The sequence below is a fragment of the Haliotis rubra genome, unplaced genomic scaffold (genome assembly GCF_003918875.1).
Source record: "Haliotis rubra isolate DU_JTF1 unplaced genomic scaffold, ASM391887v1 Scf695, whole genome shotgun sequence".
NCBI classification, from domain to species: Eukaryota; Metazoa; Mollusca; class Gastropoda; order Lepetellida; family Haliotidae; genus Haliotis; species Haliotis rubra.
The window spans coordinates 125398-193608 of NW_025767407.1; the positions used below are offsets into that span (position 1 = coordinate 125398).

The window sequence follows — 68211 nt, forward strand, 5'->3', positions numbered from 1 at the left end:
CTGGTTGTATCTTTGGGCCGCTTGGGCATGGTGTATAAAACATGTCACACTGGTCTACTCGGGCATGATGTATCAAACATGTAACACTGGTCTACTCGGACATGGTGTATAAAACATGCAACATGGGTTTACTTGGGCATGGTGTATCAAACATGTAACACTGGTCTACTCGGGCATGGTGTTTCTGGTTGTATCTTTGGGCCGCTTGGGCATGGTGTATAAAACATGTCACACTGGTCTACTCGGGCATGTTGTATGAAACATGTAACACTGGTCTACTCGGGCATGGTGTATCAAACATGTAACACTGGTCTATTCGGGCATGATGTATAAAACATGTAACACTGGTCTACTCGAGCATGTAGTGTTAAACATGTACCACTGGTCTACTCGGGCATGGTGTATCACACATGTAACACTGGTCTACTCGGGCATGGTGTATCAAACATGTAACACTGGTCTACTCGGGCATGGTGTTTCTGGTTGTATCTCTGGGCCACTTGGGCATGGTGTATAAAACATGTAACACTGGTCTACTCGGGCATGGTGTATCAAACATGTAACACTGGTCTACTCGGGCATGGTGTATAAAACATGTAACACTGGTCTACTCGGGCATGGTGTATCAAACATGTAACACTGGTCTACTCGGGCATGGTGTATAAAACATGTAATATTGGTTTACTCGGGCATGGTGTATCAAACATGTAACAATGGTCTACTCGGGCATGGTGTGTTAAACATGTACCTCTGGTCTACTCGGGCATGGTGTATCACACATGTAACACTGGTCTATAACTCGGGCATGGCGTATCACACATGTAACACTGGTCTGCTCGGGCATGGTTCATCAAACATGTAACACTGGTCTACTCGGGCATGGTTTATAAAACATGCAACACTGGTCTACTCGGACATGGTGTATCAAACATGTAACACTGGTCTACTCGGGCATGGTGTATAAAACATGCAACACTGGTCTACTCGGGCATGGTGTATCACACATGTAACACTGATCTACTCGGGCATGGTGTTTCTGGCTGTATCTCTGGGCCGCTTTGGCATGGTGTATCAAACATGTAACACTGGTCTACTCGGGCATGGTGTATCAAACATGTAACACTGGTCTACTCGGGCATGGTGTATCAAACATGTAACACTGGTCTACTCGGGCATGGTGTATCAAACATGTAACACTGGTCTACTCGGGCATGGTGTATCAAACATGTAACACTGGTCTACTCGGGCATGGTGTATCAAACATGTAACACTGGTCTACTCGGGCATGGTGTATCACACATGTAACACTGGTCTACTCGGGCATGGTGTTTCTGGCTGTATCTCTGGGCCGCTTTGGCATGGTGTATAAAACATGTACCACTGGTCTACTCGGGCATGGTGTATCAAACATGTAACACTGGTCTACTCGGGCATGGTGTATCAAACATGTAACACTGGTCTACTCGGGCATGGTGTATCAAACATGTAACACTGGTCTACTCGGGCATGGTGTATCAAACATGCAACACTGGTCTACTCGGGCATGGTGTATCAAACATGTAACACTGGTCTACTCGGGCATGGTGTATCAAACATGTAACACTGGTCTACTCGGGCATGGTGTATCAAAACATGTAACACTGGTCTACTCGGGCATGGTGTATCAAACATGTAACACTGGTCTACTCGGGCATGGTGTTTCTGGCTGTATCTCTGGGCCGCTTTGGCATGGTGTATAAAACATGTACCTCTGGTCTACTTGGGCATGGTGTATCAAACATGTAACACTGGTCTACTCGGGCATGGTGTATAAATCATGTAACACTGGTCTACTCGGGCATGGTGTATAAAACATGTAATATTGGTTTACTCGGGCATGGTGTATCAAACATGTAACACTGGTCTACTCGGGCATGGTGTGTTAAACATGTACCTCTGGTCTACTCGGGCATCACACATGTAACACTGGTCTATAACTCGGGCATGGCGTATCACACATGTTACACTGGTCTGCTCGGGCATGGTTCATCAAACATGTAACACTGGTCTACTCGGGCATGGTTTATAAAACATGTAACAGTGGTCGAGTCGGGCAGTGTGTATAAAACATGCAACACTGGTCTACTCGGGCATGGTTTATAAAACATGTAACACTGGTCTACTCGGGCATGGTGTATAAAACATGTAACACTGGTCTACTTGGGCATGTTGTATCACACATGTAACACTGGTCTACTCGGGCATGGTGTTTCTGGCTATATCTCTGGGCCGCTTTGGCATGGTGTATAAAACATGTAACACTGGTCTACTTGGGCATGGTGTATAAAACATGTAACACTGGTCTACTCGGGCATGGTGTATCAAACATGTAACACTGGTCTACTCGGGCATGGTGTATCAAACATGTAAAACTGGTCTACTCGGGCATGGTGTATCAAACATGTAACACTGGTCTACTCGGGCATGGTGTATAAAACATGTAATATTGGTTTACTCGGGCATGCTGTATCAAACATGTAACACTGGTCTACTCGGGCATGGTGTATCAAACATGTAACACTGGTCTACTCGGGCATGCTGTATAAAACATGTAACACTGGTCTACTCGGGCATGGTGTATCAAACATGTAACACTGGTCTACTCGGGCATGGTGTATAAAACATGTAATATTGGTAACAAACATTTTACTCGGGCATGCTGTATGAAACATGTACCACTGGTCTACTCGGGCATGGTGTATCAAACATGTAACACTGGTCTACTCGGGCATGGTGTATCAAACATGTAACACTGGTCTACTCGGGCATGGTGTATCAAACATGTAACACTGGTCTACTCGGGCATGGTGTATCAAACATGTATCACTGGTCTACGCGGACATGGTGTTTCTGGCTGTATCTCTGGTCGGCTTGGACATGGTGTATCATACATGTACCACTGGTCTACTCGGGCATGGTTTATCAAACATGTATCACTGGTCTTCGCGGACATGGTGTTTCTTGCTGTATCTCTGGTCGGCTTGGGCATGGTGTATCAAACATGTAACACTGGTCTACTCGGGCATGGTGTTTCAAACATGTAACACTGGTCTACTCGGGCATGGTGTGTGAGACTTGAAGGTACCAAACCTGAGGTGCAGGGAACAAAGAGAACTTTGTACTTGGAATCCAAGTGTGACATGTTCTACATATATTAGCCATGCGTCTCCTGCATCTTGTCAATCGTGCCAATAGAGTGAACATTTATTGATGCCAAATTCTGTAAAGTGAGGAAGAGGACGTTTCGGGGTATATTCTCACTTTTTCATAATATTTTTTGAGTATACTCCTAAAATTGAAACAGTGAAATAATGGAGTTTGGACACAAGAGAACAGTTTCCAGTACCACTTTCGAATGCCATCAGGTACGTATACTTGTGCTGTATTAGATTTAGTCTTTAAAATACTCTTTCGTAGACATCCAGGTGAGGAACACAAATGTCGACCGTATCATTGTTCTCATCACAACCATTTGTTGAATTCATGTGCTGTATTCATGTACTGGTTTCCATCAGTTTGGAAGAGCATGTTTCGTTTGATGGAACTATCTTTCTTGTTCCACTTTCTTTGTCCAGGTCTTTAATGTTGCCTTCAAAGAATCACGAATCTGATTTACACGTCTTTTGTGTGGTTTTGTAGATTTTTTCATTTTTTTTCCAAATCGGTTTCAAATGTTTTGTCGAGGAAGGTAATTTTAAGCAAAATTCGATGCTGGTCATACTTTTTCTTGTTTCATTTAATTTAGTTTTCCTTTCGGATGATTTTGTTTATTACCAGTTCTTTGTGTATGAACACTGCATGGAGTTCGTCCAGTGTTCTAGCAGTAGCAAACACGTAGCAGATAATGTCACGCAACGAACAGTCCGCATCCAGCGACAGAAATACTTTCCTGTAACGCATCAGTTTAATTCTGTGGAAATGATTTCCTGGTTATTTTTCGTTACTGAAACGTGTACCTTAAACAAGAAACGATTGATTAGAAAGTTATAGTATTTGACGAGTTCTTCACGAGTTTCACAAAATTGGTATTACAGTAGCAACTTTAGTATTCTATTTCTTACGTTCTGTTTTACACTTGAGCGGTACATGGGCGGTGGGGTAGTCTAGTGGTTAAAGCGTTGGCTCGTCACGCCGAAGACCCGGGTTCGAATCCCCACATGGGTACAATGAGTGAGGGCCAATTCTGGTGTCCCCCCGCCGTGATATTGCTGGAATATTGCTAAAAGCGGCGTAAAACCAAACTCAGTCAGTCAGTCAGTCAGTGAGCGGTACATGGGAAATCCCTCCATGGAACAAGGTCAAGGTATTTTACACAATATTTCATTGTTGTGCGTATATAGCCAGACATCGACGCTGTCCTCAACACAATCCCATTGAGATTGACAGAATAATACAACTTCAAACGCCTTACAAGTTCATGCGTACGATATGCAATAACATAAAACGGCCTACCTTTAGAACACAGTTGTGTATCTGTACGTGTATGCTGGTCTCGCCAAAGATGAGCAGTGAATTATTCTCTCACATAACAGAAATATAGACTTTTCATCGAGCGGAATAACAAATCCGCGAATTTAGAGCGAATACACAGGCAGCTAGCTAGGGCTGCGCAATATAACCGGTTTACCGGTATTTACCGGTTCAGACATGAAAACGATACGTATTGCGATACGCTGATCGAAAACCGGTATTTTGACTTGCATTCGGAAAACTTCGTAACACTCGGAAATGTTCGGATATGTCCTTGTTTCATTTGTGCCAAATATTATTCACATTTTTATTTTATCATGATTAAAAGTTGTTATTAAAGCTTAATCAAGCCTACTGATTTTGTTGTGTTTTTGCTCTATAATCAAGAAGTAACTCGAGTATAAGTAGTTTTTTGTTGAAAAATACTTCATGCAATATATTGCAATACATATCGCAATACATGCAATATATCGCAATATGAAAATTCTCTGCAATACCACCCTACAGCTAGCTACCCATGTACATTTACTATTAATCATTTGAATACTGGCGAAAGTAGTCTATTTGTTAGGGACTATTTACATATGCGCACTGTTGGCAGGTGCGATTGGTTTCACTAGCAGAGTAAGGATATCCATACGCGACTTTCGCATCGATCCATATTTACAACATGTTGTAACAAAGTGAAGTTACGCTGCATTCGACAAGAGTTAATGGATAATAAAAACGTCAACACAGTGTGTCATGGTTTGTTTGTTTTGATTTTACACTCGCTGGTATTCGTTCCGTGAGAACAGTATCACATACGTATTAATCTCTCAAAGGCGTTCAACACTGGACCGTCTGGTCCAAACTTGATTATTTGTAATAGATAATCCAGTGTTCAACAGCATGAGCATCGATCTACGCAATTTGGATAGGGTTATTACTTTTGAGGTATAATTGAGACATGATTTAATACAAATGTATAAATGGTTCTTGAATCAATATTACCCCATTCTATGAGGAAGTGCGTTTATTTTATGCCGACTTTAGCAATATACCAGAAATGGGCTTCACACATTGTACCCATATGGGGAATCGAACCCGGGTCTTTGGCGTGACGAGCGAACGCTTTAACCACTAGGCTACCCAACCGTCCAACCCATGCTATATTGAAAGAAGAAATATAATAATTGCTGTTGTGTATATATGGTCAGGCTCGCTGACATGGTTGACACATGTCATCGTATCCCAGTTGTGTATATGCTCATGATGTTGATCACTGGATTGTCTGGTCCAGGCTCGATTATTTACAGATACCAGCCATATAGTTGTAATATTGCTGAGTGCGGCGTTAAACAACCTCAAAGGTAATGTTATAAATGTATTTATTATGTTCAAGACATTTGATGTGCTCACACATTACTGCAAAATACATGTATCCACAACTAACAATTGCAACAGGTCACAATCAGTTGAAGTTAAGCAACGTTTGGCACGGAGAGTCCTTCGATGGGTGACCGTGTTTGGCAGCTTGACTCCTGAGAGTTTGTAGGACTTCGGTCCTTCCCCACAACATGTGATACATGTGGTCTCACCTCAGGGAAGTGAGTTTGTTCAAAATTGCCTCGTTGTAATCGTTGACCAGAGGTAACATGACAGCGCTTTGAGCATGCAATGTGCATGGATAAATGCGCAATATAAATTATTATTATTATATATTCAGTATTGACGAAGATACTTTGCATGACAATATAACATAGCATTATTATTATAATTAATAGATTAATTTGTAGCTGTCACCTGTTATAACGACCACTCACAGTCACCATCCAGTTTGTAATGCATGTGTAAGAGGCGACTAACAGGATCGACTTGCTGACTTTGTTGATACAATGTACAAATCATCCACAAGCATCCACGCATGGATCGATGCCCATGATACAAATCATGGTAATTTGGTATTTTTTCCAAACCGTTATCACCTTGCTGGAACATTGCTGGACTAAATATTATATACAAACATAAATTAACAAGCTACAAACTCAGAGTCTGATGTCTCCCAAAATGTATTTATTCAGTTTGGTAGGCTTTATAGCTTACATACTATGGTTTCTTGGTCAAGTCGTGGCCATCTTTGTAGTTGACGATTCAAAACTCAGCGTAAAACGGATAATATTTGCCGTGCGATATCCTGTAGAAAGAAAAGAATTGTATGAATATAAGTTATGTTCATTTCCATTATGAATACCGTCAAATAGGAAACAAAATGTGTGTGTTTATTTTTTTTACATATACTGAGAGACACAAATAAGGGAACGCCACTTCATGGCAGTGTTCTTTATTTATTCACAGATTTCCTCCCACAGCACTATTCAAAGCTGGTGATGAAAACTGGCAAATATTAAAGGAACACTTGAATTTTCCTGTGTTACTTTATTTGTTTCTCTCAGTATATATGAATATTTTGCGAATGCTCACCTGTCAAACGCACAAGCTCGGAAATTCCTGTTTAGTGCAGATACCACGGCCATTTCCTCTTGTGTCAGTTGAAAATCAAAAATCTGTGGAAGTTAGAAGTAAATGTTGATTACAAAATGACGCAATCCTATTTTGCAGTATCTTGCACTGACCGGATACACTTGTTTTCAGACTGTACTATGTCTTGAAATGTCTTGAAATTGATTAAATGTGTTGGAGTAGACTCGTAAGATATCGATCACGAGCTTTCAGCTGCTAAATCAGTCAATTCGAACAATGCAACAGTAAAAGTATTTCGTGTCGACATCTCACAGCTTTCGAGGTTGCAGTCGAACGTACTGTTTCTAATTTGCAGGAGTTTCAAATGTTTCAAGTTGACTATCAGTATCAGGGTCAATTGCAAATTCCTTAAGTATATACGAAACCAATAACATGAGGACCTCTCAGACACATCTCAATCGTTTTAAAGTCTTGCATTAATGTACGAGATATGACTTACCTGGAAATTTTCTTGGATTCTTGACGGCGTCACGCTTTTTGGGATGACAACGGTATTCCTCTGTATCCCCCACCGAAGGGCTACCTGTGTGTATGAAAATGATTTGTTTGCAACGGTATACAGCAAATTCAGTTTGAGGTTTCACGACTAAAAGCTATTGTATATAAACCGGCCACGAAAAACTATTTAACATTTAACCTAACAAATAATCCTTGATGAGGTAAATGGAAACATTATTTTCCCCCAACTCTTTTCCAGTAAACATGAATATAATCAGCCTTAAATATCTGACGAAGAGATTCTTAACTGTTAATAATGGAGTCGGACCCGACATTTTAGTGATTGATATCATGAGCTACGGAACTGGTACACGAAAAAATGTATGGAAGGCACCATATCTCCTTAGTCGCCTTTCATGACAACCATGTGTTACCAAAGACCTAATTCTTACCAGGATCTCCACAGGAGTAAAAAGCTCTATACGAGATGAAAAACATTAAGTGTTGTCTATGTGACCGACGTTGGTTTTACACCGCTTTTCAGCAACACTCTTGCAATAGTCTGGCGGTCTATCTGTGTCCTGAGAACATTGCAGTATACCTGAGCTACAGACTTCCCGTATTTCTTGGCAACTGCTTGAAGAGAAGGCTCATCGAACACTCGTCGGAAAGTAGGATCCGATCTAAAAGAAAGTGTGCACTTGTTACAAAATATGGATTGATTCATAAAGCCAAGCAAATGAGATTTTACGATCGCATTCTTAACCAAACTGCCTATGTAAATTGTATTTCTTCATTATCCTCATAAATATGGGTTATAGCCAATGCGTGTTCCCCTGAGTTCCTCATCTGAACAAGATATAACAGACTTGTGAATGCAAGAAGAGAGATAAAAACCCTCTCTACATTCACCTCATGTCTTTTATGTTTAAATCTATGCATAAACTAAAGACATAAGAGAAAGCGAGATCAGAGAAACCTAGCCATGGGACGATTGCAAGTTGGCCAGACTGCATGGAGGGTAGCCAATCATTTTAATATTCATGTTAGGACAGTCTACCGACTGCAGACCGGTATCAGACCATTAACAGCATCCAAGACCGTCCACGCAGTGGACGACCTTCAGTAACATCACAACGTCAAGACCGACGGATTGTGCCCAACCATCTGCGGGATCGCTTCACCAGAGCGACGAAAACAGCACGCCAGATCATTGGGACCCACAACAGACCCATCAGTGCCGATACAGTGCGTCGACGTTTGCACGGAAGAAAAGTCTGCTGTCACAGACCATATCGTGATCCTGTCACCGCTCCTCGCCGCCAAAACCTACTGCAATGGGCAACTCAGCATCAAAATGGACGTTATCGACAATGGAAAACTGTGCTTTTTTCTCATGAAAGCCGATATTGTGTTTCGACAGCCGATGCCAGAGTAAGTGTATGGTGAGGGCGTGGGGAACGGTTTTCCAATGAGTGTATTGTTGAAAGAGACGCGTAGGGTGGTCAAAGCATCATGGTGAGGGGTGCAATCGGTCTGAACCAGAGAGCTGGCCCTGTGGTGTTCCAGAATCTCGATCCAAGACGAGGAAATGAGCGTGACAGCTACTCGCTATATTGACCAAATATGAAGATCCCACATTGTACCACATTTTGGACGGCACAGAAATCACATCTTCCAGCAAAACAAACGCCAGTGAAAAATGTGATTCCCGAAAATGTGTTAACCATAATTGTCAAGTTTGAACTGAACCTTCCGTTTTGATTGTTAATTAGAGCAAATTATAGTGTGTGCTTTAAGAAACCTCTATCGGTATGGCGTTTCTTTTGCGGTTTAATATAAAAACGTGTCTTTTAGACTCATTTACTGTGGTGTTATCATGATGCATCTTTGACGTTTCAGTTGATTTTGCCAGTCGGACCGAACACTTAAGACCATGTTGATTCGGACATTCGTTTTTACCAAAGAGTTTCTTTTATGCGCGACGAACGGTGCCTCAATGTGGTTTTTACTTGAACATGGTAGTCTGTTATAGATGTAAAAGTTATGCATACAATTTGAAGTTTTAGCTTAAGGTCTGAAAACAGAAAATACGTTTCAAAACCTATTTTGTTCGATTCCTCTTTTACACATAACCTACCTTAGTAACACTCACAATCGCTCATCTTCATGGTTTGTAGGCTGTTTACTCGCAATACGATAATAAATTGGTCACGTGTGTGGATTGTTATGTATACTACAAACAAAAAGTATGGGAACACCTTAAAAGTTAACCCTTTTTGTGTGCTTAATGGGCACTTTAAACGACATCTTAGAACATGCGGTGAAGCAACTGATTCAATATTCGTTGAGTTTGAGTGAAATGAAACATTGTCAAAAACAGCGAAAAATAAGGGTGCTAAAACGCCCAAACAAAACAACCTAGTGCATGTGGAAGACAGACTTCCCCCTTTATCGTGAAGATGTGATTACCCACTTTTTCATAGTTTCATAAACACGTGCTTAGATAAAGTCATACCCGTACGTTGGACTACGTTCAGTAGATGTGTCTCATGATTAAGCCACGGCGGTACGATTTAAAGTTTCTGAAAAATCTAGTTTAATATTATTTTGTTATATTTTGAATAATTGTTGTAGTGCTCTATGCACCTGCTGCTGCATAATATCATTACCATTTTTGGTAATTGGCAACTAAGAATTCCGAGATATAACCGAAATCGTGCAAATGATTTTTGTTAGTAAGGTTATTATAAGTTGACAACCTAAATAATCTACCTTCAGTCCAGTTTAACAGCGATACACAATAACATGTCACAGAAACATTCAAAATGTTCAGGAATGTTGCTGATCAAGAATATGACAACAGTGACTTACTTAAACAGCGGGTGGTCAGCACTTCCGAGTGGCGAGTAGGCAGTGACAACGATCCCTTTTTCTCGGCAGAAGGATATCAGCTTGTCGTTCGTTATGTAGGGACTGATTTCGACCTGTTGATAATAACCATCTTCATTTTAGTGAATATTTGCGCGACGAAAAGATAATCAAAGCCAGTCTAGACATGTCTCTTGTATGTCTACATCTTGTATTATTGAAACATTTAAATGCAATTTTATCGAGCTAAAACCTTTGAAAATAGCCATTTGGCCGGTATTTCGTTTCGATGTATGATGTTATTTGTTGTTTTTTGTTGTTGTTTTTAAATCACAGTCAGCTATTTTCCAGCAATATGGTGGTAGTCCGTAAATAACGAGATCTGGACCTTACAATCCATTCATAGACATGATTGGCATCGATCTCTGCAACTGGGGTACTATGACAAGCTTCATCAAGCCTGATCACCCTATCCCGTTAGTCGCCTCTGACAACAAGCATGAGTTGCTGAAGGCCCGACTTCCCCTGCATAAGGCCACTTTACCTGGTTGTTCACCGGAGCATGTTTCAAGCCTTCCATTTGTAGTATTCGTTGTATTTGTTCTGAGTTGAAGTTGGAGACGCCAATTGACCTGGTTAGACCTTTCTCCACAAGTGATTCCATTTCCTAAAGAAAACGAACTTCATTATACAATCCCAGGTCGTAGTTTACAGTCCTGCTGCCATGATATGTGATTTTTAATAAGTTTGAAATGTAATTCAGTTATGAAACAAATCATGAAATAGATGTTGGAACTTTCTCATACCAGGAAGAACTCAGGAAAACAGTCAGAGGAAACTTGCGATTACAAGTTGTGGTTGTTACTTTGAGGTAGCCTGGTGGTACAAGCATTTGCTTGTTATGCCAAGGACCCCTGTTTGATTCCCCACATGGGGACAATGTGTGAAGCCCATTTTTGGTGTCCCCCGCCGTGATATTCCTGGAATATTGCTGACAGCGGCGCGAAACATTACTCACTCATTCACGTACTTGTAGGTGCCACATTCTAGTATGATTCCTTGTGTATATGCATTAAAACCTCACCTTCCAGGTATCGAGGTAGTCAGCATCTGACAACGAGAACGTGCCATCAGCATCTTTGGGGAACGATTCACCAGTGTCTTCCTGAAGAACACAAAACAATGCAAAATATGTAATGTACACATTGACATGAATAAAGATCCTGCATGTGGACACGCCTTTAATAATACTATAGCAAACTGGCATTATCTTCCCATATGCTTATATGGGTTTGAAAATCCGGGTCGAAAAGGCCCTCAGCAGCCCATACTTGTCGTAAGAGGGTACTAATGGAATCGAATGTCAAGGCTCGCTGACAGATACATGTCTTTGTATCCGAATTGCGTAAATCGATGCTCGTGATATCAGTCATTGGATTCTCTCATCCATTATTTAAAGCCGGCATGCTATAGCTGAAGTAATGCTAAATGCGGCGTTTAATAACAAACAAACCAAGAAACAGTGAGTGAGTTAAAATTTTATAGTCAATGTTTCAGCCATATCGTGACTTAAAAAGTTATAAATTGATAATAAATGAATTTGAATTGTAAAAACCTGTCGACGAAGGGCAGTAAAATAACCAGATTATCACAGATAAGTACGTAAAAACAGTAATTAAATCTAAAACATTTTAACTATAGGGGACAACACGATATTAAAGCAGGCTATAGATTGCCAACAACTGAAGGTAGATCACTATACTAGGGACCATGGAGACTTACAGTACATTTGCTTCCTGCATGGACCCTAGCTGGAAAGGAAACAGTGTATGAAAAGAAGCCACGGGTCAGTAACCGATGTTGTTACCTTGAAGCCAACTGGCCAGTGAATTAGGTAGAGATCCACATAGGAAAGTCCCAGTCGCTGCAAAGATTCCTTCATTGCAGCTTCGACAAGGTCGGGCCGATGGAATGTATTCCATAGCTGTAAACAGATGGAGTAGTCCCTGAGTCAGATACCTACATGTGGGCGTGAGTGTGTTCGCACATGTTGGTTTAAAACATTTGATTTACCATCGCGTTTAATATTCAATGGCAGATCAAAGGTCGTAGAAGTCCACCACTCTATTTGGTACTGACAGAACAATATATAAGCATTGCTTTAAATGGGTAACCAAAGCAAAGGCAGCAATGCAGCAACTTTGACAATGAAAAAGAAATATTATGGTGATAATGGAAATACATAATGTCAAAATGCAAGAGAATTACCTGTCTTCAGACAGATTCCATGTCGACATACTAGTGTTGTTTGCTAATTCTAAAACACGGGACATTCACGACTCGGAGTATTAAAGCAGGAAATAACTTACTTTTGTGGTAATAAACAAATCTTCTCGCTTGACGGTCCCGTCGTCTATCTTGGCATTGATGGCTTGGCCCACTTCCTCTTCATTGCCATAGACCCATGCGCAGTCAATATGGCGGTATCCAAAGGCGATGGCTACTTTGACAGCTTCCGCTACTTCGCCCTTCGGAGACTACACGAATAGAGAAATAGTTTTAAAATTTACATTTTCTTCGAAAACCTATATTGGTGTCTTGTTTAAAACAGTTCTTGATGAACATGCATTTTCTGTATATGTTCTTTATATAAGCTTTCTCGAAATAAAAAAGATACTACTTGTAGCGTTTTAATAAAACCATTACGTACAAATGATTCCAGTCTAACGAGATGATCTGGCGTTTGAAACAACACTCGATATCTGTTATCAGAATATTTGATTCCAGATACCAAACAACAAGTCCACTGATCAAACGTTCCATTGTTTACAGATACAACTTGCCAGCGCACTAGGATGATAATTAGTAGGGTCCGTGTTATCTTTCTCTGGTTTGGGCACCGGTATTATGGTAGCTTCACGCCAATATAATCATCAACTACATATCCTTTATACTTGCCGTACTGAAATGCTGCCAAGACATTTTCAAAATCTGCTTGTATAAGGAGTGTTCAGATATGTGATACAAATGTACAAACACCTTCACGCACTCTTGGCATATGCATCTCCTCTGGTCTATGCAGGCAGTATACATACCCATTCAGTAACCCATGCTTGTCGTAAGAGGCGACTAACAGGATCAGGTGGTCAGGCTCGCTGACTTGGTTGACACATGTCATCGTATCCCAAATGTGTAGCTTGGTGCTCATGCAGTTCTTCACTTGTTTGTCTGGCCCTGCCTCGATTATTTACAGACAGCTGCCATATAGCTAGAATATTGCTGAGTTCGACGTTAAACAACAAACCAACCAACCAAAGCAGAAAGAATATGAGGAAGATGTATCGTAGGTGTTAGATATTAGGTAAAAATGTTCAAAGTGTCCATTTTTAATTTGCGAAAATCACTGTATAATGAAAATATCTTATTCCCTTTGTTGAACCCAAAGTTCCTTTTCGAATATGGATATGCAAAGTAAGGATAAGGCCACGGAGATACATCGTTCTGATTGGTCTATGATACTCACGGTGCAATAAATACGAGGCGTGGTGCAATAACGGAGACAATCATACCAGGCACGCTGGACGTGACTAGGTCATGTGATTGTCAATGCGTTTTAAGGTGGTGGGGAAGCCTCGTGTTTAATGTGTCATCTTGTCACGCGGAATGCCTCCTTCGATAACTCACACAGGCAAGAAGTGTGAAGCCCACTCCTGGTGTCCTTCGCCATGACATTGTCGGAATATTAGTCAAAGCGGCGTAGAAATAACACACTCACTCACTAAATGAGTGTTACGGGCTTTTATGGACAATAAGTTGTGAAAGCTAATCTAAAGTATGCTGGACCCTGATATAAATATGAAAGATTAAACTATTATTAATATGCCAACTGACGTGCGGAAGGAGGTAAATTTTATGGAAATGAATTGAGTACAATGTGCAAACATGGGCACACCGTGTTTCCCCTTACGTCTCGTTCGTGGGCTTAACCTATTTAAGATAAAACACAGTGCAGAAGCTCCCCAAGTTACTGAGTATTACACCAGTGAAGTCAATATCTCACCGGTCATTCAATCCAGGCGCAACCACCCTGTAACGATTGAATGAGTGAGTGATTTTAGTTTTACGCCGCACTCAGCAATGTTCCAGCTGTATGGCGGCGGTCTGTAAATAATCGAGTCTGGACCAGACCATCCAGTGATCAACAGCATGAGCATCGATCTGCGCAATTGTGAACCGATGACATGTGTCAACCAAGTCAGCGAGCCTGACCACCCGATCCCGTTAGTCGCCTCTTACGACAAGCATAGTCGCCTTTTGTGGCAAGCATGGGTTGCTGAAGATCTATTCCACCCCGGATCTTCACGGGTCTGTTACGATTGAAATTATACCGCAAATGTCTTAAAGTAAATAACATGTTGAGAAAAATATCTTCGTCAGAATCTGCATTGAGTGAGTGAGTTTAGTTTTACGCCGCTTTTAGCAATATTCCTGCCAAATCATGGTAATATCAGTTAAGCAATTATTTAATCTGGCAAAGTTATATAAATCATTCAGCGGACCAACAAAAACTATGTTTTGCAATCTAATAATCTTATGACTGCGTAAATATTGTCCTGAAAATGCTAATGCGGCTTTAAGTGAGTTTAGTTTTATGCTGCTTTTAGCAATATTCCAGCAATATCACACCAGAAATGGGCTTCACACATTGTACCCATGTGGGTAATTGAACCCAGGTTTTCGGCGTGACAAGCCAACGCTTAACCACTAGGCTACCCCACCGCCCCAGAATCTGCATTAAGTATGCACTTATATCAAATGTTTCTTTCATTCATTCATGTCTTATATAACAAAGCTTGACGGTCCCAAAAGGAGACTGGATGTTGAGCAAATACATTCTGTACAGAATTCTTTCCATTCTTCGACAGACATGTTGAACACAGAAGTGAAATGAAAGTAATATGTGACGCTGTGTTTCTATATCCAGAAGTACAAATTTAAGGCATTAAGAAGACGTTTATTTACTTAGCGGACAGTTATCACTACACATTCACGATTTATGACCTGATTTCACTGGCTTTACATACTCTTGGTATGGGGCATTGCTTATCACGTGCCGTTGGTTAACCAATCAGAATGACGTGTCTCACGCGCCCCTCTTCAGCTGGCTCTGAGCTGTCTTTTTGCATTCATCAATCAAGCTATTCTCCGACTGTTGAATTCGCCTTTTGTCTTGTAGCAAGCTTAAGTTCAAATTTTCAAACGTTACGTTTTAAGTTTCTTAATAAACGAAATGCTACATACTTAATATCTATCATGCCTGTACAAAACCTTTTCATGAAAGCAAATAATAAATACTTTCACAAAAATCCTCATGTGGCATGTAATTTCGCCATGGTTTACAAAATGGTAGCAATTGGATTTATCGTATATTTCATGTATGACTATTCAAATTAAACGTCAAGTGTTCATCTGGAAAGTAAATATGTATTCTCAAATACACTTCAGTGTCCTGTCATATCATTCCAACTAGGGTCCATGCAGGTAGCAAAAGTAATGTAAGTCCCCATGGTCCCTGGTATGGTGATCTACCTTCAGTTATTGGCGATTTATAGCCCATTTTTATACTGTATTGTTTTTTCCCCTATAGTTAAAACGTTTTAGATTTAGTTGCTAGTTTTACATACATATCTGTGATATTCTAGTTGTTTTACTGTCCTTCGTCGGCAGGTTTTTTATAACATACATATATTTTATTTCAATATAAAATGTTCTCGTCACGATATGGCTGAAATATTGCCGATGTGACGTTAAATATTAACTCACTCACTCACTTACTCCTGTCATATCATATGCTTGTGTTTTATTCAACTACGTATAACCATTTGGCTCTTCAATATACTTCATGACTAAAGTGTGTGTACGTGTGCGTGCGCGTGTGTGTGCGTATGTGCTAAAGGTGTTTCTGTCTTTTAAGTGAGTGAGTGAGGGAGGGAGTTAAAATTCATAGTCTTATTGGTAATATTTCAGCCATTTTATGACTTAAAAAGTTATAAATTAACAATAAACACAATTACATTATAAAACACCTGTCGACGAAGGACAGTAAAACAACTAGATTAGCACAGGAATAAATTTAAGACTAGTAATTAAATCTAAAATATTTTACCTATAAATGACAATACAATAGAAAAACCGGCTACAGATTGCCAACAACTGAAGGTAGATCACCATACTAGGGTGTATTTTAAACGGGTAAATTTGCTAAGAATGGAAATGCTGGTTCTGAGATAACAAGAACTTGCGAACACGATCATTTATCATGAATCTCTAGCTGGGTTTATCAGGTTCCAGTTGTCAGGTACGGGATATTTGTATAGCCTATATAGGCAGTGTCCATTTGACCTAGTGGCCTGACGGTGATATGAATAACCACTCATGAATCTTAACTTTCATATAATTTCATTGCATGGTAATATGTTTATTGCATATGTAGCCGAAACCTGAAACATTAAGCATTCAACAAGTCGTAGAGGTCTTATGAGCATACTATATAAATATTATGAATTCAACTTTGCATTCACTGACATATAAAACATATATACAATTTTCTTAACATAGTTTTGTCGATTAATCATATAACACACCATAAGGTTGCTTTAATATTTTACACCTTTCCATATAATATGTGCTTTCGTCACTCTCGTCACTTTCGTGCTTTCGATCTCCCCCCCCCCCTTCTCCTCCCCCTTCTTTATATCTTAAACACACAAACATTTCATATTCTTACCTGCAAAGTTCCCAGACCACATACACAAAGGCCAACAAGCATACTATATATTCTTACCTTCCAAGTCCCAAGACCAAACGAAGGCATGGACTTTCCATTACTGAAGTTAACGACGGGAACTGCTGCCATGTTGAACACCCGGGAGACTGATACACGACTGGAGGCCTACGTATCTGTGGACAGAATAACTGGTCAGATGACTCGGCCTTTATTCGTCTCAGGTTATTGACCCCAATACAAGACAACTTCACGTTCATTTGTCACATGCCTGTTATCGGAAGAAAGATCCAGAAATTTTAATAGGGCAGCCATTCTACACAAGTGAACGCACACATATACGCTTGTAGAATTACACGAAGTCAGATAAACGCTACATATGGACATGTTTTATGGCAACGCGACAAGCACATACGGATATAATGTAACCAGAAGCAGGCAGGCCACGCCATAAGTGGGTTTTATCCTACGTAACTCCATTGCATTTCCTGTGTATTCAAACATTGAATACAAAGTAGCTGGGTTAAATTTGGCTTTGAACCACTCATATCATGGTATGTCAGTGCGGTGTGCAGTAGAGCCCGACGTAATGCAGGTCACAACAGATTTTCACTTAATGAAAATACGGGTATGATGCTGACAAGCCCTAGTAATTCAGGTCACAGTAATGAAAATACAGGCCACAGCCCTCAGTAATTCATGATTTTCACTTAATGAAAAAATGACATGTTGCAGGTCACAGCTGCTTAATGAAAATACAGGTTTGGTGATGACCCCTAGTAATGCAGGTCACAGCTGATTTTCACTTAATGAAAATGCATGTTTGGTGCTGACAACTTAATGAAAATACAGGTTCGGTAATGCAGGTCACAGCTGATTTTCACTTAATGAAAATACAGGTTTGGTGCTGACAAGCCCCTAGTAATGCAGGTCACAGCTGATTTTCACTTAATGAAAATACAGGTTTGGTGCTGACAAGCCCATAGTAATTAGTAATGCAGGTCACAGCTGATTTTCACTTTATGAAAATACAGGTTTGGTAACAAGCGGGTATGGTGCCTGACAAGCCCGTTATAAAACAGGTTTGGCGCTGACAAGCCCTTAGTAATGCAGGTCACAGGTGATTTTCACTTAATGAAAATACAGGTTTGGTGATGACAAGCCCCTAGTAATGCAGGTCACAGGTGATTTTCACTTAATGAAAATACAGGTTTAGTGATGACAAGCCCCAGGTAATGCAGGTCACAGTTGATTTTCATTTAAAAATGGACATACGGGTATGGTCCTGACAAGCCCCTAGTAATACAGGTCAGAGCTGATTTTCACTTAATGAAAATACGGGCATGGTGCTGACAAGCCTCAAGTAATGCAGGTCACTTAATGAACATAAAGCTATAGTCCTGACAAGCCTCACAGTTGTTTTTCACTTAATGACGATACGGGTATGATGCTGACAATTTCCTAGTCATGCAGGTCACAGTTGTTTTTCACTTAATGACGATACGGGTATGGTCCTGCCAAGCCTCAAGTAATACAGGCTACAGTTGCTTTTCACTATAATGAAAATACGGGTCACTCTGGTCTACTCGGGCATGGATGGGGTATATGACATGTGACTGGTCTGCTAAGGCATAAAGTACATGGTATGTGACACTGGTCTGCTCAGTCATGGTGTATATCACATGTAACTCTGGTCTGGGTTTAACTTTATCGAATATGTACACACAACGTACACACATCTGTTAATATTTAGGTACTGAAATAAAATAAGAGGATTTGGATGATCCATCCACAGTCTTCTCAGGGCCTTTACTCCATCTTCACACAGGAACATAGAGAATGGGACTAGCCAAGGATTTTCCTGAACGGCACCGCTGTTTCTGCATTACCCAAAGTGTGAAGGCTTTTATGAAAAGGCAGGGCATCCACTGACAAGGTGATTGACAGTCTCATTACATTCATTGTATAACCTATATTTCATATTTACATTTTGATACAAAATCACACATTGACGGTTTCGACTTAAGTGAGTGGTCTTGAGCAGCAAACAGAAAGCCTTCTGTTTCACGCTCATGCCATCCGGTGTCACACCGAAGGACTCACCAGGTCCTTTTCCATTGAAAAACTGAGCTTGTGCCTTTCTGATATGGCACATTTTGGGTCGGAACCATCAACAAAATCAACATTGACATTGACTGTATGTCCAACATCCGTGGAAGTATTGGATCAGTCAAATCACCTTTCTTGGTATTGTACAACCGTGAGAGAACATCCTATGTCCACGAGAAAAATAAAAGAAGTGAAATAATGAATGTCTGGACACGAGAGAACAGTTCCAAGTACCGGTTAAAGTCACGCATACCAGCAGGCCCTGGCGCCGAGTTTGATTCACACGTTTGATTAATTTTTTCAGGCATTCATGCGTATTGAAGCACAATAATGACCATGACGACTTTATGTTTTCATGTACATTATTTTTGTAATCCTCTACCCATGGTTCTCCGAGGGTGCAGTTACCGGATATAGTTTACAACTTTTTCCAAAACAATGAAGGGTCTTTTCATATCGTTTTCTTCAGTACGATTTGTTGTATTCATTCTTTTATTTCTCCAGGTCCTAAAGTGGTTTTTCAATGAATAGTGTTGATTATTACCAGTTTTAAGTTCTTTGTGTATGAACACTGTATGGAGTTCCTCCAGTGTTCTAGCAGCAGCAAACACGTAGCAGATAATGTCACGCAAAGAACAATCCGCATTGAGGGCGGGAAATACAATACAATTTAATTTTAAAATATTTTTGAATTTGATTGTGTGGAAATATGTTGTTGTTATCATCATTATTGTAACACGAATCTTAACGACTGATTAGTTTTGCAATTTCACGAGTTCTTCATTAAATTGGTATTACACGTAAGCGTTAAACACTTTTTAAACCTAATTTGATCTATTGCTCTTTAGGACCGCCATAAACTAGGTCGAGCTTACAATATTTCACCACCGTGTGTATATAGGCCGACATCGAGGCTATCCTTAGCACAACGGTACTGAGTTTAACATAATAATACAATGTAATATTGTGTATCAGAATCAAGCTGGTTTTTTCAACATTTTTATTCATTTCAGATAGGTATACAAAGACAGGGAGTACACAACTCCATGTTAGGGCTGGATACATTTTGGCAACAAAGAGTTACAAATTTTCAAAGTAAGAAAATATAGTTACTAGTATACAAAGTCAGGGAGTGCACAACTCCAGCAGCAAACTTCATGGGTTACAGGCATGTTCTAGCTAACCACTCCAGCAACAGACTCCACGGGTTACAGGCATGTTCTAGCTAATTATACATCAGCAACAAGACTTACTAATTTCGAAGTATGAAAACACAGGTACACAATGTCAGGGAGTGCACCACTAGAATCAAGCTGTTAGTCTATACGTATATGTTGCTTCTTGAAAGTAGGTCAGGCATTGAGCAGTAGTCAGCAACCATATCATGGCGACCCACTTTAGCTGTCCCATAGCCTGCACCAGTATAATGTAAGCGTATTGAACAATGCTGTACACGAACCGAGTAAACTTTTCCCATTTAAACAGATACCTTCAATCTCAAAACAGTTTAATCCAAATCCACCCTTCCCCCTCCCTCTCTAATAGGCAGACATCGACGCTATCCCCAGCGCACAATGAGTTTAACAGAACCCTCTCTCTCACCACTCACACTCACACACACACACACACACACACACATGAGCGCACAGAGGTAAACGCAATGTCGCTTTTATACTCTCTACACCTGCACGTGTGCCCCTCTGGTCTCTCTTACACGACCCCAAGTTTATATTCTTACCTGCCAAATCCAAGAATAATGACAGGCACAGGGTTTCCACTACCACTGATGTCGGGATATCAAAATAGTCACATATACACACCGACCGATAGATCACAAATCTAAGCTATTTTTTTAATAACGACGAATGAGGTCTATTTATTGGGGACTATAAGCGCACAGCTGGCAGGTGTGATCGATTTCACCAGCAGGGCAATGACATCGATACGCAACGATCTATATTTTTAACGTGTTGTTGCTGAGTGAGTGAATTTACGTCGAATTCTACGCGAGCTGATAGATAAGAAAAACGTTAGCACAGTGTGTATGGGCGGATCCAGGGAGGGGTGGGGTGGGGGTGGGTGTGTGTGTTTCAGACCCTCCCTTGTGAAAATAACTTAAGACCACACTGAAGATTTTTTCTTGCACCACCCCACCCCTCTCAAAATTCCTGGATCCGCCCATGGTGTGTCACAGGTTTTCGATGATATTCGATTCGTAACAATATTTCTATTAGGCATTAATGTTCACTGCCATATGCGTTTGTTAATAATATACGAGGTATTATTGCTTAAAGCCGAGGAGCGGTAGGGTAGCCTAATGGTTAAAGCGTTCGCTCGTCAAGCCGAAGACCTGGCTTCCATTCCCCACATGGGTACAACGTGTGAAGCCCATTTCTGGTGTGATATTGCTGGAATATTGCTAAAACCGGCATAAAACTAAACTCACTCTCTCACTCACTTAAAGCCGCATTAGCATTTTCAGGACAGTATTTACGCAGTCATGAGATTATTATATTGCAAAACATAGATTTTGTTGGTCCGCTGAGTGATTTATATAACTTTGCCAGATATTGCTTAACTGCACAGATAAAATGTAAACGAAGAAGACTGTTCCAGACACATTTACTTAGGTCATATTTAATACTAAATTCAATACGCGTGTGTGTGAGAGAGATATATCTCAAGCATATTAATGTTACATTATTCAAACAATAATATATTCAAACAAAATTTACAGTAAAACAGTAAGATACACGTGACCGATCTAGTATAATGTTTTGTCTGCCAAACTGTTTCCTAATGCGATATTAGCAGTATTTTAATGTAGACATACGATCGTTGTAGCTCTCAGATGGTATCGTGGAACATGTCCTTGTACAGGGTATTTTCGTTGCGGTGGAATGTGTGTTCTTGTGTGGACTTGCCATCAGACGTCTATGAACTCTGCGGCAGTTTTTTTGTGGCCAGTCAGAGTCTAGAATGTCTTAGAAATGTTATTCACACGTTTAAACCTTTCAGGTTTCTAGCGGAGAGAGTGTCTGCCCACAGAGCAGGATTTAAATGTTTCAATCCATTCCGCGTCACATAAACTTACATTGAAAGACGTGCAACACCTCTGGCACTCTTGTAACAACGTGATGTGCAAGGAATTTGTGTTTAATTATTGTAGTACAGCTATAGCGGCTGGACGAACACTTTACATAGAGTCCGACAGACCACCTGGTATGCGGCGAAGTAAGGCTGACACTTGGCAGTATATGTGCTGGATTGGCCGATTAGTTCTCGTCTCTCCTTGCTGGTTGCCTTCTGCTGGCCTGGCCGCGCTCTTCCCGCTGTCTGTCGGCTCTCCATTTGCTTGCCCTTCGTGTCTGCTTGTGTGTGAGTGAGTTGAGTTGAGTTGAGTTTTACGCCGCACTCAGCAATATTCCAGCTATATGGCGGCTGTGTGAGTGAGTGAATGAGTGAGTGTAGTTTTACGCCGCACTCAGCAATATTCCAGTTATATGGCGGCATTCTGTTAATAATCGATTTGGGACCAGACCACCCAGTGATTAAGAGCATGAGCATCGATCTGCGCTATTGGGAACCGATGACATGTGTCAACGAAGTCACCGAGCCTGACCACCCGATCCCGTTAGTCGCCTCTTACGGCAAGCATGGGTTACTGAAGATCCTAAGGTCCGCAATTCTCGTGGACAAAATATGCTCAGCTGGTCATATTTTCACTAGATTGACACTGTCAAATGAGTGAGTGAGTGAGTGAGTGAATTACAATTTTAAGTCACAACGGCAGTATTTCAGCCAGATCGTGACTAAAACATAAAACAAGTTATATAAAACATATTCATAATACATAAAGTTACATTTTATAAACCTGTCAAAGAGGGTCAGTACGAGGTGAGGTGAAATTGGGTTTAACGTCGTGCTTGAGAATATTTCGCTCATATGACGACGTGCATGCGTGTGTATGTGCGGCTGCTTGTACTAGCCCAGACTGAAGCTGGTTTTATAGTGCTAGCCCACTGAGATACCATGCCGCAGTGAAGCATGAATACCCCACTCAGACACATTATACTGACTCCAAGCCGACCAGTCCTTGTTGTACCCATTAATGCCGAGCGCCAGGCAGGGAGCAACACGTACCATATTTTAACGTCTTTTGGTATGACGCGGTCGGGGATCAAACCCGCGACCTTCCGCTTCTCCAGGCGGACGCTCTAACCACAACACCACGGAGGCAGTCCAGGAGCAGTACGAACAACTAAATTATGACAGAGATAGATGTAAAGCAAGTATGTTAATCTAAAACGGTTTAACTATTAAAAACAATACAACATAAAAACAGGCTATAAATCACCATCAACTGAAGGTAGAACACCATACTAGAGGGACCATGGGGACTTACAGTACTTTTGCTTCCTGCATGGATCAAAGCCGTTGCCGACTGTGCTGTTAATATATTTACAAAACATATTTATCAAAACCTTTCAAGTGGTATACGACAAATAGTGTTACAGATGGTATTGTTTCCCTGATTGGTACTGTCTGGTCGGATGGACTCGTGTTACTGTGTCTGATTGGGATATGCATGCTAAATGCAGCACGGTATCTCGGTGGTCTGGTACAGTAAAATCGGCATCAGTTCAGATTAGTGTAAACAGAATACGTCGCTATAATCTTAAACTCTAAATTCAACCAGATCACACCTCACCTGAAACGTTTTGCTAACAGAGTTAACACAACAAAGGCTCCTATTTGAAATGCAGCCTCAATAACAATAGACTTCAAGTACCATTCGAGTCCAAAATAACCAATTATCTGACCTGTAATGTATGGCATCAACGCTGCACCAGCGGCGTCCCCTATTGTGCACACACCAAGGACAAGTGGTGTTAGAGGGATACAGGTCCTGCACCAGCTCAAGGACGCTGCCAACAAAGGAGCCGTGAACACCGCCAGTGGCATGGAACCAACCCATAAACACACCTCATCTCTGGGACCAGTAAGTGCAATAATTAGTACTGAAAGAAGCGTGCCTACAATGCAGATATATATCAGTATGTATTGTTTCAGATACACACTCAGTGCAGTACCAAGAATTCGGCCAAGGAGGAACGCAAACCAAAAGGCAGAAGTCATTGACGCCATTCTCTGAATATCAATATGCAGACTGCCATCAACGCCATATGTTGTCAAATAGGCGGTATAGGCATAGGGAAGGCCACCAAAAGACATAAATGTAATTGTTAGCATAATCAGGAATATTACAAAAGCATATTTGGCGTTTGTCTGGGGTTTATCAAATTCACTGTAACCACTTGCTGTTGTAAGTGAAGTGTGTCCCTCCTGACATCGTCCGTCCAGAATTGATAGCACCATGAATCCAACAGAGGCTGGCAACAACACGAGACCTTCGATTATGTAGACAATGTGCACGTATGACTTCTCACATGTGGATGCCATATTTGTGGTTGTATCTTCATGGAACCAATGGAACATCATGTGCGCGGGTAACATAGATACTATTCTTGCTGATGAATTGTTTTCTACCAATGAGTCAAATGTTTGTGATGCCTGTATCGATAAAGAGTTCTGATTGGGATCTGTCATTGAAGAGTTGTTCGCCGATGACCCTGGAAAGGACACATTGTTTCCTCTTTGAACAAGGAACGATGCGGCAAGAAGAGGAGCTGTTATTGACCCGACAGACGTTGCTATCAGCACCCCGTGCATGGCGGAGGCATTATTTGAGAAAATGATATTGCACTGGTGGATGACACCTGAAAGAAAATATCAAAAGTCAACAAAGTTGTACATACCTGAGGCAATTGCCTCATTGACTCCATACCTGACACACTAGCAGATTACAGCAAAACATTGACCTACACTCATCAGATGACGATAATGGCTCGCATGATAACATACAAACCAGGCTCTGGGCATCTATAAAGCCCTGGGTACCACATGGAGTACTCCCTGAAGGAAATGCTGGTATTTATACTCAACAAAAGAATGGTAGTGATCATGGAGGAGAACCAATATAGCACCGTTCATATTTATACATGTGAGTGACTTTAGTTTTACGCCGCACTCAGCAATATTCCAGCTATATGACGGCGGTCTGTAAATAATCGAGTCTGGACCAGACAATCCAGTGATCAAACAGCATGAGCATCGTTCTGCGCAACTGGGAACCGATGACATGTGTCAACCAAGTCAGCAGGCCTGACCACCCGATCCCGTTAGTCGCTTCTTACTACAAGCATGGGTTACTGGAGATCAATATTCTAACCCGGATCTTCGGGTAATGTATACATGTAGGTAAGGAAATGTTTGGTTTAACATTCTTTCTATGAATGTTCCATTAAATATAATTAACACCGACACGTGGTTCTCAGAACGGAAGAACTGTCTGTGGCGATTACTTGAAACTGTTCCTACTCTACAAACAGAGGTCACCCTCGTCAATAATGCAGTTTAATGAATGTTTCAGACTGTCCATTCTGCCAGGCAATGATCAGCAAGTTTGATGTTTAACGTCGCAATCAGGAATTTTCCAGCTATGTGACGGCGGTCAGTAGATAAACTAGTCTGAACCAGACGATCCTCTGATTGACATACTGAGCATCGATCGACTCCGTTGGGATATCATGACATGCATGAACCAAGTTAGTCGCCTCTCACGACAAGCCAGGGTTGCTGAAGACTTCCAGCCCGTTTGTATTTTGGTCGTATTCATATTTACTACATTTCTAATGGAGGAAGCTCCATCGTAGCAGGAATCATACCTGCAACGTTGATACTCACAGTTAAATCCACAGGCCAAGACCATTCCTGTTACACCAACAGTAGCGCATGCCACGTACAAATGAGGAGACAATGCCACAAGAGGAATACTTGCAGCACCAACCAGCATACACACCATGAGTGCCAGATTTGCATCCAGGAGCTTCAGAACTATCATAGATAGAAGGCATCCAGTAACAAAAGCAAGACCAAGAGCAAGGAAGAGGTACGACATCTCTGTCCGATTGACTTTAAACAAAACCTGGAGATCAAGCAGAGTTGGCCCAAGTGTGCTCAAGAAACCTCCCTGAAACATGATCATAAGTTTTAAGTAAAAACTGCTACTGGAGATTGAACATTACGCACAAAAGCGTGTGTCACGTACACTGAAACATACAAACATGTTTATGTCTACAGATCCCAGTTTCTAGAAAAAATGCGAGTTTCGATGGAGTGAAATTGTAATTCTATAAATTTTGTTTCCATTTGAGATGGTTTAATCGTAATATGATTATCGCCAGCACTAGTGACAAATAATGATACATATCAACATAGCCATACCTTTGTCTTATTGTGACATATTATGAAGTACAATATGATGTATTACTAAACATATTGTCACCTTTATATTTTACTACAAACACATTTAAATTTTAATATTTACGAAGACAAGAGTAAGTGAGTGAGGTAAAGTCACACTCAAAAACGATTAGTTTAGTTTGACGCCGCTTTTAGCAATGTTCCAGCAACATCACGGCGGGGGACACCAGAAACGGGCTTCACACATTGTACCCATGTTGGGAATCGAACCCGGGACTTCAGTGTGACGAGCGAACGCTTTAACCACTAGGTTACCCCACCGCCCCAATGTTTACATGTAGAGGACACATGTGACGTCAGATACATATATGTTGAACTATACCTACTACTATAAAAAGGGAATAACACCAAAGCGAAACTCGAAAGGCTTCCTTTCTGATCATCGTAGCAGGTCTACCGTTGTATAGTCGTTGATCTGACAGGATCTGGAGGAAAAACAATAATCAATCGACTAATGACTCAAGTGGTACACATATTTTTCCAGCTATTATGCAAGAAGGAATGAAATGGAGAGTTAAGATTATACTGGTATCGGTTTCAGCAATACGAAGAAACTACTTGTACATAAATTCAAACGACACACATAGCAAGGCGAGAAACACAGCTTTCGACAAAAGGGTGCGGTTGGTGACTTTACGCCGTTTTTAGCAATGTTCCCTCAATATCACGGCGTGGGACACCAGAAATGGGCTTCACACAGTGTGCCCATGTAGGGAATCGAACCCGGGTCTTCGACATGACGAGGGAACGCCTTAACCACTAGACTTCGCCCCCTGTTTCAACGAACGCTTGGAAACTATAGCATAGTCATATTAAAACTGCTGAAATCTTAGTGAGTTGAAATTATACATCGAATCGGCAATGTTGCAGCCATGTAGCGACGAGAAAAAGGTTTTATTCAATGCTTGTCAAAGAAGGTGAATAAAACAGTAAGGTATATATAACAGTTCAGTTATAAAACAAACCACATCAGTCTTGAAACAGAAGATTTAGGATGAATTAAAACAAGGCTATAGACCACACGCAACCAATGCAGGATTGACTTCATCGAATTGCAATATACCAGACTGAGTATTATCGCCCACCCCTAATTCTGACCACATCGGAAGCATGACATCGTCTTTGAGAAATACTGTCACATCATCCATGCGCTATATGAGCTGACTGATTAACGAGTTGATATGAAAACAATGCACAAACTGAACTTAACAACCAGGTTCACTTGACTTTGAAACTCGTGGTCTTCAGAACGCTTCCCTACAATATTATCTAACATCTAACTTACTTTATTCAGTCATCGTTATTCAAAAGGTCTTTGTTTTGCTATAAATCCAAATCGTCGTGGTCAGAAAATTCAATCACGAATATCTACCGAAATATCTTCCAAGCTCATTACCAACAGAATGCTGACATTGTATAAGGGATCAAAGATGTAATGTCATCGCTATTGATTCTACATGTTGCCATCTTCAGAACCATCCATTTGAAACGGGATCCAGCAGTGTATTGATATTGATCCATTCAGTCTCATTTTTATATTCTGCAGCTGTTATTCTCCAACCAACTCCAGCCTTTATCATTAAAAAAATATTTGTATCGCTAGACATTATTAACGCAAATACGCATCATGTTGAAATTTACATATATTTGAATAAATGTTTATATTCTTTTTGAACATAAAACCGCAGTTCATTAAACATGTTTAATGCTCTGAGATCACGGTTTATTTATTTATCTATTACGGGGCACCCTGGCGTAAAACGAAATTTAATCATAAATGTTGTTGTAAATAAATATGTTTTGTTTTATAGATCTACAAAACGTACGCATCATATATAACGTCAGTGCAAAAGAGTAACCAGTCTGAATTATTCTCAGAAACAAATTCAGTTTTGAGCAAAGGGGACCATGACTGAAAATTATAATTGTATTAATGGGTCAGTGAGTACTCTGTCTTTGCGAACAGGTTAAGCGGTTATCTCCCAATTGACAGACAGTCGATTGACAAACACTGAACTAGAAGGTTAATTAGGGTAACATATAGGAATAATGGAACAGTCCACTGTATGGTGAGTAGAGCAGGGTGAGCCTGAAACAGGTTTGTTACTGAGGCTGACTGACTGACTGACTGAGTTTGGTTTTACGCCGCTTTTAGCAATATTCCAGCAACATCACGGCGGGGACACAAGAAATGGGCTTCACACATTGTGCCCATGTGGGGATTCGAACCCGGGTCTTCGGCGTGACGAGCCAAGGCTTTAACCATTAGGCTACCCCACCGCCCCTGTTACTGAGAAGTTTGATTGAGTGTAAACAGAACTTTGTTGTGATTAGATGATAATCTGTCAAACTTGTTTTACTATCAATTACTATCGAACATAGAAACAGGTTTGTCACTGAGAGGTTTCATTGTGTTTATTGATTGAACCATATTTTATTCATTCAAGAAAAGGATTAGGCACAAGTCATAATTACACAATTCATCTTACAACAATGTACACAACTGACAGACATCGGCAAGGATATGTACAACAGAAGTTCTCACACCCCCGGCCACATTGATATGATGAGTCTTATGTGCAAAACATTTAACTTCCTTATTCCATATGAATAATATTTAAGGTGAGGTGAGGTGAAATTGGGTTTAACGTCCCGCTTGAGAATATTTCGCTCATATGACGACGTGCATGTGTGTGTATGTGTGTGTGCGGCTGCTTGTATTAGCCAAACTGAAGCTGGTTTTATAGTGCTAGCCCACTGAGATACCATGCCGCAGTGAAGCATGAATACCCCACTCAGACACATTATACTGACTCCAAGCCGACCAGTCCTTGTTGTACCTATTAATGCCGAGCGCCAGGCAGGGACCAACAAGTACCATATTTTAACGTCTTTTGGTATGACGCGGTCGGGGATCGAACAGGCGACCTTCCGCTCTCCGGGCGGACGCTCTAACCACTACACCACGGAGGCGGCCAAACCAAATTGGAAAAGAATATTTTTGATTCTAGATGCCCATGAAGTGCGACCTACATTGTCTAAGGATAGTAACATAAGATAACACTGTTTTGGTAATCTATAATCAGGCATGTTTAAGAGTCTACACCAATATTTTACTGCATTAGATGTATAAGTAAACTGTAGAGGTATTCTACCACATTCACCTAAGGCCATGATGTTACATGTGGACTTTCCAACTTTTAACACATATTTACAAAACTTGATATGAACAGCTTCAATTGTAGTACAATAAGATGTGCCCCTAATTTCACCACCATCTCTCTCTAAGACACAACACAACTAATTGATAAAAGTAATAAATATTTGCGGACTCAATACACACCCTTGACGGGTACCAATATTACAAGAGAAACTACCTGATAAGCCACTAGATGTCCTAACTGAAGCAGATAGAGAACTGTACATACATGTTAACAACTTTAGAAATTTACCCCTTATACCAACTTCTGCAAGTGATTTTATAAGTACATCATGCCTTAAGGTATCAAAAGCTTTGGTAAAATCCACAAACAGACAATAGAATCTACCCCTTTTTTTACCAATGTATTTTTGAACTATAGTCTGCAAAGAAAATATATAATCAATTGTAGAATAATCAGCTCTAAACCCAGCCTGAGATTCACTAATAATATTATGACCTTCACGCCAACACTGAAGGCGACGGTTAAGAATAGACATAAAACCTACAAGTAGAATCTATAAGAGAAATTCCTCTGTAATTATCTGTAATATCTTTACAACCAGACATATATAGGACAAATGATCGATACTCTTACCCCAACAAACAGGAAAATTACCAGAGTCAAGAATACTATTACAAAGATGAGTGAGATATTGCACAATAAGATACCTAGAAGCCTTTAAAAATTCAGCGGCAACACCATCTGGCCCTGGGGACTTATTATTCGCAACATGGACTATGTGGTGCAAAACTTCTTCCTCAGTAATAGGATCATCAAGCCCTTCTGTTCGCTGACTTGAAATAAACAAATCGCCATCTTCATCTGAGCTGAAAGAGCTGCACTGCCCTCCCCCAAGTCGAGACATGTAGTGATTAACCCACTGCTGATTTGTAATTGACTGAGAAATAGGGGAATTAGCCATTTTCAGAATCTTCCAAAATAACTTAGAGTCTTTGCTAGCATCGACCAACTTGGTTTTTTAACATAATGGTTTGGGATATAAGTCTTCCGATGATGTTTGAAGAAAGGGCAGACAGAAATGTAGTGAAATTCATCGCCAACATAACACGTGTCGCAGAGGTTACACATTCTTTCTCCGAGTCGAATTTTGGGCCACCTATCTACTTCTATAGGTAAACGATGGCAGGAAGTTCTAAACAAGAGAAAATTAAGAGCCAAGGAGAAAGGGATATATGTGAGATACTTTTAAAGACAAGTTCAGATTTGTATGCGCGATACAAGGTACCCTTAGAAGCATTCGAAATCTCTGCGCGCCATGTTTGGGTTGCTATATCATGTAACCGAAAGGAGATAATAGTTTTAATTTCATTGGGAAAGACAGCCTGTTGACTTAGCAAGTAGAAGCTATAGCCAGTTTCATTAAAAACGGCTTCCTCGGATTTTATCCATTTTTGGTTGCTTTTGTTTATACAGGCTTCATGATATAACATTTGGTATAAATTTTTGACAGCTTTTGTTCTTTACCAGATAGGAGTCTAGCCCAGAAACGATCCATACGACATTTGATAGAGTTATTAAGGGGTACCATTCCGATATAGTTATCGATATAGCATGTATAATGGCGTGCTTCTCTTAACTTAAGTAATTTGCGTAACGGATTCTACAGATTTACAGTTTTGAAACCCCCAGATTTCGCAGCCGTATACCAGAATTGGCTTAACCATGGCACCAAAGAGATATAGTTGGCATTTTATTGAGAGGTTAAATATGTGACCTTTCCGCAGAAAGAAATACCTTCTTTAGTAGCAGATTTGCAAAGGGTTTTATAGAGGTTTTAAAAGAATTATTGCTTGTAAAATGGAGTTCACATCCCAATACTTCCACAGCTTATAACAACATTTCTGGTTGACTGCACACACTTTAGCATACTGATTACCTCAGTCTGTAATGGTTTAATCCATTAATCAGTAATGAATACAAACAATCACTTGGTAATAAATCATATATTTTATTAAGGCAGGGTTATTAACAAACATACATTTTGTTTCTAGTTACATATCACATTGAAATAAATAGTAGTCTATGTAGAACATTTACATGGAGCAAAGACAAGTGGATATGAAGATGATCCAGACATCGCATGTATGATATAAACTTGATCCCAATAATCGGGGCAAGCTGTGAACGTCCCATCCATGTAGATTGTTTCAGGGAAATGCAGGGTCTCCAATTGTTCTTCTGTGGAAAATGCAATATCGCATGTATGATATAAACTTGATCCCAAAGGTCGGGTCAAGCTGTGAACGTCCCATCCATGTAGATTGTTTCAGGAAAATGCAGGGTCTCCAATTGTTCGTCTGTGGAAAATTCAATAATCCTATCCTGGTCACCATCACTGAACATCACTGAACAGCCAAAAGGGTCTAATGTCTCTGTAAATGTTCCTTCAATATGTGCTTAACCTCTGGTCTGTGGAAGAACCGGTAGATTCCTTTTACTGTGTCTGTAAAGAGCACTGTACATCGACTGAAAGGAAGGCAAGTGATGGACAAGTTCTTCGTCTTGCTTTGCCACTTCATCATCATACAAAGAATGCATCTGTGTAATTTCTTCTCGGACCCTCTTCTTCATGTTGCTTATGAATCTGACCTTCTTGGAATCTTTTGGGGGATGGAAGCTTTCGGTAGAAATCCTCACAAACTCGCTTACAGTGGTACATCTCGCCTAACACTTTGTATTGAACATTTCCAATGCGTCTTACAACATGCCTGTTGTACAAATAGGCATTCACATGGATCTGCTGCTTTCCTTCCTGAGACAACTTCACTGTCATTAAACCTGCCATGGTGATGAAATGAAGTACTTTCAACATCTTAGAATGACTTTATATCTACTAAATCTCTACTCTGCTACGTCTCTACTACTCTAGTGTTTCCTGTTTAGGACCTTAAAGTTCCCAAGTTCCCTATATACAATTACACCTAAAAAGGACATTACAAGAAAAACAATCAGGTGATGTATCATTATCTGTTGTTTCATTTCAGGGCACTTCCTGGGCTATCCCATTACCTAAAAAGGGGAGATGAGGACTTGTTGTTTTAACAATGTGTGGTAGTATTGGGATGTGGAAGTTTTGGGATATATACGTCCTAACGGCAGCATCTGCCATTCACATAATTGGCCTAAAAATGGAGGCATTCTGCCGTGCGACGGCGGCCTGTATACAAACCAGCTGCATGTAGTAAAGACAGACAGACAGACAGTTGTATTCAATATAAAGGCCACTGGCCCAAAATACAAGTCATTTGTCATTGAATAATTAAAGCGCACATAAGATATGTAATTAACGAATACAGGATTTCCTGATTTTTGCTGACACATTTCAAATAGTTACAGAATGATGCCATCATATTTATGTTTCTATTGCTAACAATATTAACCAAATTTTGTTGGTTATCAGAACATTTGACAAAAGGGGAAATAAACTTATTTCTTGGTTCATCATACAATTTACAAACAAAATGTGAATTTCATCTTCAACAGATATTATATTATTGCTTCTACAGAAAATGCAAAGTCATTCTTCAATTGGTATAACCAGGTAGTAAAGTGATCGATGAACCAGAAAATCCAATCAGAAAATTTTGAATTATAACTGCTGTGGAAAAGTTCACAGATTCCAATGCTTTTGACTAAATGTTGTATACAGCTTGAGTGGTTAAGTGATTTTGCCACAAATACTGAAACCTGTTCATGAGCTCCACAGGTTATAGTTCCATCTTGTTTTATATTAAGGTCTTAGTTTGGGTATGTGTATTTTTTCCCTCATGCTGATGACTAGTTTAAGCAAATTATCCCATTGCTTTGATTATTTACGATGGAAGCTTTGTCCATCTCTCACAGCATTGTTCCACATGATTCAAGGCATCATCAGTTTCATTGTGACATCTGTCATCGTGTCCCAATATATCGATGCTCATGATGTTGATCGTGATTGTCTGTTCCAGGCTCGATTACTTATTGACTGACGTCATAAATGCTGAGTGCGGCGTTAAACACATGCGAAAATCAAAGGTGAATTTCTGTGACGTCATTCAAACAGAACAATTTTCAATTTTCTCAGAAAGAACGGCTATTGTTAACACGAGGCGGAACCTAATTGATGTTTTTAGATTGCTTCTGTTAAACGTCACTGCCCAGGCAAATACCATTCATGACGATGATCTGTACTTTCTGCAATCTCTCCAGTCCCTCTCCAAGACTCATTAGTCTACACAGACTACACGATCAATATGTAGATATAAGTTGTTCACTAGTCTCGAGGGGGACATGGGCTAATGAACCGTCGATGTTTGTTTTGTTCCCTGAGCCCGAAGGGCGAGGGGAACATAAAGAAACGTCGAGGGTGCATCAACCCATGGGCCCGAGGGACCAGTGAACAACGTACCTATCGTACCGAACACCTCAATGGTAATTTTGAACTGCTTGAAGCACGGGTATCGGATCATAGTATGGAGTACCAGACGACAAGACGACAAGAAAAACAAAGTTAGAGTTATCTCCATTCAATCGATTTGCATTCGCAAAATATCGGTAATTTCCGTACATCATACGTGATTCAATGTTATTCGAGATAAAGAATAACTAATACGAAGTACCAAATGAGTTCGGCATTCCCAGCGCGGTACACAGAAAATGTTACTCGCTTGTAAGCGGGGTACGTTGAAAATAATAGAAGAGCGCTCAGCCAATCAGAAAACGACATTTATATGTGAGGCAAGATAATATCCCAATTATCATTAATATATATCCCTGTAATGTCGTTTGAGCAACAAAGTACATGAAATCTGTATAATTTTGTTTAACGCTGCATCAAGCAAAATTCTGGCTATGTCAGGGAAATTTGTATTTCATTGAGTCTGGACCAGTAAGTCTAGTGACTTACACCAGGAGCATCGATGTCAGTGAACCGGAGTATCCAATCTCATTAGGTGACTATTACAAGAAGCTGAGGATGAAGTTGACAAACTATTACCAGGATGTTCTAGTTGATACCAGACATTGGTAGCATTTGTTAAAACAAAAAATGTAACTTCATTCGTTAATAAATATATCGGATCCACTGCAATAACAACGGATCAGAATACTGCTTCAAGACGCTCGGCATTCAGCATATATACTCAAATATGACCTGCATAAACATTGAGCACTAACCTAGACAACCCATGGAAACTGTTAAAAACAGATATATGCGTACAATTTTCAAAATGAAATACGCAAATATGCATGTTGTAACTTCAGATAACATTTATTTGTGTTAAACATTTGCGCTATATATGAAGCAGAGTCACATTTCTCCGTGTGTGTGTCTGTCTGTCTGTCTTTGAATCATCTCAGAATATTTGATTATCGAAAACCATAACAGTATATTAATCATAACTGTATATTTCGCTTTAGTGAGGTTATAGAATGAACCTTTGGCGATGTATTATAATTGCTCCTATCCACAGAATGTGACGTTCGTGGTATTGCATCTACTTCTAATCACATTCTCGCCTGCATTATATCAAACTGATATGCATCAGCGCGTCATCGGGACGTGATACAACCAGCAAACAATTTCTTTTGATTAAACAGCTGTTCCCATGAATCATGAAAGTGAATTTAATTTACGCGCTTCATTCCATGGGTTACATCAGAGTGCAGTGGCTGCTATAACCAGAAGAGGGAAAGTCTGATCTTTTGTTCACCAAAGCTGAGTGAGTATTGACATTCAGGTTAGAACAGGTACCAAGTATCCTTTGTAGACAAGTGAGTGAGTTTGGTTTTACGCCGCTTTTAGCAATTATTATTCCAGTAATATCACGGCGGGGGGACACCAGAAATGGGCTCCACACATTGTACCCATGTAGGGAACCGAACCCGAGTCTTCGGCGCGACGAGAGAACGCTTTAACCACTAGGCTACCCCACCGCCCCCCTTTGTAGACAAATATATCTTAGGATATTCATTTAATTATTTAATTGCAGTTTGACAGCAAACATTTACTCATATACTTATAACCTGACGTAATCAATATTCGCGCACCTAACGGTATTCGGCGCGGTATGCGGAATTACCAAGGCATATGAAAATCAACAATTATGCAAACCTTTATCAATATAGAATGTTCCTAAAAACATAAGTTTCAGCCTTTGACACATCGCTATCGTAGCGGGAAGAAACCATCATCCACACGACAGTATCAAGGTCAGTTGTACGCTATGTCATCAATATTGGTGATAGCTAAAATCCGGACAAACACTATGGTGCACAGTTTACGCCAACATCTGATAACGATGTAATATTGAAGTTCCTGTCTCACAGTGCTGATAAGAAGGTTTTTGCCAGGAATTGTTCAGAATTGGTACGTTTTCATCTATTTTCATAACAAAACGCTTTTAAACTAGTAAAAGTTCCAGTAATCTTGAATGAATAGTTCACAACAGCAAAAGTCAACAGATGATAATTTGAAGTCAAAGTTGAATGTCACATAATTAACAAGTGAAAATTGTCACAGTTTCATTCCTCTATCTGTAAACATGGCACATCGTGGTATAGGCATTAGAAAATATCCTTTCTTGAAAGTCTTTTTACTGCACAACAATATATTTGAGTGAGTGAGTGAGTTCAAATTTAACGTCACCTCGGCCATATTTCAGCCATATAGTGACGAGAAATATTGGGCATACACAATAAATACAAGTAGGTAAAAAAACAGTCATCGACGGACTGCAAAATAACTAGAGTATCACAGATATGGATATAAAACTAGCATGGAAAACTAAAACATTTTAATTAAAGCAGACAATACAATATAAAACACGGGCTATAGATCGTCAACAACTGAAGGTAGATCACCATACTAGGAACCATGGGGATTTACATTTCTTTTGCTACCTGCATGGACCCTAGTTGGTAATCTGAACTACCAATTATTAAACTTTCTCTTTTTACAAAACATATATCAAAATTCATTTAACAAATCAATGATAAAATGACAATTAACGTTATTAAAAAGGTCCTTTACTACATGGTTCCTCCAAGACTGACGCTTATTCTGTTTAAAAGTGCGTCGAGCCTGGGCATTTAAAATTTTTATCTAAATTATGAACTGTATGATGTCGGCGAAAATACTTTTCAGCTTTCTTCCTACTCTTTCTGGCCTGTTTACAGTCATTAGTAAACCATGGTTTACGAATATATGTGGAATTACAGAGGACTTGGGTATAGTTTGGTCAGCAATGTCATTGAGGATATCGGAAAACAATTGTATAGGATCTTCGCTGTTCGCAAATACCTCATGTTTTAAGTGCCCAACACACAGAGCCTCATATAATGACCATTCAGCTCTGGCAAAGTTCCTTCTTGATGAATATGGATCATCACCAGGGTTAATTGTTTTGAGAATGGTGGGGAAGTGATCACTCCCACATAGGTCATCATGGACCATCCATTCAAATTTATTATATACGTTGGAATCGGTGAGTGATAGATCCAGGGAAGAATATGTTCCCGTAGCTGGATGTAGATCAGTCATCATTGCAAATACATAAATTATTATCGGAAATGAATTCCCCCAAAATATTACCTTTGTTATTAGTATGGGCACTTCACCAAAGCGGGTTGTGTCCGTTAAGATCGCCCAAGATAAGACAAGTTTTCGTAAGTTGATCATATAGATTCTGAAGATCTGATTGTTGAATATTAGAAGAAGGAGCTATATACAAGCTGCACAATGTCAGCGCAATGTGCAAAGTCAGACGAACAGCAACAGTTTGAAGATCCGTATTTAGAGTGACAGGGCTATGAATGACGCTCTGATGTAGAAGCGCCTCAAGTAGCTTTATCGCCTGGAGGGGAAAATGTATGATAATCACTATACCGTCTTAAGTTAAATTTATCAGTATTTGTAAGATATGTGTCATGGAGACACAATGCTGATGTTTGAAGATCTTGTACGAGTAATTGTATTTCATTGAAATTATTCTTCAGTCCTCTGCAATTCCACTGAATTAGATTGGTCAATTGATTCATGGTGGCTTAATTGGAGTGAGTCCACGTGATTGTGAGGAGGAACTATTCCTCCGCCTGTTCTCTGTCCTGTGAGGACAGAGTAACCTCCATATCTAGAGGTGCAAATGTGTTCTGAGTTGTAACCTGAGAAGATGAAGGGACAGTAGCTAGTTTGTCTCTATTTAATCTCTTTCCTTTCTTCTGTTTTGAATTATCAGTGACTGGTTTAGAGACAGACGTTTGAGATTGTTGCTCATGGTGAGTTTTCGCTTGTGAAGCAGACGTAGATTGTGTGACTTTGGGAGCAATTTGAAGGGCTGAAGCTGAAAAGAATAGGTTTATCTGATTTTACCCAAGTCACATCGGTCTGCCATGTGATGGAGGACGTTGCTACAGAGCGAGTGACTGCAGCAGAGTAGGTCAGGTTTGATGGAGTTGAAGTCTGATTTGTCAACATCTTCTTGGCCTCAAGGTATGTAATGTTGTTTTGACATTTGATTTTCAATGTTTCTGTTTCCCGTTGATACATGGGACCGGACCTGGAAGAAGCGAAATGGGCACCATTACAGTTTGCGCATTTATAGTCTTTCTCACAGTCAGAACTCTCATGTTGATCACCACAACGATAGCATACTGTAGAGTTTCGACAGGATTGCGATCCATGCCCGAAGTGTTGACATTTATAACAACGGAGTGGACTGGGACATACACATCCACTCCGATGCTGAAATAACCTGCTTTAATAGACTTTGGAAGAGAGGAACGGTCAAATGTCAATAGATAAGTGTTGGTTTTCACGATGATTCCGTCTTTCTTAATTGTGAAACGTTTCACTGCTGAAACACCATGATCCTCTAGCTCTGAAGCAATATCCTCCTCCAATATATCAGCCAGACAACGGGCTCTATGTCGGATGACGCCACAAGAGTTTAGTGTCCTGTGCACAGACGCAGCAACCTCTATATTTGCAAATGCCGTGATCGACAACAGATTGAGAGATTGCTGTCTCCGTGCACACTCCACAAGAAGCGAGCAACTACGGAGACAGGTAACATTTTTTACTTCTCCACATATACCGGAGATAGCCTTTGAAATGGCAAATGGATTTAACTTTAGTGGAAGAAAATCTGAAGCTTCAATTACCAGAAAACGAGCCCAGGAATCACTATTAGATGATATATGTCCAGACAATGGCTCTAAATCATCTAAACGTCTTTTTTTCATTTCTAGATGAAACAGATGGTGGAAATGCCATGATGAAAGGAATATTATTCAGCACCCCTGCTCCCCACCCACTATGGAGTGTTAACACGGACAGTGTCAAATAGCACCGGATCTCCGAAATGCTGACACCAGGGATAAAGGGATGTTATACTCCAGAGATAAAGACATGAAAAGCTATGAAAAATTAAAAGGATAAATGCCAGGCTGGTCCGGCCCATGACATTATTCCCAAGAATCACAGAATTCAGATGTTTAATATCACAAGATTGGCTCATGAACCACCGCCTTCTGGCATAGGACTCTGGGCAATTTAATCTAATAATATTTTGAACATTGATAATCAAAATATCCAAGACCCAAAAATGAGTTCAATGTGCATACATATGTACTATGCACAGGGCTTGGCGTGACCAGCCGATTGATAGAACCGGGCCAGTTCTACCACCCGTCTAGTCGAAGTAAGGGGGAAAGTGGTGTGTTGGGCAAAAGGAACACGGTTCCAGGCTCCCAGTGCCCTCAACCACCAGACTCCCGTCCTCCACCGACACAGGGGCACAACCCACGGCAAACAGGTTGGTGGACCAAATATTCCCCCGGGTCCACACCGAACTCTTAGCGTTACCCAGCACCCACCACGAGGAGGTGGCTCTTCATGGGTGCCCAACAATATTTGAGGTGAGTCCGGCCCATGAAATGAGGTAGATAGAATCTGAACGTAATCTACCGGCAAACACAACATTTCTCATCCTCTGTAATGTCCTTTTCAGATGTATTTTCTGAAAGTATGACAGGTTTCATACGATGAGCAACTTTTGTCTTCTTGATATTATAACTTCCAGTCTGTTGCAGGCCAGATGAAGAAGCTGTTGCTGTTTTCGTTGGCTCTACCAGTGACCAGGAAGTTGTGTTGAACATTTTTTCTCTCTTGTGGAGTCTTCAGTGATGGCCTTTCTTGACACAACTGTGCCGATTGTCCTTCTCCTTTTTGTAACCTTCTGGACTTTGATGTCCAAGATATTTTTATGGATTAAACTTCTTTTTTAATTTCTCTCACAACGTTTCGAGACCATTCCAGGTCCCTTCATCAGGTGAACTGGCAGTTAGGACTATGACGTCGTCACTATGACGTCATAACTGAGTTATGACGTCACAATGCAAGTGACATCACAGTACACTAGGGAGAGTACTGTATAAGTGAGTTTGAAGAGTTAATTACATAATGATGAAATTCATGCTAATACACAACAACTGCTAATAACACAAAGGTTCCTTGATAGCAGGCTTTCCAAAAAAGAATAGTAGACTCGTTTTTTCTTGTATCTAAAGTTCATCAAAAGTTAATCAAGAGGTCCCATGCACTTGGCAGGTATACACCTTGATCACGATTAATTGCTGGTTTATGTCTCCTTATCTCGACAGCTTCCTGTAGTTTTCTCCGACGCCAGTCATTGTTATTTCTCGAAATCACCCTAATATCGTTCCACATGATTACATGACTTGGGTTATTTGCCTTGTGCTCCGATATAGCTGACTTATCATTTTGTTTGCATACTGATGACTTGTGTTCAGCAACCCGGGTGTTAATGGGCCTGAGAGTCTCGCCAATATATTGATCACCACAGCTGCATGGTATTTGGTATACACATCCTCTAGGGTTGGGGCTTCCATTACTAGATCCTCTTCCATTTGCCCGGAGGAGTGTCTTAATTGCTGTACCGCTAGAGAAAGTTACATCAAAGCCCGCTTTGCTCTTGATTAGTCGGGCTATCTGATGGCTGACTGGTCCCACGTAGGGTATTGTGATCCTGATCGGGGATGGTTCAGGCTTGAGGCGCGGTTCTGATGGTTCAAGCGTTTTGGTGATAGTCCTGGAGACAAGACGGGCTGGGTAGCCATTGAGGACAGTAAAGGTTCTCTTGAGGTAATCAATTTCACTGTTTAAATTATCTGGGTGACAGATCGACTTGGCTCTTCTAGTGAGAGTAGCAATAATTGCTTGTTTGATCTGTGGGTGGTGACAGGAGTTGTAATTGATATACTGATCCGTGTGAGTTGGCTTCCTGTACACAGAAGTGACGAGACCTTTGTCTGTAGATTGGAGGGCAACATCTAGGAAAGGAAGTTGCCGGTTCTGCTCAGTCTCCATTGTAAACTTTATCCTCGGATGCTGGTTGTTGAGGTGCTGCAGTAGCTGTGCTGGGTCATCTTGCTTGTCTATGGTAGTGAACGTATCATCTACTTTGCGATACCAGCACAAAGGTTGAAAGGGTGCTGTGGAGAGAGCAGATTCTTCAAAGGAGGTCATATATATTTCAGTGATAAGCGGTGACAATGGTGAGCCCATAGGCAGGCCATGTATCTGTCTATATATCTTGTCATTAAATGTGAAATAAGAGAAATCAAAACAAGTTGTAGCGAGGTTAATGATGCTATTTATCGTGAGACTGGTATCAAGTTCTTTGATTCGAGTCTGGAGCTTGTTCCGGAGAATTTCCAGGGCTTCTTGCAAAGGGATGTTAGTGAATAGGTCAACTACATCATAGCTGACCATGATACCGGAAAGTTGATCTTCTTTCAACTTGCTTATAAAGGCCGATGAATCGCTGATGAATGCCTTCCCATCTTTACCTAAGGGTGCCAGGATGCGTGAGAGGTGCTGCGCAGTGCTGTAAAAGACAGATCCTCGTGAACAGACAAGTACCCTGGCTTTTGGTGGGTTCTTGTGTATTTTTATGGTTGCTCTCCCATATGGAGCTTGAGAGTTGATGGGATTGAGCTTATTAAAGACAATATCGTTTATCTCTCTGTTTTCGTGAAGATCCTTGAGGGTCTTCTTATGCTCACGCTCAAGTTTTGCAGTGGGGTCTTTTGTGATGATGAGATAGGTTGAGCTATCAGAAAGGCTGTTGTTTATGAGCTGTTCGAAGTCTTGTGTATCCATGATAACAGCTGCTTTACCTTTATCGGCTTCAGTGATGGTGATTGCTTTATCTTGTCTGAGTTCAGCAATTGCTTGTCGTTCTTGCACAGAGAGGTTGCTGCGTGGCCTGGGCGATTTCTTGATGGTGTCTATAATCTGGTGACGTAGGTAATCCACGTTGCCATTCGGTGCAAGTTGTTGGAGACCACTCTCTATGCTTGTGATGAAAGCATCAATGTTTATCTTAGCACTCACAGGTACATACTTTAATCCTTTGGCAAGGAGCGAGGTCTGGGCTTCTGTCAGATTGTTACTGCTCAAATTCACAACAGTCTTTATGCCAGTCTTAGCAATCGTTGCTTTAGCGTGCTTATGGACTGGTTGTTGAAGCTTGGATAACTTTTTGATGTGAGTTAACTTTACTTTCTGATTGAGCTGGTCTCTAGAGGATTGTGATAACAACATGGTCTTGTGATAGAGGTCTGGTTGGAGGGTATCTTCTAGCTTGGATATCATACTCTCTCTCTGTGCCTCGAGGTCTGACTTGCGTCTGCGAATTTGATGGATCTGATTCTTGACTAACAGGTGGCTAGCTTTATGGAGAATTTTATCTACAGCTGGAGAACGGTGAACAGGGGATGAGATTTGTAAACCCTTAGGCACAAGGTTACTGTCTCGGCAACGGAGAAGGAAAGTTAGCTGGTTGCTAGTTTTAACACACTTACTGACTGTCTTGTTGTACTCGTTGATGGAACAAACCGCATCATCTCCATGCTGATGTCGTATGATGTCTTTCAGTGGCATTTAGAAGTTGTACATTGATGTCCAAGATATTTTTATGGATTAAACTTCTTTTTTAATTTCTCTCACAACGTTTCGAGACCATTCCAGGTCCCTTCATCAGGTGAACTGGCAGTTAGGACTATGACGTCGTCACTATGACGTCATAACTGAGTTATGACGTCACAATGCAAGTGACATCACAGTACACTAGGGAGAGTACTGTATAAGTGAGTTTGAAGAGTTAATTACATTTAGTTCCTCTTCCTGGGTGAGCAGCGATGGTATACCGGACTTGACAACTTCAGGGTTCACATAACCTCTGACTCTGTTGCCTCAGGAATTAAATACAAATGTCATATTTCCCTGCTGTTCTACGGACAGATGCACCATCTTCAACAACGGAAAGGTAGGCATTGGTCATCGCAGTTGGAGAGTATGGTCTGTAACGTACAGCGAGCCTAGATGACAGGTCAGGACTTGTGCACACATTCTAAAATAATGAAAACATTATTGATAAAAAAAATTCAACACATATGTACACAAATATTAAAAGTCATATTCATGTTTATCAAAATCTACCCCCTCAAATTATTTTTAAAAATTATCAACATCACTTAGAGATAAATTGTTTTGTTTTTGTTTAATATCACTTTGGCTGAATAAACAAAAGCATATTTTCGCAATTCATTAATTAACACTATTGACTCCTACAAAGTCATTATAATTGCTTTTACTTTAGTCAGTAACCTTTCATGGAAACTTGCTGTAAAGTTATAAGGAATATGAAGTGGGCTTCCATATTTTTTTCCCGGGCAACACTCCCACCTATAGCTACTGGCGTCATGACATTGTAGTGTCAGAAGTTACTTAAGCAGACGACCGGTAGATCGGAGCTGTCATGAATGAAACTATTTTTCATGGCTAATTTTTGTCCCGTTGTTTTTGCATTAGTGCGGAAGCATAACGTTTGTTAGAAATCTTTGGGTAAAAAACTCACCTTTTAAGCGCGTGATGTCCTCATCGTGACAGCAGAGAAACGAAAACGACTTCTTGTTTACAAACACGAAATCTGACGTCACGGCTTTATGTGTACCGACCGCGTGAACCCGGAAATGGTAGTTGCGCGAAAATAGATGTCCGCTACGCCAGGATGTACTTACTGATATGCAGACTCGGCATCATGATTACGTGAGCTGAAACCCTTGTACGTTTCAAATGTGATCGATCCTCATTCAAGATACGAATATTAAACCTGGAGATGTGATTACATCTCCCCGTCAAATAAGAGTGAGTGAGTGAGTTTAGTTTTACGCCGCACTACGCAATATTCCAACTATATGGCGGCGGTCTGTAAATAATCGAGACTGGACCAGACAATCCAGTGATCAACAGCATGAGCATCGATCTGCGCAGTTGGGAACCGATGACATGTGTCAGCCAAGTCAGCGGGCCTGACCACCCGATCCCGTTAGTCGCCTTTTACGACAAGCATAGTCGCCTTTTGTGGCAAGCATGGGTTGCTGAAGACAATAGATGCAGCAGATAAAAGACAGTCAAGTGTATGTATATTTGTGATCTCTTAAGTAAGCTGTACATAGCCTTTGTTGCGTTTTCAACAATAGATCTAGATCTAATTCGTGTTACTATCCTTTTATTTCGATGAAGTGGTTTTTTGAAGCTATACAAAAAAAACATGTTTTATGCCTAGATAAATATATGCATCAACTATTTCAATATTTTTATCTCGATAATTAAGGAACAATTTAGTTTTATTTGCCGTACCTCCACCAAATATCACAACTTTAGTCTTAGTAATATTGACTTGTAATTTCTACAGTAGTTTTGAAACGCGTAAAGGGATTTTGGTAAATCTCTATCATCAGCATAAAGGAGTACGTGTACAATTTATAAGTAATTTAATCCACACCAGTACTTCTTGATCATGTGTGGAGTCAACACTGATACCTTTGCACCCATTTTCTAATAGATAATTTTCGAGGTCAAACAGAAGGTGTGATAAATTCTCTGAAGCACACCTGTAATCGTTTTTTTAAAGGACATTAAAACAACTAGATTATCACAGGTATAATATAAAACTAGTAATTAAATCTGAAATATTTTAACTATAAATGACACATTACAATATAAAGGTTACAGATTGCCAACAACAAGGGACAAATCTTCCAGAGATACCAGATTTCAGTACCTTTGTCCACAAACCACTTTTCCAGGCTGTGTCAAAGGCTTTTGTGAAATCTACAAAAGAGGAATATAATTTTCTTTTTCACAGGGTCGAAATATTAGTTAGCATTTGAAGAACAAAATTGTTTAACAACTTGTTTAATCACTTTACAAAATGGAACAGCACTGACGCTCGCCTGGACGTAAAATCAACAATTTAACAAAAGTTCCTGAAAGCACTTGTATTTTAATATGTCTGGCAGTTATTGAGAATACAATTACTTTACCTGTATGCAGATATATAACGTCAACGTCAGAGAAGAAGCAGTCTAGAGTATCTAGCACAACAGGTCCTACTGGATGTCAAAGGCAAAATGGCTCGACTCCAATCTGCAATGATGAAGTTTATAAGTCAATGTAATTGAAATAAATCGAGTTGTTTCATATATGCTAATAAATCTGATTGAATTCATAAACTTCAAAACGTTTGGAGGAGCACATACCTTTTCATTCTAGACATGTCCATTTACTCTTTCAAAATATGTAAAACATATTACCTTAATTATCAAGTAGTAACAGGCAAACCTCTTCAGGGAGTTTACGGAATGTACGAACAAGCCACTTCTCGAGTAACATTTGATTCTATTTTTCCATGTGCCTGAGGGCGATTCCAGCCATACCGTGATTGTCTAGTGTTGCAAATTTTTAAATATACGTAGACACTGTGGTCAGACCATCTATTATTTGTAACTACCCTTGACACATGTAGAAACGAACTTCCATCTGTTCATGCTGTCTTGTTATGTCATATGCAAAGACACAATATGCTGCATATCTAAAATACATCTTTCGTCGTTCCAGAAGGTGATTAAACATCAACACTGAAAACAGCAGGAACTATGATCCTTCCAAGCAATGCGCTCAAATTATGTGTGTGGATGTATGTTCTCTTTTTCTTTGTAAGTAACAGTTAAATGTGGCAAATATACCAACATTTATCATACTCAGTAAGTGACAGGCAGTTGGTTGAAAGAAACAATAAGCTTTATTATTTTTATACGTTGTGAGTGCACAAATTCTCATGATCCACCTGTCAGAAAAAAGGTTTTTGAAACTGAATGAAAACATATCCTGACTCATTCCAAACCCAGTACCTCACCCAACACTATTCCATCCCATTCCATTCTGAAATGGGTTTATTGAGATCAGATCAGATGCATTTAATTAATACATTTTCGTTCACTTCAAATGGACACCCTTTTTTGTTTTCCACAGGGGACCTTTGGTAGTGCCTTAGGTCCATCCTTACTCGATCTCAAGGATCTCTTCAATGCCAGTCTTTTAGAAACGTCAAACCTCTTCCTGGTACTTGGTATTGCTGAAGGTACAGGATGTCTTGGGTCAATGGTTGTGTTGAAGTTTGTTGATGCAAACCTCGTATTCATGGCCTGCCTTCTACTCAAGGGGATATGCATATTTCTGTTTGCCATGACACCACATCTGCATATAGCTTGTGTGGCCGTTGGCGTTATAGGGGTAGCAACAGCATGTGGCTACAACTGTGAGTATATAATTATAATTCTTGTCAATTGTATTGTTCATATCTAACTAGAGTAAAAGAATTAGTATCAATCGGTTTCCTAATAGCTGGTCATTAGAAGGTGTCTTATAATGAGAAAACAGTTATCAGTGCTCTGATGGTATCAACAATCTGTTGGAAAGACGAGGTGTATATATATGCATATCTTGCGCGACTCAAGTCAATATTGGACAAACCTTGTCTTGTAACTGGACGACACCAGCTCGACATCTCCGAAGGTACAACCATCCTGGACAGGGACAAGGCAAAACGTGAAAGAAGAAGTCACAAAACTGTTATTAACTGGGGTGGAACTGCGGACAATCGAAGGCACCTCAAAACAAAAGCTTCGGACAAAGGTGTCTCGTCAGTTTTGGCTGGCTGCTCTTCCAGAAGAAGGAAACCTCTCATTCCATAATCCGTTGCTTGTTCATACAATGAGGTCATGCCTCAAATTTCTCTTCATCATTTAAAAACTTGTAATTGTAACAGTGTGAGCGAGACAGGTTTTCAATTGTGTGAGATCCAGAAATTAACTGAATATTCTAATGAAGCAACTTCTGTTCCTTTTCAGGCGTCGTTCACTTGTGTAACCAGGTGTTCCCCGGGCCTTCATCCATTATACATGGAGTGTTCGTAGCCTCATCTGTTGGAAGCATCGTCAGCCCTCTTATTGCAGAGCCATTCCTTAACGCTCAAGAAAGGGCATATATAATTTCGCCCAAAAACAATGCAACCTTACAAGAGAACGATTTTTCAAATCAAAGCATAAATTACTCTTATGCTGCCACACCTTTGACAATCTCTATATCACTGGCAGGGGACAATGATTCGTGTCAAAATTGCTCAATGACAGATTCCACCACGATTGCTAAAAAGTCACAAGTGTACATTGTCTTCATAATAATAGGCTCGTTTCAGTTGGTAGCACTTCTGGGATTCATTATATCGTATGTTTGTGAGAGAAACAGTAATTCGTATAAGATGAATGAAGAAACAAGCAGCGGTTATCACAACACAGAAGTGGAACAGGAATCAGGTGGTGGACTGAAAACTATAATATTTTATATATGTCTAGTTTCTGCGTATATTCCTTTTGGTGGCTTACCATTTGCTTATAGTGGTTATCTCTCTGTCTATGGTGTTGAAAGTTACCTTCATCTCGATATCAGGACTATGGCTTCCCTGACATCTGCATTTTGGATGCTGTTCACAGTTGGCAGGATTCTTGGAACTGTTCTCAGCTTGCGTATGAGACAATCAGTATTAATTTACACTTGTCTCATTGGGGTGTTGGTGGCGTCGGTAGCAGTGCTGTTTTTGAGTACGTTTGGTGAAGTTTGGCTGTGGATTGGATCCATGGCAGTCGGCCTCTTTACTGGCCCCCTTTTGCCGGCGTCATTGGCCTGGTGCAGGACCTGCGTTACTTTGACACCAGTAGTGACTGGCATCTGCACGTTTGGCAACTTCACTGGTATATTTCTATTGCAGTACATTACAGGTCAAGTGGTGGGCTATTTTGGGGTGGATTGGTATTTGTATTTCATTATATTCCTCTCCCTTTTTGAACTAATGCTATTTGTAGTTCTCACAGTGCTAGGTAACTGCATTAAGTAAATAAGAATCTATATATAGGGACTATGAACCGAGTGTTTATGGTTCCTAAATGGCATATACTATGGTCAGAATCTCTTTTGGAACCAATGCAGTTTGTATTTCTCACTGTGCTTGGTAACTGCATGAAACAGTGTATGTCCGAATGGCATACTAATATATAACGACCAGAGGTTGCACGATGCTATTGGTACATATTATCTTCTGTGTACTCCTTACTATTGGTAGTATCTATCTGTATTATATTCCTGTCCCTTATTGAACTAACTTCGTTGTTCTCACAGTGCTAGGTAATTGCATTAAATAGATAAGAATCTATATAAATATGGACCATGAACCGAGTGTGTTTCTGCATCCTCAATGGCTGACACTAATACTAGAAGTTGTATTATGTTAGTTTGTGGAAGGGTAAGCGCACAAATGTAATAATCACATTATGATAATGTTATTCTTAAAGTAACTCATGTTAAGGACCTAAATTCAAACGAAAATCACATTATTTTGAGAACCATCCTATTATCACGTAATGAATTTGAATACAGCTATGTTTTTCAACAGAATATCCAACTGTAATGATAGACAGACAGTAAATTCGGTAATTGTTGGGGATTTGACCAATAGTTAGTTTTAACAAAGTGATGCGCATAGAACAATACCTTTTGTCGGAGCACTGGAGATATATTTTATGAGTGGTTCAGTTAACTTAGTTAACAATATTGTTATCTATCTCCTGTAATAGAGAAAGCTGAGAAGATGAATTTGCTGAAAATGTACAACACATCTTATGTTGTAGTAGTATAGAGCATATGTGAAGATCTTCTTTTAAAGATTGTTGAATAAAAATGTTATCCCATTCTATATGTAGACGTTGTTCACGTCGAAAGCCACCTTGGTATTCTCCAACGATGTCACTAGTGTCTACAAAATACTGTAATCTTGAAAGAAGTTTGAAAACAAGCACTTTGGGCAAAGTATTCAAAAGAAAGAGAAATGCCTCTATCAGTAATGAGGTGATATTAGGGAGCCAGTCTTAGTTAAATTGACCTGTTTTCAAAATGTGTATGTACAATATCACAATGAAAGCTGGTAGAGCATTTATTACATATTCAAGTAACTTATTTGATATATCGTCGTTGCACGGGGATTTATTGGCAGTAATTCTCTCTAGCATTAACTATTTCAAACTCTGAAATGTCTATTAACGAAATATCATCACTATTAGTACAAGACAAGTAGTGTCTTCATGTTTTATCGTTGTTTTAGAGACTTAACTGTTAAAATCACTTCAGCATTTTGATTGATTTACCCATACGCTGGACCTAATGTTACAGTTATTGTTTGTTCGATTGAGATTTTGTAACAATTTTCAAAATGATTGCTTCTTATCACATATCAAGTCGTTTTGATTTTTTTCTTTGTTTTTTGTACCTAACAGGGTCCACTTCCGTAGATGTTTTCTAAAGCAATTAAGTGCCCTGTATGTAAATGTAATGGTATTGGCTTGTTCACAGTTGTGGTAAAACCATTTAGATTTGCAAAGTTGCTTTGGCACGGTGGCCTTGTTAGCAACTCGGAGCAACAGGAGCCTACTATTGATAATGGTTCTATCACTGCAGCATCAGTATCAATATACAGTGGAAGCCCTCTAAACCGGCATTAATTTATAATATAAGTGACACGTGTCACTCAGCAATTTACCTCACCTATGCCGGTTTAGAGAGCGTTAATTACATCATGCCAGACTTCGTCAGATGGTCAGTTTTGTTGACAAAGAATCCTGTGTCCACTTATATTTAGTTCAATCAGTGCGAGCAGCATTGTTCTTCCTTGACCAAATCCAAGCCCAAGCGAATCACACCATCCTTTAAACTACATCAACATCCTTGAAACCAAAGTTTCAGACTGCAAAATGAAAAACGACTAAACCCAACATGTATATATTCTCCGTGTGCGCGTGTATCAGTTGCTTGATAACGGTGTTAGCGTCTACATCGAAAACTCGCATCTATTGCAATGAAGAAGCTATCAATTAAATTTGTTGCTCTTCATCATACCAGCTTCTAAATGCCACTTAAATAAGAAAACAACATTTATGTTACCTTGGTATATGATAAGGGCAAAGATACCAAGTTTGGTGTCTCAGACTGACAATGGGTCTCAACAAACAGATACCTTAATTAGCAACAAGATGAAAGCAGCTGTGAAATTATGTATATGTTCTATTTATATGAATATACTAATCCTGATCATGTCTGTTTATCATAATAAAATCATTAGCGAAATCCATAGCTGGTAGCAGCACGACCTAAAAGAATATTGTTGCTATGAGTCAATATTATCAATGTTAATTTCGGGTGTGGCAATCACTTGCATTTCGAATTTAAGGTTGTGCATGTCAAGGTGGTTGTTTCCAAAGTACGCATCTATTCAACCACCTTGACATGCACAACCTTAAATTCGAGATGTCTTCAGGAATATTAATTGAAAAATGCAGCATGTATTGCATATATTCACTTGTATTTTAATTATCTATAAATTACATTAACCTTTTCCCGTTGATATATGCATGAACATGTAAAAGTGTATTCCTAAATAACTAGATTAATGAACGAAAACTAAAACTGTATTGTAATATTGCCTTAGTTGTTTCGCAAAGAATGTGGCTTTGTCGATGTAACATGACTGTCCATGTCCCAATAACTGTGATGTTTATTTCATTGTATCTGAATCTAATAAATTTTCGTCTCGCTGCGTTGATATATTTGTGTTCATGAAGCGATCCAATCAGAAAACATTTTCATGTTAGCAGCTGTTCTCATTAATTTTAAAATTGATTGTCAAGCATTATTCCAATGATTAGATACCTCACAAAGTGCCCTGACTGCTATTCCAAACGGGATTGAAATGTTTGATCTTTCCTTCATCCGTGAGTATTGCTTACACATTTCGTCGGCACTGCCTGTTTGAGGTGAGTTGAAATTGGGTTTAACGTCGTACTTGAGAATATTTCGTTCATATGACGACGTGCATGCGTGTGCATGTGTATGTGCGGCTGCTTGTACTAGCCCAGACTTAAGCTGGTTTTATAGTGCTAGCCCACTGAAATACCATGCCGCAGTGAAGCTTTTTAACTGACGGAATCATGGCGGTGATGCAATTCCAACGAACTAAAGGTAACCAAATCCCGAATATCGAATGTCGGATCGATATCAGAAGCTTTGTCCCTACCAGATTAAGAAATAAATGTATGAATATGGTAATTATTTCACATAAAATGACATAAAATGTCATATAAGATGGACCTGCATTTCAGTGACCGATTGTTAACAGACACAATATACTGACTCCGAGCCGACCAGTCCTTGTTGTACCCATTAATGCCGAGCGCCAGGCAGGGACCAACAAGTACCATATTTTAACGTCTTTTGGTATGACGTGGTCGGGGATTGAACCCGGCGACCTTCCACTCTCCGGGCGGACGCTTTAACCACTACACCACGGAGGCGGTCATCTAGTTATAGACATCATGAGCATATATCTACATGCATCAACCAAGTCAACGAGCCTGATCACCCGATCCCGTTAGTCGTCTCTGGCAGTCATTGCATGTTTGAATAGTTCTCAAGTAGCCTTAAGCTTGCATATATGAAAACCAACAGCATCTCATCTGGAGGTAGGGCCTGTTCAAACCACAATTTTCATTCAGAAACATTATTGACTACAATGTTCAAATTTCGAGTGTAGTTTGCCAGCTTGGAGAAATACAATTCGAAAATACCCCCTGAAATGTCGAAAAGTAGTTTAGTACGTAGCACATGTCTACAGATATTAATGGATAATGCAAATAAAATAACATAGGTTTTGGATTTAGGCTTCACGTTTCATGTTCATGTACGAGAGAAATAGATTAATTATTAAAGCATTGATGTTTCTAAAACTACAACCATTCCGATGTCTCTTCCAATAACAAAGGTATACATCAACTTTCAGTGGTAACACATGCACATCATATTAACATGCGAGTTTAATATTGCCTATCATGGATATCACATTAATTTCTACTGTTAAAATCGGTCACTGAAACGCAGGTCCATCTCGTATGTCATTTTATGTCTAAACATGACTATTGGACGCACATGTATGTGAAATGATTACAATATTCATACATTTTTTCTTAATCTGGTAGAGACAAAGCTTCTGATATCGATTCGATATTCGGGATTTGGTTACCTTTTGTTCGTTGGAATTGCATCACCGTCATGATTCCGTCAGTTAAAAATGTATGTCAAACATAACAAAGAAGATAGATGCCTGTATATAGACTAAAATATAGGCTAAATTAAAGATGTGGTGAAGAGTTTAAGACACATATAAATCGTTAACATTTCTTAAATGTGCCAGCAATTTAACACAAGTTGCTGGCAAAGAATGAAGAAACTTTAATTAGCCTTTTCAATGGAGACAATATATTACTTCAACATATGTTAAACATTTCTATATTTACATCATATGTAATCCAAATTGTGATAATGCGCAAGTCCAAGCATTCATGTTTTGGTACATCATGTGCAAACAAAACAATTAGCTTAGCTGCATGTCTGAAATAGGTTTTCTGTCGTTTCTACAGGTAATTGATCTTCAACAAAGACCACTTCAGCAACTATGAAACCAAGCAACGCACTCAAATTATCTTTGTGGATGTATATTCTCTTCTTCTTTGTAAGTAACAGTAGCCAAACATGGCAACTGCATTAACTTCTAGTGAGTGAGTGAGTATGGTTTTACACCGCTTTAGCAATCCTCCAGCAATGGGACACCAGAAATGGGCTTCACACACACTGTACCCATGAGGTGAATCGAACCCGGGTCTTCGGTGTGACGAGCGGACGCTATAACCACTAGACTACCCCACCGCCCATACTCGGAGTTGGTCATTAAAACCTTACCATGCCAAGGTTTTCCTTATTCTCCTTTCAGAGAATCAATTCTTGAAACTGTGACTGAAAACATACCCTGTATTATACCGGCCCCATTACAACATCCCATACCACTATGAAATGGGTTGTTTTAGCCAAGAAATTCAAACTGGCTTTCAATTTCGATCAATTTCCTTCCACAGGGGACCTTTGCTGGTTCTTTTGGACCATCTTTACTCGATCTCAAGGATCTCTTCAATGCCAGTCTTTTGGAAACGTCAAACCTCTTCCTTGTACTTGGTATTGCTGAAGGTACAGGGTGTCTTGGCTCAATGGTTTTGTTGAAGTTTGTGGATTCAAACCTAGTACTTGTGGTTTGCCTTCTACTCCAGGGGACATGCCTTTTTCTATTTGCCATGACAACGCATTTCATCATAGCTTGTGTGGCTCTTGGTGTTACAGGCATAGCTACGGCGTGCAGCATAAATTGTGAGTAAATTGCATAAATTTATCATTTCATTTAAATTATAATTATACTTTTCGCTAAAACATTGTGTTTTCAGTATCATCAGTTATTTAATTTAAAATGATATCTGAATTGCACAATGGCCTTTTCCTTACTAGCAATTTATTTTGATTATGAAAATGGTTGCCTTGGCTATATAGCAGTGTTCCACTGCCAGTGCCTCCATTGTGTCAGAACCGGAATAACATCAGAATGGTTGATCTGGGTGCCTTTCCAACTTTAGCATGTGCCGCTACAGCTCGGAGTGCAAATGTGTAATCGATTAACGTGGTGTTGACAAACGTTCAACCATTTAGCATGGAATTAATCCCACTACTGTTCTTTTGCAGGTGTTGTTCACCAGTGTAACGTAGCCTTCCCTGGACCTTCGGCCATTATTCACGGCGTGTTCATATCTTCATCTGTTGGAAGCATTGTCGGTCCCCTTATTGCCCAGCCTTTCCTTACTGATCGAGAAGGGGCATGTCGAAACTGGACAGAGAACAATGGATTCTTGAACGACAGAACTTTTTCAATACAAAGAATAAATTACTCTAATGGTGGGTTTCCTTTAACATCGAACATATCTATTCCGTTGACAAGGAATAATGAGTCCAATCAGGATTACGCAGTGACGGCATCTAAGTATGCTTTAACAAATTCCTCCACGATCGCACAAAAATCACAAGTGTACATTATCTACATAATAATAGGCTCGTTTCAGTTGGTAGCACTTCTGGGATTCATCGTATTGTTCATTTGTGAGAGAAACAGTAATTCGTATGAGAAAAATGAAGAAAATAGCAGCGGTTATAACAACCTAGAAGCAGGACAAAACTCGAATGGTAGACTTAAAACTATCATATTTTATGTATGTCTAGTTCCTGCATATATTCCTTTTGGTGGCTTACCATTTGCTTATAGTGGTTATCTATCTGTCTATGGTGTTGAAAGTTACCTTCATCTCAGTACGCAGAGCATGGCTACGATGACATCTGCATTTTGGATGCTGTTCACACTTGGCAGGATTCTTGGAACAGTCCTTAGCTTGCGTATGAGACAATCAGTTTTAATTTACACTTGTCTCATTGGGGTGTTGGTGGCGTCGGTAGCAGTGCTGTTTCTAAGCGAGTTTGGTGAAGTTTGGCTGTGGATTGGATCCATGGCAGTCGGCCTCTTCACCGGTCCTCTTTTGGCGGCGTCATTGGCCTGGTGCAGGACCTGCGTTACTTTGACACCAGTGGTGACTGGCATCTGCACGTTTGCCAACTTCACTGGTATGTTTCTTTTGCAGTACCTAACGGGTCAAGTGGTCGGCTATTTTGGGGTGGATTGGTATTTGTATTTCATTATATTCCTGTCTCTTTTTGAACTAATGCTATTTGTTGTTCTCACAGTGCTAGGTAATTACGTGAAATAAATAAGAATCTATATCAATAGGGACCATGAATCGAGTGTTTCTGCTTCCTGAATGGCAGATATTATGACCAGAAGTTCTGATATGCTCTCTCTTTTGGAAACAATGCAATTATCACGGTGCTAGGTAACTGTATAAAATAATGTATTTATGAATGGAATATATTAGGATCAGAAGTTGGACTATACTTTTGTCATAAGTGATTCAGATGGTATGTATCATCGAGTTCCCTTTCTGGGTATTCCTTACTATTAGCAGTGTCTATCTGCATGTGGTGTAATGGATGTCTTTGTGTCGTTTGAATCCTACGTGGGTCATACGCTAAACTAAGGCCTTCCTATTGTATACTGGAACATTTTGGCGTTACTCTGTTATACAGTTTCTAAAATGAGTTAGATATTACACTTTTCCACACATGATTGCAATGTTCAGGAGAACTCACAAAGCTGTTGTCTCTGCCGTAACCAAACAGAGTAAACAATATTAACAATGTAAATGTTTTAAAATAAAACTTATTCATAACGTATTGGCTTTTTACAGTTACATTTATATTTTACAGGTCAATTTGCATTTTTGCAATAAGGTCTCCTGGTGATTGCCCTGCTTCAGACAATCACCTTCTTAACAAACACTGCAATTGGTTCACTAATGGCAAAAGCTGAGATTGCATGGATCAAACCTGAACATGATCAAAGCTAATTTAGAGGTTAAGTATCGACATTTCAATCAAAACTTATTCTTATGTCTTCTGAATGAACGCATGTGGAAAATTAAACCCGAGTTGCCATGGCCATGAGCTAACGATTTATATACTGTGCTATCCACTGCTCTTTTTATCCAACGGAGAGCGGAAGGTCGCGGGTTCGATCCCCGACCGCGTCATACCAAAAGACGTTAAAATATGGTACTTGTTGGTCCCTTCCTGGCGCTCGGCATAAATGGGTACAACAAGGACTGGTCGGCTCGGAGTCAGTATAATGTGTCTGAGTGGGGAATTTATGCTTCACTGCGGCATGGTATCTCAGTGGGCTGGTACTATAAAACCAGCTTAAGTCTGGGCTAGTACAAGCAGCTGCACATACACATACACACGCATGCAGGTCGTCATAAGCACGACGTTAAACCCAATTTCACCTCACCTGACCTCACCTGACCTCACCTTTCTATCCAAACTGATGTGTCTGTGTCTTGACATTTTATAATGTGGTGGATTCAGAACAGTGTCAAGGGCCATCGACTAAAAGCAGGCTGTCCGACAAGGTTACATGATTGGTATATAATCGAATCTGGACCAGATTATCAACAACTTTGTTGCTAAATACTTTGATACAATGTATATGAATGTTACTTAAATCTGCCTGAAGTTCATATAATCAAAATCGAGTATTAAATAGTATTACACAAACATACGGACGTACATATACTTGTCTTACCTGTCCAATCTATGTTATGCGCAACTAGCGGTACATGTTACTATCATACGTATGTTCGTCTGTACATTTTTAACAAATGTGAATTTTGATAGAAATCTATCTAAATATTCGAATCTTAGACTTCACGTATGCATACACATATTCATGGATGCTTACACCCTATACGTTTTCATCTTATTAAGACCTTAAGACCTTACAAATTTCATCTCTTCTTATGTAGATTGTATTAAACTTCATACTGATATAATATTTTCTGACTTGCCGTGTCATCAACCAGTTTTCTGTTACCTTAATCAGATAATCATAGTAGATAATGCAATGTTTGACTTTTATTAGGCCAAGCCTTATAAACCTTCATATTCTAAACACGTTTCAAATTCCCACACAAACAAATCAATAGTGTAAATGTTTATCTCTTTGCACCAATAGATATCTGTAATGCACAAAGTCATTTATATGTAATTTGAATAAAATACCTTTAATTATTGATATATTATACCAATTAGAAAAAGAAATTAATATTTTGTTAATTGTGGATGTGTACTGGCATTACATGATACATACATGCAGTTACAGTTGAGCAGTTGTTCTTCGTAAATATCATCATAAACAGAAAGTAAACCAACCATTTCACATATCTACACTAAATGATTTTGCGGTTATATTTCAATCATATCAGGATGGAACAAATAATTATAAATCGATTTGCATCACCCTCGGGACCCGTAACATTTTATGCAATTAATATTGGAATGGCTGACTAAACTGGTTGAAAACACATTCTCAATACAAGACAACTTTAGAGCTGAAAATCACATGCTTTTGGTAATGTTAATAAAAGTTATTCGTTTCTGCTTTAGTGACCTGACTCGCAATTTTAGCCACGGATTTGATTGATTATATTCAGTTGATAGATATGATGACGAGCTGATTTTGATCTGATTAGTGTTTGTTTGTTTGTGTTTGTTTGTTACAATGCCGACATTTATATAAACCACAATATTTGTTTTATCCAAACATACAACATTGAGTGAGTAAGTTTAGTTTTACGCAGCACTCAGCAATATTCCAGCTATATGGCGGCGGTCTGTAAATAATCGAGTCTTGACCAGACAATCTAGTGATCAACAGCATGGGCATCAATCTGCGCAACTTGGAACCGATGACATGTGTCAACCAAGTCAGCGAGCCTGACCACCCGATTCCGTTAGTCGCATCATACCCAAACATACAACAAAAGCCCCACTTGTTTGGGGAAGCGTATCATTTTCGTTTGTTTGTTAACTCAACAATAAGCCAGCTATATAGCCGCTGTGAAAAAGTAATCGAGTCTGGACCTGACAATCCAGTGACCACCAGCATGAGGATCGATCTACGCAATCGGGATACGATGGCATGTGTCAACCTAGTCAGCGAGCCTGACCCAGTTAGTCCCCTCTTATGACAAGCATGGGTTGCTGAAGACCCATTCTAACCCGGATCTTCACTGGTTGATCCCGACTGACAATACATCAAATCCTTTGAGCACGTTTGTACTGTATATTCCGAGCACAGATTCCCATTTCGTCTGTTATATCGCAAACTAACAATCTGAAGTATTATTGATGCGAAAAGACGTTTTCCCAAAAAAGAAGACCTTGAGACAGCTTAAATACACCAATTTCCTCTGAGCAGCACAAATACTTTGTAATTTTATGAATATGATCTCAATGTGCAGACAACCATGTAATCGTTAGCAAAGTAACTGATGGTACTCCATTGTAGATCAAACACAACATGTTACCATGAATGTATCAATTAGTTTATGCAACTACCGCTTGCTTCCGGCACAACGCTTTCAGTCGTGTAACAGTATGAGTTATGTCAAACAGGACTTAATGAACGCATGTACAATTCCACACGTCAAGCATTCTGAATATTATTGCATTTGTTAATTGTAGTTGAAGACGGCGCAGTGTTTGCGGTAGTTTTTATACCCGTGCGGGCAGAAATAAAATTACATGTATGTAGTTCAAATCTTTTGCGTCTGAAATTTTCATTACAATACCATCATTATCATAACACATAATTATAATCATAAGCTTTAACTTTATAAGCTTTAACCAGTGTTTGAATATAATGAACGATCATTATGTGAATATAGTTTGCCTATCATGTACCGTGTGTTGAAGTCACTTCCTGACTATCGACGATCGTTAATAGTGATTTTACATATCGATCCTATTACTGATCATATTAATATTTGCAACCTGGGCTTTGATTGGTTGAAATGACCAACCTCTTGGGAATTCCTTCGACAGTAACCAATGACATCCTGTGTATGTGATTAATTATTCCCTTGTCCATTTCATTATATATTATGGCATATGAGTGACGTAGTTTTGGCGGACAAGTCAGTTAAAAGGAGGATAAGACGCTAACCTGGGCGAGATTATCCTAAATATCGTCACAACTAACGGATTTTCCGATAGTCAACTGTAAAAGACCTATGACTGCTAATGATGTCGAGTGCTAAGACATAAACGACTTACGTGGAGAAATATAATAATATGATGTTATTGTTATGTAATCCGTGTATGTATCAAAAATATTCTAGTGAAACTATTTGTGACAATTCTTATTGTCTATTTGAATGTCGATTATATTCAGTGTAGAGAGAAGTGTCTAATTATGCAGTATTGTCAATAACAATATAAACTGTAAATCACAATCTGTGCGTGCAAAACACGCACGCAAAATATGTTTTGCGTGTTTTTATTATTTTTTTGCGTAAAAAACGCAGGTTTCTGCGTTAACGCGAACACTGTCAGGCGAGGTGCATGGAGAAGCAAACGCGTTTTGGTTGTGGGGTGTTTGGCTAGAATAACTGCATGAGTGAGTGGGATCGGGTGGACAGGCACGCTGACTTGGTTGACACATGTCTCCGTTTTTCAATTGCGCAGATTGATTCTCATGCTGTTGATCACTGGATTGTCTGGTCAAGACTCGATTATTTACAGACCGCCGCTATATAGCTGGAATATTGCTGAGTGCGGCGTAAAACTAAACTCACTCACTCACGTGTTGAATTGGAACTAAAGGTAAGCATCTCCTCCCCTACTCACAGCACCCGCCATTCACACAATTTGACAAACTTTAATAAATAGTTACAGCCCGACGCCGCACAGCAGTACTGCCATGCGATGGCTCCCGGTAAAGAAGCCAGACAATCAAACAGATAAGTCTATAATTATTAGTAGGGTAGCGTGAGTGAGTGAGTTCAGTTTTTACGCCCATGTGGGAAATCGATCACGGGGCTTCGGCATGACAAGCGAACGCTTTCACCACTAGGCTACCCCACCGCCCAAGGTAAATTGGTTTAGCACAGATAACAGCTGTGTATACGTGTGGCTGTTTTACCAGACTGACCCACAGGCTAAATTAGTTTCATGTGAGCAATCTGCTTGTAAAATCCACCAGAGCGGTGAAGAACGGCAGATGCTTGAAAAAAAATCTAGCATTTATCCGACGGTTTGCAGTAGAGGGAACACAGTAAAATGCTGACATTGTTCCAGTGAGTAAGTTGATTTGTTACGCCACTTTTAGCAATATTATTGCAATATCGCGGCGGGGGACACCAGAAATGAGCTTCACGCGTACCAATGCGGGGAATCGAACCCGGGTCTTCATCATGACGAACGAACGTTTTAACTACCAGGCTACCGCACCGCTGATCGTTCCAATGAATGTTAGTCAGAGAAAGTAGTGTATTCATCATGATAAACCGGAACGAGTTTTTATTCACTGTTGACAACAGTGTACAAATCGGAGAAACAACATGGACAGATACATGGCTGTCAGAAATCTCATCCCAATTCAAATTCGTTGTACCAAAAGGTTATTTCAGACACCTGTGTCAGTGTCATGAAAGCACAAATGTCACCCTTGTCAAAAATGGAAGGAAAGCTAAACAGCCGTCTGTACAATCTACCATGTCATAAATTCCTGAAACGTATTTTTCCGTCTGACATACTACGTCCATTTTTCGTGACAAATTCAGTATTACATACAATTGTTCACTTTCCACTCAGATTACATATTACATTCTCAGTCAAGAGGATATTTCTTCCGAAACTATATGTTCCAGAAATGAGCTCAACGCGTACCCATGCGGGGAATCAAACCCGGGTCTTCGGCGTGACGAAACTATATTTTCCGGAGCTATATGTACCCCTCCACTTAGAGAATGAGCGTAACATATTATTCAGTAAACAGTTTTCAGTTTCGATCGATAGATACCACCATCCCGTGAAACATGTATGTTTCCACCAAAGCCTGCATCCCCATACTACAGCGAGACTGTGAGGTTGGGAAAATGAATAACAGGCTGTTACGTTCTAAACCATCCAACATATCAACAACAAAAAGTCTTCAATACAAACGTCTGCATTAAAATGGCTTAAATGGATTTATTAATTATCTTGTGTTACTTTTCAGATATTCTTCAACCGTGCACACATACATTCCCTTTAATATCTGACACAACACGAATTTTTTATATATCCTTATCGAGCAAAAACGCCATCGGTTGTCTTCTTTTATGGCCTTTCCCCGATATTCATAACTAGACACAGCTTGATTTGTCTGTGGAGATGATTTCCATATAACCCAAAAGCTATCTCAATGGAAATTTCAAAGGTACGTACCTTTCGCCACGACGATGAATGCGACATCGGCTAGCAGGAATGCTCGTTACTGAATCCTCATGCAACACAAAACCCACTGTACCGTGTAAGCTCCAAAATGCCAGTCGTTGTATACCCCTAGGCTTTATGAATATGGAAGCATGTTAGATTTCATATCCTGGTGTTGATGAGGAAAGTTAATCCACTTTGGTGTCCACAGATCTCTGTCGGAAATCAGATCTAGTTTCCTTTCGTTGAGATGTCAGACAGTATTGGTGTTGTTTCTGATCCCGTTAGCTCAGCATCGATAATGGATCTGATCAATGTCAATCTCTAAACCCTAGAAGATACGAGTAAGACTCTCTTCAACAACCCAGACTTGTCTTTAGGGGTGACTAACGGCATCGCGTGGTCAAGCTCATCGACTTGGTTGATCTTCGATGAGAATGATAAACTGACAACATAATACTGAAGCGCAATAGGGTATCATTAGCTTATTCTAAAACGTACTGGTCATTTCGTCATTCTGCACGTCGAATCGAATGTCCATCATACTTCCGGTGGAGTACTAGGTTAGATTATGACTTTAGGAAGCGATTGTACATCATTAACTAGTTTTCGGGTATATAGAGAGTACGTTTATTACCTTACCGTCAGAATAGAATATGTGCGTAAGCCCTATAGTTGTTAGAATCGTCAAACAGCGTAGGGATGACAGGTTGTTTTATGGGCGCCGCCATCTTTGTTTGCGAATCTCTCGCATGGTCACGTGGTCACTGCAGCGGGTGCATCTCGATTGTGACGTCATTGTAATTAGGGATAAAAGGGAGACGCTACTGTAAATCTGCCTGCATTTCTTGGAAGCCATAAGCAGCTTAACCTCCATACGCCGGAATCAAAGCAAAGTTAAGAGGTGAGGATGGCAGAACATTCACCAGGACTCAGTATATTTTATATATAATTTGTAAATGTTAACCAGGACTTATAAGAATTATTAACAATGAATTTAGGGAATTACTAGTTAGAGTATCAGTCAGTTGGTACTGTACTGTAGGTCGTCACGATCGGGATGCACCGATTTAGAGTATTTTTCTAGGTCTTTTTAAGTGTATATATGTAGATACATTACTGTATTAATACATTATTATTGTTGTTGAAATGCATCTTGTACGTGTTTACACAAAGTTTCATGTTGCTGATCCAAAAGTGTCGGAGTTATGGAAAGTATAAGTTTCGCGGGTTCAGAAACCAATGCCAAGTCTAGCCATTAGTAAACATCAGCTGGCTAATTATATATAAACGGAATGCCGGGTCAAAGAGGTTAAAGGGCGGTCTTCCAAAGAACTGACCAATCAGGAACAAGTACATTTTATAGAAAACATGGCTGACGTTTTCAATGATCTAGACGCGAAGTGCAGAAGTCTCTTATACAAGCAGATTAAACTGAACACAATAGTTTACATATCACAAGTTTAATTATCATAACACGTTTGCCCTACATTATCACTTATCAGCAATATATTTTCTTGGAGTAACAAGCAAACTCGGTAGTGTAATGCCAATTAGGGGGCAGAATTTAGACATGCTTTTAAACAAACTCGCGCTACCAGGTTATCAATCAGACTTTTAAATTCTACACTTATACGTTCGCATGCACAAGAGTACATATTTTAGTGACTCTGAGCATCCAATAGTATACCCTCCCCTGTTTGGCGTGACAATACGATAATACGTTGTTTGTTTTGAACGAAGAAAATGACTCTCTGAGACGGAAAGATATTAAAATAGAAATAAAGAATGGCAGTTTAGAAGCTCAAGAGCGTCACCATAATCACATTAATACCTTATTTGTATCTGAATCACCTTAAAAAATAACAAACATATAGTGAATTATTTCAAGTTGAACATTTAGAAGATATTTTATTGAAAGCCAAAAGAACAATACTTTTAGAACAATACCGTTTATAGCTTAGAATGTTCTGATATCCATTAATCTGGTGAGCTGCTCTCAGACGCTGTATGCGGTGATTAAATCCCGAAGGCAATTCCTGATCTAAAGCTTGGTATGTTTTCATATTCACTGTGGAACTGATATCGCCATATGTACGGAGCCTATTTAACAAGATTTTGGACACTGTTTACTGGCGTGGTAGAACATAGACTTCTAGCCTGATATAACCTTATAACCGAGGCTCAAGCCGGATTTTCCCCTTAATATTGGACGATAGACAATATATTTACTTTTCAAACACTTTGTACTAGATATTCATGCAAACATACGTCGTTGTTTTTATTGTGCATATATAGATTTAAGCAAAGTGTCTACTTCGTTGATAGAGAAAAAATGAAACAAATGTTCAATTTTGCTACTTATCAGTGGTTTTCATGACAATTGTTTTAACATTCAGAAAAAGTATATAGGCATGCATGTGTTAAAGCTTGTGTTTAAACGGGGTATGGTATACTCCCGTGTTTGTCTACTGGTTGTGTTCGTCAAGGTTGTATCCTTAGCCCTATTGTATTTATTTTAAGTTTAATGAGTACGGCTAGCTGTATTCAAATACAATCTACTCCTTGTATATTTGTGTCTGATGCTTTTGATTTTATGCTACTGTTGTTAGCAGATGATATTTTTTTGTTTGAATATACAGTTAAATTTTAAGACGCTTTGACCCTATTCAAAGCACATGAGTGCAATATTTTCATTGTGATTACTTTTCAGTTTTTCACTTTTTAGAGATCCGGGTTAAAATTGGTCTGCAGCAACCCATGCTTGTCGTAACAGGCGATTAACGGGTGGGCAGGTTCGCTAACTTCGATGACACATCGTTACGTCGATGCACATGTTGTTCATCACAGGATTGTCTGGTCCAGGCTCGATTATTTACAAACTGCCGCCATACAGCTCAAACAGTGCTGACAAAACAACAACCAATACAACAACAATACAACAATCGAATGTCCGACGGATAAATATCTGAATATTTTTAATTGGCAATTCTCGATCCAAACAAATCTTCATCGTGATAGTTATACTCATTATCGAGATTAGTTCAAATATCTTGACACTTTTGTCTATGAAAAGGGAAGCAGCAGTTATATTTCTTACGTCGTTAACGGGACCATCAATGGGATTTTTACAGAACATTTCTCCAAAGTATTAACTTTTATCTGTCGCACATGGTTATGGGACACTAGCTGTTCAGATTAAAAACAAAACTTTCCAAAAGTGTAAACACAGCAAGTAAAATCATTGGAATTCCAGCTAATCTCGAAAAACCAGGTAAAAGAATGTATGGCAGTTCTCATATCCTTTCCCCGTATATATTATTTTTTTTATCTTCTGGTCGTCGTCTACAAAAGCAATGATTAAGAACAATCTTTCATCCAAGACAGCATCCGTGCAGCATAATCACACTAGTATTTAAATTTACTCCGTGAAAATGAATTTCCTGTTGATATATTGTTTCATATCTGGCTTCTGCTTGTATTGTGTTACGTATTAATGACTTTACGTGTGTATCTTTAGTTCCTCCCTACTTCGAGATTTGCAGCTGGACAGCAGGGAAGAGTAAGTTAGTTAAAATGTTAATGGCGAATGAGTCCTTTGGAGAGGAAGAATAGTCCGACAAGGTGAAGCAGTTTATGATCCTCAATATCGGGTGTGTGTCCCCCAAATAGAGTTCTTGTTTGTTCATCCCGATCCATGGAGTCAAACATGACATACACGTCTACGCCAAACGCTGGTCAGGGCCTTCATGACTGATTTTTGTCACCATAACACTTTGTCTGCACCTTACTTATTAAATGTTCCATACTTACACATACATATTATGTAAACAGCATTGTAAATTGGACATCTTTTGCCAAATCCATGTCACTTTTCATATCAATAAATTATATTTTTTAAGAACACAAAAAAACAACACAAATCCTTTGAATGATTTCGTAGTGGCCTTTGGAAAATTTTAATTGAATGAGACTTACTTTCAATACTTTGTAGAAGCTTGACATTCTACCATAGCAGTCAAAAACAAATATTTCCACACGATTTCCAACCACATGGTTTGGGTAATTTCCCTGGCGCTTGTTTACACGTAACATTAACATAGACATGTTTTTGTTAAATATGTGTGTAATACAGTACAACTAGAAATTATTGAGAATTTAAGATTGTAAATTTTTATATATTTTTTCACTCATTACTCACGTATTAAATGTGAATATTAGCAGAACATAACTCCAGATTCAAAGACAAGTGAACAGTTAGTATTTTGTCAAGTCACCATGGGCAGTAATACAGGCTTCAATGTGGCGGGGCATACTACTGATCAAATAAGTTAGAAAGTCGTGGTCCATGCTGTCCCAATATCGGACCACCTCTTCTTTCATTTCAGCAATATTTGTCAGATGTTTCTTATTGACACTTTCCTGCATAAGTCCCCAAACATTTTCTATTGGATTTAGGTCAGGGCATCTAATAATGTCATATTTTGGGTCTGAAACCAGGCCTGTGAATGCTTTGAACGATGTTTTTGGTCGTTGTCCTGCTGGAAAATCCAAACATTTCCATAGAACACGTGAGCAGATGGAAGTAAATGTCCCTCGAGAATATCTGTGTACCGCTCACTGTTCATATTCCCTTCAATATACAGAGGGGCGTTGCCCCTACACAAATATGCCACCCCACACGTTAAATTTCGTTAAACTGTACTTTGGGCGCTGATACAAAGGTTTTTTTAGTTCGTTTGGTCCAGAATTTCAGTGTATTAGGAAACAGCCACACAGAACTTTCATCTGAGAAAATCACATTGTCCCAGTTAAAATTTCTATGCTGTAAGCACCAGTTCAACCTTCGCTCTATTTGTTCAGGTTTCATGATCGGTGATGAAATTCCTCGACTTTCTGCCAACCCATTGCATGCAGCTCAGTTCTAATTGTCTCCTTACAGACAGCTACAGTTCCTCTATCAATCATATCCAGCCTTAAGTTTTCTAAACTCCTTCGTTTGTTTTTAGAAACAAGAATACCAAGCCGCCTCCTGTCACCGACAGTCAATTTTCTGGGCCTACCTGCGCCTCCCTGGTGCTCAATGCCATATCCATTTGCTATATTTTCAAAACACGATAAACAGTGGGATGCCTGTTCTACTTGAAATCACTTTAGCTGATCTGATGTCCTTGTTATAATGCTCTAAAATCAAATTCCTCTTCTCTAAATCATCCATACTGAGGATAACTGAAAATGTCGTCTGCTAGCAAGTAAACAAAGGGGGATAACTCTTCACAAACTAATGAAAAAGGATTAACGGAGTTGTCTCTCTTGAATGAAACCAAGCACTTGATAGCTGGTCAAGGTTGTTTGTACTAGAAAATCAATTAAACATATTCCTAAAATTCTCAATAATTTCTGGTCATACTTTATATACAACTGTGGTTCTTCTGATCATTAGGTAGGTAGATGCGTGAAAAAAATTCTAGCATTTATCCGACGGTTTGCAGTAGAGGGAACACAGTAAAATGCTGACATTGTTCCAGTGAGTAAGTTGATTTGTTACGCCGCTTTTAGCAATATTATTGCAATATCTCGGCTGGGGACACCAGAAATGAGCTTCACGCGTACCCATGCGGGGAATCGAACCCGGGTCTTCGGCGTGACGAAACTATATTTTCCGGAGCTTGTACCCCTCCACTTAGAGAATGAACGTAACACATTATTCATTAAACAGTTTTCAGTTTTGTTCGATAGATACCAACATCCTGCTAAACATGTATGTTTCCACCAAAGCCTGCATCCCCATACTAAAGGGAGACTGTGAGGTAGGGAAAATTAATAACAACCTTTCACGTTCTAAACCATCCAACATATCAACAACTAAAAGTCTTCAAAATACAAACGTCTGTATTAAAATGGCTCAAATGGGTCTATTTATTATCTTGTGCTACTTTTCAGATATTGTTCAACCGTGCACACAAACAATCCCTTGAACATCGGTTTACCTTTGCTGAGAAGAGAATATTACCATCATTGTTTTTTAATGCTATAATCATCTGTTCCACACACACACACACACACACACACACACACGCACGCACGCACATGCACGCACGCACCCGCCCCTTTTAGTACAGTTAAAATTGTGATGATAAAATGTGCAACTCACCGGCCATCTTTATATCTCCAAGAGATCCTCCAACTACAAGCTTGCTCATACTCCGAGACGAGTTGCATATGGTATGCGCTGGCATACTGCAATGTGTCTCCTCTGCCTATCCCAAATATTTGACAACCCTGAGATTGACCATGAGGACAAGATCTATCTTCCGTCTTGTAAAAATGTTCATTATATAAACTACTACTGCTCAATTTGTTACCAAATCTACTTTTAAAGCAAAAAAGAAAACAACCCCAAAACAACTAATCCCCTACAATCATGTCTTTTCCTATTCTTAAGTTTTATCCTATTTTTATGAGGATGGCTGTATTGTATCTTTCAGAAACTGATGCATGTACTGGAAAGTTTGCCTTGTGAGAATGATAGTGTGTGTGTATACATAAGAAGAAACCGAAACGGTGATGACTGGAATATGACTAAGAACAGGGTAACTTGGCAACAACATCCAACAAACACTTGACCCCTGGGCATGACGAACGAAATGCTTTTAACACAAAATTAGTTCAGAGCTAAGTGCTCTGACATCAACCATTGCAACCATTGCAAGACGTCAGGAGAAACAAAATGGCGTGCAAGCATGACGTCATAATGACGTCATTGACCACAGTCCTACCCAGAGTTCCTTGCGGTGAGTGCGCCGAGTCTAGCCACTAATATGCATTACATGACATCGTAAAATTCCGACAAAACACAATGTGTATAGACAGCGAGGGTAGATCTAAACATCTGTGTTTAATATACGCCCATTCCATGTTCTTATTTAACTTAGGTGATCATATAAGGCGGAAGCAGTAAGGCTTTAGATGTCTTTATTAGCTAGAGGTATTACTAAAACGGTCAGCAAGCAACGTTTTGGCGTGTGTGAGAAGGCCACTAACAGCAGAACTATAACAATAAACAGATAAATTGCGTCTAATAACCTACTGTGTCATCAAAAGGTTAAAACATTGCGTGCAGACTC

At 39.7% G+C, this 68211-nt stretch overlaps 4 protein-coding genes across 5 annotated transcripts; 2 read left to right on the forward strand and 2 right to left on the reverse strand.

Moving 5' to 3' along the window:
• Nucleotides 1-6572: 6572 nt before the first annotated feature.
• Nucleotides 6573-17257, reverse strand: LOC124258499 (aldo-keto reductase family 1 member B1-like). Its single transcript, XM_046692571.1, has 10 exons — nt 17186-17257; nt 12711-12878; nt 12209-12325; nt 11426-11506; nt 10886-11008; nt 10345-10457; nt 8072-8153; nt 7472-7555; nt 6973-7055; nt 6573-6685 (listed from the first exon to the last, which is right to left on the reverse strand). The coding sequence occupies exons 1-10, from the start codon at nt 17255-17257 to the stop codon at nt 6643-6645; spliced, it is 966 nt and encodes a 321-aa protein (XP_046548527.1). The 3' UTR covers nt 6573-6642.
• An 18223-nt stretch (nt 17258-35480) lies between these two features.
• On the forward strand, nt 35481-48949 carry LOC124258509 (major facilitator superfamily domain-containing protein 4A-like). 2 transcript variants are annotated; one of them, XM_046692580.1, is made up of 4 exons: nt 35481-35543; nt 45812-45906; nt 46223-46508; nt 47101-48949. In XM_046692580.1, exons 2-4 carry the CDS (start codon nt 45847-45849, stop codon nt 48141-48143), a joined length of 1389 nt encoding a protein of 462 aa, XP_046548536.1. In that variant the 5' UTR covers nt 35481-35543; nt 45812-45846; the 3' UTR covers nt 48144-48949. The 2 variants fall into 2 exon arrangements, with proteins under 2 accessions (XP_046548536.1, XP_046548535.1); XM_046692579.1 differs by having other exon boundaries at nt 35482-35543; nt 45809-45906.
• LOC124258500 lies at nt 36346-42787 on the reverse strand. Its single transcript, XM_046692572.1, has 3 exons — nt 41103-42787; nt 38192-38378; nt 36346-36357 (listed from the first exon to the last, which is right to left on the reverse strand). The coding sequence occupies exons 1-3, from the start codon at nt 42785-42787 to the stop codon at nt 36346-36348; spliced, it is 1884 nt and encodes a 627-aa protein (XP_046548528.1).
• A 1626-nt stretch (nt 48950-50575) lies between the features above and the next one.
• On the forward strand, nt 50576-55454 carry LOC124258503 (major facilitator superfamily domain-containing protein 4A-like). The gene is made up of 4 exons (XM_046692575.1): nt 50576-51066; nt 52768-52859; nt 53260-53545; nt 53912-55454. The coding sequence occupies exons 2-4, from the start codon at nt 52803-52805 to the stop codon at nt 54979-54981; spliced, it is 1413 nt and encodes a 470-aa protein (XP_046548531.1). The 5' UTR covers nt 50576-51066; nt 52768-52802; the 3' UTR covers nt 54982-55454.
• The last annotated feature ends 12757 nt before the right edge of the window (nt 55455-68211 follow it).

Excerpts from the sequence above, each read along its gene's own strand:
- LOC124258499 (XM_046692571.1), bottom strand. The coding sequence starts at position 17,257 with ATGGCAGCAGTTCCCGTCGTTAACTTCAGTAATGGAAAGTCCATGCCT. Across the intron at positions 11,507-12,208 it reads ACTGGCCAGTTGGCTTCAAG|GAAGACACTGGTGAATCGTT; the intron begins GTAACAACATCG and ends TGTGTTCTTCAG. Across the intron at positions 6,686-6,972 it reads CGAGCTTGTGCGTTTGACAG|GATATCGCACGGCAAATATT; the intron begins GTGAGCATTCGC and ends TTCTTTCTACAG.
- LOC124258500 (XM_046692572.1), bottom strand. The coding sequence starts at position 42,787 with ATGCCACTGAAAGACATCATACGACATCAGCATGGAGATGATGCGGTT. Across the intron at positions 38,379-41,102 it reads AAGCCAACTCACACGGATCA|GTCCGGTCCCATGTATCAAC; the intron begins GTATATCAATTA and ends CGCTTCTTCCAG.
- LOC124258509 (XM_046692580.1), top strand. The coding sequence starts at position 45,847 with ATGATCCTTCCAAGCAATGCGCTCAAATTATGTGTGTGGATGTATGTT. Across the intron at positions 45,907-46,222 it reads TGTATGTTCTCTTTTTCTTT|GGGACCTTTGGTAGTGCCTT; the intron begins GTAAGTAACAGT and ends TGTTTTCCACAG. Across the intron at positions 46,509-47,100 it reads AACAGCATGTGGCTACAACT|GCGTCGTTCACTTGTGTAAC; the intron begins GTGAGTATATAA and ends GTTCCTTTTCAG.
- LOC124258503 (XM_046692575.1), top strand. The coding sequence starts at position 52,803 with ATGAAACCAAGCAACGCACTCAAATTATCTTTGTGGATGTATATTCTC. Across the intron at positions 52,860-53,259 it reads TGTATATTCTCTTCTTCTTT|GGGACCTTTGCTGGTTCTTT; the intron begins GTAAGTAACAGT and ends TTCCTTCCACAG. Across the intron at positions 53,546-53,911 it reads TACGGCGTGCAGCATAAATT|GTGTTGTTCACCAGTGTAAC; the intron begins GTGAGTAAATTG and ends GTTCTTTTGCAG.